Source organism: Homalodisca vitripennis, unplaced genomic scaffold, assembly GCF_021130785.1.
Source record: "Homalodisca vitripennis isolate AUS2020 unplaced genomic scaffold, UT_GWSS_2.1 ScUCBcl_124;HRSCAF=1272, whole genome shotgun sequence".
Taxonomy (NCBI): domain Eukaryota; kingdom Metazoa; phylum Arthropoda; class Insecta; order Hemiptera; family Cicadellidae; genus Homalodisca; species Homalodisca vitripennis.
The window spans coordinates 334,183-399,080 of NW_025776283.1; the positions used below are offsets into that span (position 1 = coordinate 334,183).

The 64,898-nt window shown below is 37.6% G+C and overlaps 3 protein-coding genes across 3 annotated transcripts; 2 read left to right on the forward strand and 1 right to left on the reverse strand.

The window, feature by feature from the left end:
- Positions 1-28,891: 28,891 nt before the first annotated feature.
- LOC124370411 lies at positions 28,892-36,459 on the forward strand. Its single transcript, XM_046828696.1, has 4 exons — positions 28,892-29,048; positions 29,413-29,572; positions 30,462-31,847; positions 35,655-36,459. Exons 1-4 carry the CDS (start codon positions 29,010-29,012, stop codon positions 36,410-36,412), a joined length of 2,343 nt encoding a protein of 780 aa, XP_046684652.1. The 5' UTR covers positions 28,892-29,009; the 3' UTR covers positions 36,413-36,459.
- A 10,140-nt stretch (positions 36,460-46,599) lies between these two features.
- LOC124370412 lies at positions 46,600-50,798 on the reverse strand. Its single transcript, XM_046828697.1, has 3 exons — positions 50,196-50,798; positions 49,850-50,006; positions 46,600-49,171 (listed from the first exon to the last, which is right to left on the reverse strand). The coding sequence occupies exons 1-3, from the start codon at positions 50,352-50,354 to the stop codon at positions 47,502-47,504; spliced, it is 1,986 nt and encodes a 661-aa protein (XP_046684653.1). The 5' UTR covers positions 50,355-50,798; the 3' UTR covers positions 46,600-47,501.
- Positions 50,799-53,511: 2,713 nt separating this feature from the next.
- Positions 53,512-56,326, forward strand: LOC124370416. The gene is made up of 4 exons (XM_046828700.1): positions 53,512-53,830; positions 55,072-55,088; positions 55,362-55,682; positions 55,782-56,326. Exons 1-4 carry the CDS (start codon positions 53,610-53,612, stop codon positions 56,153-56,155), a joined length of 933 nt encoding a protein of 310 aa, XP_046684656.1. The 5' UTR covers positions 53,512-53,609; the 3' UTR covers positions 56,156-56,326.
- The last annotated feature ends 8,572 nt before the right edge of the window (positions 56,327-64,898 follow it).

Here is a 64,898-nt window from a genome sequence, read left to right on the forward strand (position 1 = left end):
AGTGGAAAATCCTTCCATCCAAGCCAGATCAAAAAGGTTACGGATTCGTCTGTTTCCTGGACGAGGTCTGCTACAAGGCTGTGAAGGCTTCCAACTGTAGAGCCAACCTAGGACTCTGGCAGGTCTCAATTGTCTCCTCGACAGTCAAGGACAATACCACGAGTCCTACAAATCAACCTACAGCACAGTAAGGCTGCTTCGGCAGCCTTCTGCCAGTTCTTCCTCCAGGAGGGATTTGATCTGGCACTAATTCAAGAACCATGGCTTCACCAAGGGAGAGTGGCGGGCCTAAATGAAACCAAAGGTAAGTTAATCTACTGTACCTCTCTATGGAATGTCAGGACCTGCATCCTGTTGAAGAGAGGCTTGGACTTTCTAACCCTCAACGAATTCTGCTCCAGAGATCTCACTGTGGGCACACTGACCTGGAAGAATGGAGGCATAGTACAGAGCACAATCGTAGGCTCCGTATACTTGCCATATGATGCCAGGGAACTCCCTCCATCAAGAGACCTAGAGCTCCTGGTGGAAGAAGCACAAGCCAGACATCAACATCTACTTTTGGGTTGTGACGCCAATGCCCATCACTCTGTTGTATGGGGCAGCACCAACACTAACCCCAGAGGTGAGGCACTTTTACAATTTCTTCTAAGTAGGGAGACTATTTGTATGTAATAATGGTAACCGCCCTACGTTCGTAACACGAATTAGACAGGAAGTTATTGATATAACAATCTGCACACAAGGTATACTTGGAGTGGTTGATAATTGGCACGTAAGCGAAGAGGCCTCATTATCAGATCACAGGTATATCCGCTTTAACTTGCAAGGTGAAGCTGCAGAGGTCCTCTATCGCAATCCCAGGAGGACTGACTGGTTGGGCTATAAGTCTGACCTTCAGTCACAATTGGGATCGGTAGGTGGAAGGGTGCGATGCTTCACAGACATAGATCAGATAGCTTCTGACCTGCAGAATGCTATAATCAACTGCTTCCACGACAATTGTCCATTACGACGGGGGAAGAGTCGAACCAATACCAAGTGGTGGACTGCGGACCTCGCTCGCAAAAGGGCTAATGTTAGGAAGCTGCACAATCAATGCAAAAGGAGCCGTATCTGGAAGCCCTATCATAGAGCTCTAACAGCTTAGCAATCAAAAAGGCAAAACAAAGTTCCTCGAGGCAGTTTACACAGGAGGTAAATGAATTAAGCGCGGCAGCTAGACTGCAACGTTTATTAGCCGCAGGTCCAACCGGTCACTTGGGATCTTTAAGGTCCCAGGGAGGTCAATACACTTCCAAGTCTGGTGACAGTCTCAAACTTCTCCTTGAGACTCACTTCCCTGATTGCATCTTTGAGAATGACGGCACTGGAACGTCTGGTAACCATGAGGCAGGCTCTTGGCCAAGAGCTGATCGTGGTAGCTGGGCCATTGCCAGAAGGATTGTCACTCTCTCTAAAGCCAAATGGGCAATTTCTTAATTTGCCCCTTTCAAAACTGCAGGAGGGGATGGAATCTTTCCGGCCCTGCTTCAGCAAGGGCCTGAGAATCTCCTCACTCTTCTATGTGAACTATTTAGGGCGAGCCTAGCTTATGGGAACATACCATAAGTCTGGCGTCTCAACAGGGTGGTCTTTATCCCTAAAAAAGGGAGAGCGGAATATTCTGTCCCTAAATCTTTTCGTCCCATCAGTTTATCTTCGTTTCTCCTGAAAACATTAGAAAGACTGCTGGAGAGGCACTTGAGAAAGGGAGTTCTCTCAGACACTCCCCTTCATCGCAACCAACATGCATACCAGCAAGGCAAATCCTGTGAATCAGCACTGCACCAACTAGTCAGTAGGATTGACGATAGCCTGTCCGCCAAGGAATTGGCATTGTGCACCTTCATGGACATTGAAGGAGCTTTTGACAATGCTAAATTCACTGCGATGGTAAGTGGAGCACAGCGACGTGGCCTCGAGCCAGCTCTGTGCCGGTGGCTTAGGGCCATGCTGTGCTCCAGACGGATCAGAGCCGATCTCAATGAAGAATCGCTTGTGATCGCACCCACAAGGGGATGCCCTCAAGGAGGCATCCTGTCACCTCTACTGTGGAATCTAGTAGTAGATGGTCTACTTGAGGACCTTACTAACAATGGAATCTATGTCCAAGGATATGCAGACGACATAGTCCTTATGGTACAGGGAAAATATACAAATGTTGTTGCTGATATCATGAACATCAACCTTCAACATGTACACAACTGGTGTCTTAGAGAGGGACTGAAAGTAAATCCCTCTAAGACAGTTGTAGTTGTACCATTCACTAAGAAAAAGAACCTAGAGTCTCTTTCCAGGCTGAAACTCGCATCCACACAGCTTGGGTGGTCAAAGACAGTCAAATATTTAGGACTGACTCTAGACCATAAGCTTACGTGGAATGACCATCTTAACAATATCCTGCACAAAGCAAAGTGGGCGCTTATGACGTCCAGGAGACTTGCAGAAATCTCATAGGGCATAAAACCCCATATAGCACTATGGCTTTACAAAGCAGTTGTAAGGCCCCAAATCACTTATAGTTCATTAGTCTGGTGGACAAAGGTGAATCAGGTAACTGCTAAAGCCAAGCTTGAAAGCTTACAAAGGCTTGGCACAATCTTTGCAACCGGAGCATTTAGGAGCAGTCCTTCATCGACCCTCGAGGTGGCTTTAGGACTTCCGCCTCTTGATATCCACATAAAAGTCAGCTTATCGGCTGATGGTTGCTGAGTTGTGGAGGAATGGCATGTCTAGAACGGGCCACGGCACCATCACCGAAGCTGTAAACCCAAACGTTATTCTCGAAATGGTCTCAGACATAATGAGAACGGAGTTCGTATTCAATAAGCCATTCTCTGTTGACTTCTACTCCAAAGATGAGTGGAAATCGCAAGATAACATCCCAACAATAAGAAAGAGCTTTGTCTGGTACACGGATGGCTCGCTTATTAAGGGCAGAACCGGATATGGAGTGTTCAGTCAATCCCCTAGAACTGCCTTTTGCGGCAGTTTGGGACGGAACTGCTCCATATTTCAAGCCGAAATCTATGGTATCCTGGCCTGTGCCAACCTAGGCCTCTCCAGAGGGTACCAAGGAAAGAACATCTACATAATGTCAGATAGTCAGGCAGCTCTTAAAGCTCTTGACTCTAACAGCATTTCATCCAAGCTTGTGTGGGAGTGCTTCGACATTCTGCAAGCTTGGATCACGCAACTTTGTACGTCTTGGTTGGGTACCGGGCCATACAGGCATAGGTGGCAACGAATGCGCTGACGAGCTTGCCAAAAGCGGAGCAAGCATGCCATACACTGGTCCAGAACCGAGTTGTGGTATAAGCAAGTCAGCTGCTTACCAAAGTATAAACAAATGGTCCAGGAAGACACACCGCTTGCGGTGGCAGAGTCACAAGCACTCGGCAAAAGACTGCTTACTGACTAGCTCCGGCTTCACCAGATGGCTGATGGGGCTGGGCAGGGATCAGGTTAAGCAAGTGGTTGCCTTGATCACTGGACACGGCCACTTCAGGAAGCACCTAAACACTCTAGGTTTACGAAATGAGGACTTGGAGTGCAGACTCTGCAATAAGTCTGAAGAGACTGCAAAACACATAATACTGGACTGTGAGAGACTGGGAGCAAGGAGAAGGGCTCTTTTCGGTGATAAACAACCAGGCGACGAACCAGATGCTAGTAGCGGGGAAAAGCTTTTTAGCCTAATTAAGGGCACAAAGATAGGCTTACCCCTCTAACATCAAAGGGGCACACAATAAGCTTAGGTCGACGTGTGAGGATCTCTGAATCCACCCCAATATCCCAACGCAACTGCAGTTAAAAGGCATTTAGAAGACTTATATGAACAAGATGAGGATCCTGACAACCTTAGTTATGGTCCTAGAATGCATTAACAGGCTGTTGAGAATGTACGATAGTCAAGCTGATGAACATGTAAAAGTAAAGCAGTCCTATTTTCGCTATATATTTAACAGAAAGTTTAACCTAGGATTCGGACATCCAAGAACAGACATGTTCTCCGCTTGCATTGAACTTGGAGAAAGAATAAAAAGTGAGAACGATGAAGAAAAAGGGCAAGGCTAGTCATTGAAAAAAGAGTACACAAACTTAGGGCTAAAGCCTTTTACAATATACTTAAAGATTCTAACCCACATGTTACAATAACTTTTTACTGTCAAAAAAACCCGTGTCTTCCCAAAGTACAAGATCAAGATACTTATTATACAAGGCAGTTGTATTTATATAACTTAGCCATAGTTAAAGGCAACTCAAAAAGCTCTCTGACACCAGATAACTGTAGTAGCTATTGCTGGACAGAAAATACACATGCTAAAGGCTCAAACGAAATTGCTAGTTGTGTTTATCATTGTTTAAAAAACAATGTTTCTCTAGATACGAAGATACTGCGCCTCATGGCAGATGGCTGTGGAGGCCAGAACAAAAACCGTATGATTATAGCCATGTGCTCCAAATGGTTAGTTAACGACGCACCTTCAAAAATTAATAAAGTAGAAATAATATTCCCAGTTAAAGGGCACTCCTTTCTCCCACCTGACCGGGTTTTCGGGAACATTGAAAAAGACCTCCGTAAACATGAAGTAATTTCCAACCCGAGCAAATATAAAGAAACTATTACAAAATATGCAAGAGTTGTCGAAGTTGGGAAAGAATGAAGGTGTTCAATTGGAAAGCGGAAGCAGATAGGGTGTTCAGAGACACAAAAGATAGGCATTTCAAATTTTCACAAACTTAAGCCGCGTTTACACCAAATGCTGTCAGCAAATGTTGGCCAGCTTTTGTTGGCAGCATTGCTATCAACAAATGCTGGCAGCAAATGTTGGCGAATTCCGAAACTGATCAACATGTGTTGACAACATTTTTGCGCTTTGGTGCGTTTAGTTGCATTCTGCATTCCGAGATGTCAACACTCGAGCAACTTGCGGCGGCGGTAGCAGCAGCGTGCGTCATCATAGGTAAAAAGAAAAGACCAAAGAGATATTGGGTAAGGCCTTCCCTTAGGGCCAGATCTGTGTATAGTGGAAGTGACTTACTTTCAGATTTAAATCAGGACGATATTAATCCATTGTCAAGAGAGTTGAGGTGTGACGGCAGCGTTAAAAACTTCTTGAGGATGACAAGTAACGACTTTGAAAACCTTCTCACAGCTATTGGACCTAAAATTGCGAGACAAGACACCAATTACAGGCTAGCAATACCTGCACGAGAAAGACTTGCAGTGACCTTGAGATACTTGGCCAGTGGAGACTCTTACTCTAGTCTCAGTTACCTGTTTAAAGTGTCAAAATCTACAATTTCTGGAATAATACCTGAAGTTTGTGCAGCTTTGATTGATGAGTTGAAGGATAATATAAAGGTAAGTGAATACTTGTATATAACCAAGTGTCCCATGATTGCCTCCTTCCATATCCAAAAATCAAATACATATGTGATTGGTTATATTATGCTGTTAGTAATAATAGTTGTTTTGGAAATGGGTTGGTTTAAAGAAACTTAGTGAATATTTCACTCAAAGTTTAATTACATACATAAATAATACAAATAAAATCAAAACAGCTTTATTTCCATAGAAATTTAGTTACTTTTTGATGATAAACCTATAGATTGAATAATTTTATCACAATAAGCATCATTGTACTCGTCATGTTGAGGAGCCCACTCAGCAGAAATGGGACTTGCAGCGTTGATGGATGATTGGATTTCATTAGATGTTAATGGATCGTATGACTGAATGTAGGAAGATGCACTGGTTGATCTTGATGGCTCTGGACCCATCGGTAACTGTTTAAGTTCCATTTCGAACAAAATGGTATTAATCCTGTGTTTTGCAAGTGCTTGGTCCCGAGAGTTTTTAAGTTTTCGTAATTGACACGCAACGTTTTTTCCAAAGATATCAAACTCGTCTTCAATTCCTGGCTGATTTAACTGGCTAGACACTTTTTTCATTACTTGATAAGCTTCATCCACAATTGAAGCTTTCCTCTTCTTCGTCAATTTTCGAGGAGGATCCGTTCCTGTTTTAGGTGTGTTGTCGGCAGTTGTGATTGATGTGTCATTGCCCTCCTCTGCAATGTCCTCCTAAAAATAAAACCACATTACTTTACAGTTGACATTACCTTGAGTTGACAGAGTAGGTAAAAATCACTAGTTTTAAATCTTTTGCTGAAATAAACGTTTATTTTTTATAAGATTATGGTATACTAGGGGGCCTGTGCGCAAATTGCGCATTTAAATTTTTTTTCTGTTTATGAGAAACTCACCTACAATTCGAAGAGATTATATGATTTTAAACTCACAGTTACAAAGTTTTATGAAAAATTTTATAAACGATATATTTCTGTTTACAATCTGACTTTAGTTACAAATTCATCTGAAGGTAATCAGCTGTTAAATTACAATCACATTTAAAAACGTTATCACATAAAAAAAGGGACGTAACAGAGAAAACCCTTATTGTATTAAGTATATTAATTGGCACTTATATCTTGACTGTATGGATCACTGACCTCTTTAAAATACATTTCATTTTGCAGTTGCCGAATACTAAAGAAGAATGGCTACATCATGCCAAAGAGTACAACTCGCAATGGAATTTTCCGCACTGCATTGGAAGCATGGATGGGAAACATGTGATGCTACAGGCACCCATCAACACATCAAGTGAATATTTCAATTACAAAGGTTATTTCAGCATTGTTCTCCTGGCTGTTGTTGATGCAAATTATTGCTTTACTTACGTCTCTGTTGGTTGCCAAGGACGGTTATCTGATGGTGGAGTGTTTGGCAATAGTACCTTAAAACAACACCTTCAAAATAAGACTTTGAATCTTCCCGACCCAAGTTTCCTTCCAGGAAGGGAGTACTTACCGGTACCCTACTTTTTCCTGGCTGACGATGCCTTTCCTTTAAAAATTAACATCATGAAGGCGTTTCCTGGATTGCATGATAAGGCAAGTGTAAAACGTGTCTTCAACTATCGCCACTGCAGGGGCCGTAGAGTAGTGGAAAATGTATTCGGAATATTGAGTGTTATTTTCCGTGTGTTGAGGAAACCAATGTTATTGGAACCAGAGCGGGCAGACACAGTTGTTTTAGCCTGCTGTCACCTGCATAACTTTTTGCGAAGAAGTATGTCATCAGCTTCAACGTATACACCTCCCGGAGCTTTTGATGTCGAGGACCTAGCTACAGGATCATTAGTGCCAGGACAATGGAGAGTTGATGGAATGCCTAGAGACACTCTACTTCGTTTAAAGAAGATTCCAAAAAAACCTTCCCAGCTGGCCAAACAAATACGTGATGAAATCAGTGTTTACTTTCAAAGTGACGAGGGTTCAGTGCCATGGCAAAACAACTACTAGGCCTAAAATACAAATGTACATAAGGACGTTTGCACATATTATAACGTATAGTTGAATTTACAACAATAACAAAGTAACAATTAAAGTAGTGTTAATTACATTATATAATTTGTAACAAATTTTAGACCGTTGTGTTTATGTTTAACTTTTTTAACCTATAAAAGTGACATTAAAATATGTGACAATTTGATAAAATAATCTTGTTAACTACTTGCCTGCACTGTTTCATCGGCAGCCTCTTTGTCGTCAGTGGCAATCCCAGCTTCTTTAATCTTCCGTGCAGTAGTTTTATCCTTTAAAAACAGCATCGCTTTAAAATAACACCACTTGCTTTTATACTCGTCTGCCCCCGAACCACTCTTCTTCTTCTTAAGTTCTCTTTGAAACTGTGCCAACAATGTTTTCACTTTTGCCTGTACTTCCGTATTACTGGCTTTTATTTCCCGCGAAATGTCATTCCATGCATAGTTCTTTAGGTTTTTATTTTTAAAATCAGGGTCCATCGGATTCCAAAGAACTGGTTGCTCTCGATATAGGTCAATCAATTGCATGACTGTTTCACGGGACCAATCAATTTCACTCTCAATGCTGTCGCTGTTCATATTGAGTTGAGAAACACGGACACCAAACAACACAGACGTACTACCATCAACAGTCGCAACTAGAGTAGTACTGACGCTGTCGGAACGACATGGCGGCCAACCACGTGCGCTAAGGGAAGTGTTGCCAACATTGTTGACGGTCGCTTTTAGTCCCGTCAACATTGCTGCCAGCATATGTTTGACAACATTCTTTGATCTTTACCGACTACTGGTGGGTAAATGCTGCCAACACTTTTCGGTGCTGACAGCATTGTTGGCAGCAAATGTTGACGGAATTAAAAGTACGATTTTTGTAAATGTTGTCAGCTCCGGTGTAAACGCGGCTTAAGAGGTTTGTTTTAAAAAGGTCTGTTAAAAATGCTAACAACGTACTGATTAAAGGAGAGCTGTTTTATCAAAGCGACTTGGGTCAGTTTAAATCAGTGTTTAGAAAAGGAGAACTAGCTGACAGTATTTCACCCTGTCTAGTTCCACCGAATTGTATAAAAGTTAAAGTAGCTAAGTTGAAAGATGTAGAAAAACTCCTCAAAACCCATTATGGTGAAACCTGGTCCCAAAACCCTGAGTTGGTGTACTACAATGATGTCTTCCATCAACAAACTTTACAAATAGATGACATAGAAGAAGCTGGAGAGGAAGATTGTGAGCCCCAAGACGAGGCACCAGACCTGAGAGTTTAATAATATGTAGATTAAATATAAATGTCTTTGAATACTTACTAGGAATAATATTAATTTTTAATTTTGTTAGCTTGTAGGCAATTTGAAAACTAAACTGTAAATAAAAGTAAGTTTAAAAATAACCTGTAGTTTTATTTTAATTTCATTTTATGGGAGGCAGTGCTTATATTAACTTTAACTATTTATAAATTAAAAACAACAAGTAATTCAATACTTTTTCAAAATTAGTAATATCTATTGAATAACAGCTTTTTAAAGCCTAAAAATACAAACTAGGCAATGCAAAATACAAAAGTTGGTACCTAAAAAGTGTATATCCCAGTTGCCTTGGTAACTAAAAAGGTTATATCCAATGTTTGGAAACTAAAAAAGGTATGTCCAGTATTTAGGGTTGTTTATTTAAATAACTAATACATATACACTTGTGAGAATATATACAAATTGTTTTATTATTTTTTTTACTATTTTAAGCAAATTTTCAAAGACTTAACAAGATTTACTTTTAAAGCAACAGTGTTTTGCCTGTACTGAAAAATTTTCAGGATTGGAGATACCTTTGTTTGATTCTAGTAGCCTCATTTGTCTAGTCTTGAACTAGAGGATGGCAGTGCCTGGAAGACTGTAAATATCCTGAGGGGCGATAAATCCACGCATCAGCCCCTGCACGGCCAACAAGGACTTGTCTACTCTGTTACTGATAAAACCGAAGCTTTTGCAGATAACATTGGAATAACAGTTCAGGCCGAATGCAGACATATATGATGAAGACCACTGCGAGCACGTCGAGAGCACACTAAACAATCTTTTTGTTACAGCTCCCGACATCGAGCTAGAGCCGATCACTCTTGAAGAGTTACAAGCTTCCATCAAGAAATCGAAACGGCGTAAAGCTCCCGGCCGGAGTTGGATCTAGGGCTCTCCTTGCAGCTCCTATAGCTCTGCTTATCTGCTTAGTTTCAGTTTTCAACGATGCTATATGACTACATCATTTTCTCACCAGCTGGAAGGTCGCTAAAGTCATCCTTATTCCTAAGCCGGGAAAATCCAGACTATTCCCTCAAAACTTCCGCCCTATCTCACTCCTTTCCTCCATCTCCAAAGTTTTCGAGAGGCTCCTCCTATTCCGCATAGCTCCTTTCCTGAACGGCTTTATCCGACCGGAACAGTTTGGATTCAGGCGCGACCACTCGACAACCCAACAGCTAGTGCGTGTTGTCAACATGTTGGTTGATAACGGAAACTTCAACCTGTGCTCTGTTGCAGTGTTCCTGGACGTCAGCAAAGCATTTGACATGGTCTGGCATGAGGGCCTGCTCTACAAACTGGCAGAATAACCGGTGCCCCCCTCCATAACACATCTCCTTCGGTCTTACCTAACAGGCACCTCATTTCGTATCTGTGTGGATGGAGAGCTATCGTCAGAGAGAGCGATCGAGGCTGGCAACCCCCAGGGCAGCGTCCTGGGCCTAGTGCTGTACATCGTTTACACAAATTACATGTCACTGGTCCCTAGAGTAAAGCTATCTCTGTACGCTGATGATGCCATGTTTCTGTGCAGGAGCTTCCAACCGTTGCGTGCTGCTGACGTCATGCAACAACAGATGGATCTTCTCTCCCCCTGGCTAGAGAAATGGCGTATCCGCATCAATAATGAAAAAAGCACAGCTGTTTGTTTTAGAAAGCGCCGTAGGATGCAACAGACACTCCCGCCTCCCGTGACACTGATGGCGAGCCGATTGCTTGGAAGTAACAAGCTAAATATCTTCGTTTTACGCTTGATTTTATATTGAACTAAGGTCCTCACGCAAAAAAAGCAGAAGAGGCCAATCGGATCGCTGGATCAATAGGTTCTCTAATAAACCGACGATCATCCCTACCAATGGGTGCAAGTCACCATCTTTCTTGCTGTAGTCAGATCAGTAATGATGTATGCTTGCACAGCTTGGTAGTCAAACTGCAACCGTTCAAACCGAAAAGCCCTCGAAACCATCCAACACAAGGCTCTCCGCTCCATCGCCCGTCAACCATGGTTCGTCCCCAACGAGACAATAAGGAATTCTTTACAGATACCAACTTTAAAAGTGTTCGCGAGGACAACTGCAGAGAAGTTCTTCGTGGCAATTGCAGCTTCGGAGCATCCCCACATCGCAGCTATTGCATTGCTGTACTCTTTACCGAATGACTACAGACGGCGCCCAGCCACAATACTGGACGACCCTTCGTAAAAGAAGAATTAACCCAAGAAGCCGCGATCCCAAACCTGGTACCTAACAGTAAAATCCTCTATCAAAATTTTGTTCCAGAAAACAACCACTCCTAAACAGGCTAAGTTAACCAATATGTTTCAGAGCTTCCTCTACTGTCAGTGGACCAAGGGTGCAGGTGCTGTACGGCCACGATAGGACGTGGCAGCAGAGTGGTTTAGTGGGTAAGAATCCCACATAACTGGGACGCCAGTACCTTTTGAAGGTTCCCTCTTTTTAACAAATAAAAAGACAAAAAAAGGTTGATCTATTCATACACTCGTGGAAAGGGACGGAGAAATTTTCTAATACAAAACATTATGAAGGATTTGAATTGTTGGGACACTACTTCATTATTCTTCCAAGTTATTTTTTTCTTGTAACTCTTGCTCGTACATTTGTTCACGGTACACACTATGTCGTTTTATTGAGTTGCTAAGGGCTCTTTTCATCAAGGGAACGAGCAGTTGTATCCGACGAGCAAAAACTCTCAGTGCACTGCAATTTCTGCTTGTGCCCTTGTGTGGAAGGTCCTTTGTTTAGAATTTTCTACAACGGCCATCGATACTATTCTCATCACTGGTGACCGTGTTTACAATAAATTGCGAGATGAGAATCGTAGGGGTGGAAACCGATATATTTGTCTCCTGATAAACTTCCTAACCATTTTCTATTTCATGAACAGTCCGTATCCGTTATAGAAAATTCCTTTTTCTATAACGGACGACGCTCTGTATCCTCTGGCAGCGGGAGATATGGGCGACTGTATTTTATCTCTGTCCAATGTTTTGGAGGATTTGATGGTCGAGGATTTTGAAAACATTGGGTTTCTCTTCACTGGACAAACAGTTACAGTTGCTTTTTGGCGATCCCAGGAACAGCTGTACTTGTTTGATCCTCATCCAGTGAACGAGGATAGAGTGTACGATTTGGCTGATGACAAAAATAACCTAGCCCGGATCTTCCAGTGCGAAAACTATTCTGCACTATACATTATTGTTATCAAATGCTGCTCTGGATGGGTCAATGAGACAGTTCACTGTAACAAGATTAAGATTTGATATGCCGCCCCTTGGTTACAGTGAACCAGTCCAGACCAATTCAGAAAGATTTTTAAATTATACCACAAGCATATAATACATAATACACAGTCTAAACGCCAAAAAGAAAATTATTTTGAATATACTAAAGTTAAAAATATCCCTCAGGTAATTTTATCCCCATTAAAAAGTGTGATTAAATGTAAAACCATTGGAAGACCGATGAAAATACGTCGTGGACGCCCTAAACACACAACAACAAGAGACGAGCAAGTGAGAGGCGATCAAAATAACTGAACTTCGTCATTTACCAATTTCACTTGCTCGACTCATCGTTGCCCACGGGACAATGGCACATTGGAGTGGCGTTTTGTTACATAAAGTTAACAACTTTAAACTGAAGTGAACTAGTCTCTAGGATGATGACGTATTCATCTGCCCTCACTGCCAAGCACATCTGTTCGAAGAAGAAGAGGATAGAAGGTAATGTTATTGCGGCGAGGGGGCCTACAATCTAAAAAGTTGCTCCCTCTAAATGCACCCTTCTATTCCAACCGCCGCTTTCTCGACAGAGCGCGTGCTTACAATGACCTCTTTGCTCTCTGTGCCTTAGAAATTTCAGGCCGATACCGGCATCCAAGTGGCCTCTCATTCTTCAAAACTGAAAGGAGGATGTGCCACCAGGTGTACAGCTTGGACGGATCCGGCCAAAGGTTCGTTACTGTGGGTGGTGACGTCCAATTCGTAAACCGGTGCCGGTGGATATTGACGATGGTGAAGAACGCAGGAACATTTCCATGAGTAGATCGCTTGATGCTAACATAATTGACGCCATTACCAATCACTTGCATTCACTGAATCCACATGTTCATGGATTTTGGCGTTTGAGCGATGAGCCCTCGATCAACGCACACCTGGAATTCCAGTTGACAAGTCGAGCTACTCATGGCCCTGTTCTTGGCGACAGACAAAGAGGCATTAATGTGCACGCTGTGCTTAGCACTGACGGCACGATTATTGAGCCCCGGAGCTGACCGTCTGGAAAGTGGGAGCTGTAAGGCCGTGTACGACAGATCTGTTTAGTCCTTTGATGGAGCCTTTCCATTATCCACTTCTATATTCGCAAGGCACTTTGGGTTGGTACATTGGCATGGTTGGCAATAATGGGAAAAAACTCTCACAATACAATTATGCTCGTTGTCTCTTACTCTCCGATCCCCGTTTTTCTTACCTCGGCCGCCTATCGCAAGCTTGGCAGATCGAGATATTTGCGAGGTATGAAAAGGAGAGACTTCGTTTCATAAAATATTCCCAGTCAAGGTCGTCAGCCCAAAATGCCATGCGGATAGGACAACTGAATGAACTTCTTGATGCTCAACGTGATGGTCTGGCAGGAAGGCAGGGTAGGGATGACATAGCAGGAGACGAGACCGTCCAAGGTGAGGGTGGGGCACAGCCTGGTAAAGGTACTTGGGTACCTCCCAAGTACGTTCACTGGTGGGCCCATGAAGCGTTTTTAATGCTACATTGGTTGATTTTTTTATTAAAACTTAAATTAAATTGTTGTAAAAGAAATATTGGGATTTAATTTTTATTATACTGTGAAACGTTAGGAGAAATACGAATATGTAATCATTTGGCAAGTTACTGCTGGTAACTTTAAATTATTAGGAAAGCAGTTCACTGCCTTGTATTGTTGAGAACTTGCCTTGGGTACTGCAGTTACGTCAGATCTAAGAGGGCTTTTGTTTCTCAAGTTGGATACGACTGGGCCAATGAGAGAACGCCGCGGATGTCCATCAGAAGGGGTGGAAGGGGAACTATAAAAACTGCCAGCTCATAATTTTCGGCGCCTTTTGGTAATTATCGTGAGTTAGTTGATGACAGTGCGCGCCGCGTTTCTAATTTTTTTCCGCGAGGGATTTTGAGGTAAGCACCAAAATTACTGTACGTTATATTGAAATAGTCTTCCAGATCTGATATTAAATTAATGTTGTTGTCTTTTTTAAAGGGAAAAATTACATTTATCGAAACTTCAGAGCAATCTACATAACTGATTCTTGATGAGCAATAAAGCACAATACAATCATACAAGTTACATTTAGTTCAAACTTGCAAGAAAAGTGAATTAAAATTTAACTTTGTTAATAACTTTTGATTGAATTTTGGAAATTTAGTATTTTATTAATATTTAATTTGAACTGTTTTATTGTGAATTTATTTTATTGGAAATTAATTGAACTTCAATAATTGTGTAAGAGAGTTTTATCTGAATTGCAAAGACTTGAAAGTTAAGGTACAACTAGTGGAAAGAGAAGTTTGATTTTTTATTTTAGAATTTTGATTGAACTTAGAAGTGAACGCTTTATTTTAGATATTTCCAAGTGGTATTTGATTTTTATTTAAATACTTTATTATTTTATTTCAAAAGAGTTCTGATTTTTAATTTGGTATATTTGACTGACATTTTTATTTGCCATTTTAAATAAATCCATTATTTTTTATTTAGAAGTGTGATTTTTATTTTAGACAAACCAGATAATATTTAATAGTTAAAAATTTAGTAATAAATTTTACTGAATATACACTCGGAGCTTACTAATCAAAAAATATTTTATATCGTCTTGGATGTATGATTGATAATTTTCTTCATACTATTCTAGAATATTAATCTATAATATTCTAATCTATAATATTATAGATTAATAACGTTAATCTATAATCCAAGTCGTTATAGCCCAGGTACATAAAGATTCATTACGAGAACGCGATGGCTCAATAATTTATTTGGGAGTAAATAAATTATGTATATTTTTATTCATCTGAAGTTATATTAAAACGACATACATTTTTCAGTTTTGCTCTACATTTTGACATGCCTATGTGTTCTTTACATTTTGTTTCGTTGTGTGGCTCGCCTCCTGTGCGGGCCTCGAAGAGATACAGATAATACTGATGTGATAGAATTTGAATTGTATGCGGACGACGACGATGACATACTTGATGTTTAAGCCAAACTTCAGGTTACTGCATCCTTTTATTTATTAGAAATTATATATTAACACGTGATAGTAAAACTGTCACTAACACTTTAATTGAACAAAAAATTTAAAAATTGAATTACTTGGAGGAGAAAAATAAATTGACAACAAATATGTGATCAATTTATATTTGGGGGTTGTGTGACAGGTCAAATTACGATATTAAAATATTCGCGGGGAATTAGCAGACGGTGAACCAAATGACCGTGACGCAAGTAAATCACATGTTATTGGAATTGAGTTTTATTTAATTAATAATAGAGAAATATGTTAAACTTTATACGGGAACAAATTCAAATAATTAAACTGAGCTAAACATAACTAAAATTTTTTTACTAAAAGTACCAAATAAAATTACGCAAAAAAGCCTTTAGTGGGATAAAATGACTTGCGTATTGATGACATCAGAAAGCACATGTTGCAAAAATTTAAATAAAAAGCGATGGAAAAAATAGTTAAAGAAAATAAAGAGACTTAAATTGATCAATTATAGTGAACGTGATAAAATTCGATAATTATGAGAAAAAAAATTAACTTATATTCAATCGTGAAGACGCTAATTTGAATGGGAGAGGGGTTGAGCATTGTTTGAGACAGTACGCAATGTTTTGGCCCCAGAATCTTCCTTCTGTTTCGAGAGCTGAAGCAGAGAGGACGTCAGACGTGTAGATCCACCTGGCAATGATGCAATACGGAATTGTGCAATAGTGTATTAAAAGTTATAACCGGGCGATGGGATATTGTTTTTAGTGAATAAATTAACAACACAGCAAAGTGAGTACAATTAGTTGTTTGTATTACATCAAAATAAATTAACGTATCAAAGTGATTTGCTTTGTTTTAATATGATTGACTATCCCATGTGCGAAGAAGTGTGAGCCTTCAATGCAGTGATATTTAATTTGAAATATCATTTAACCTATTTAAAACCTGAGATGAATATATGCCTAGTCCTAGTGACATAACGTATACTTTCACTAACACTGAGTATACTTCCAACAACACTACATACAATTTCCACAGCATAGGACACATCGACGTGGGAATTGGAAGTTTGAACATTTTTTAAACACCGATTCGGAGAAAAATGACACAGCCAACGTTGGACTACAACACTCTTTAAAACTGATCATATACACGTGTCCTCACGGTAGTGGACGCAGTGACCTAGCACGACTTGCAGAATCTTCCAGATCAAACTCCGGAGCGGAGCGATGTTCGACTGCACGAACTATATAGTCTTCGTCATCGAAATGCAAATGAGGGGCCTTCCTCACCCACACCGAGTTTGAGATTGACGGAGACGGTCCAGTACAAGCAGACGAAATCGACTCTGTAATCCACGCGGACATCCCCTCGGAAGAAGAAGGCGGTCAAATCAAATCAAATCAAATTATTTATTGCCATTGATCACATTTGCATACATGAAATAGGCATTGTCATAAATTAAAATACTAAAATATAAAAGCACAGTAATAAAATACATCGTCATAATTTAAAATTATAAAATATGAAATATGAAAGTACAATTATGCAATAATCATATAAGAGCTCTGCATAAGACAAGTCAATGTAGAATCAACAGAACATTAAATCTACTTCACAGTTGAGAAATTCAGCTAATGTATAGAATGGATTACTCAACAGCCAATTCATTAGCTTACTTTTAAACACAGTAAGAGATACTGCTTGCGCAGACTCATCTAATTTGTTAAAAAAGTTTACACAATTTATCTTACGAGATGAACCAATTTTAGTTAATCTATGCTGAGGAATAATGAGCTTAAACTTGTTTCTTGTATTATGTACATGTATGTCTTGCCTGGTGAGGAATAAGTGTAGGTTAGATTTTGTGTATACTAATACCTGAAAAATATAAAGATTGATAACGGTTAATATCCCCAAATGAACAAAAAGTGGTGACCAATTTAATTTTGAATCAATGTACATGCCAAGTAACTTTACTGATTGAACCTCCTGAGTTTGAGCTGATAAGCTTAATATAATATATTTTGGGTTTTATCTTGATTACAAAGCAATCTATTTGAGGAGAACCAATTCAAGGCTTCATCTTCCCCTGATTTCATGGTCATTTGAAGATTGATGAGATTCTTATTACAGGAGAAGAGAGAAGTGTCATCTGCATAAATAACAGCACCCACAGATACATTTTTTGGCAAATCATTAACCCTCCAAGTGATAGCGGCTCGGAACGAGCCGTTAGGGACCCCGTCTGAATCGATAACGGCTCGGTCCGAGCTGTTCGTGAAAAACGACGTAAAATTATAACTAGTATCGGAATCCAGCTATATTTTATACTAAACAGTTTAGAAAGAGTTCCTTTACTTGATACTCTATGTCGTATATTTTCAAGTACATATAAATAATAGTATTACGTCATTCACCATCAGCTGATTCACGGCGTCTCTCATTCGCGTGTCTGAGACACTACGTCGTTCGGCAGTGTTGTTATTGTTGTTGGTTATGTCGTTTGATGGTTATATTAGTGGGTTTAGTTGTTTTATTTAGTTTGTATGTTGGTTATTGTTCGTAAATATGAGTGAACTAAGCCGTTCAAGTCAAATACGAGCTTGTCTACTTGATATTTCAAGTGATGAATCTGACGTAGACAATGGACGTAACAGTGATGTAGGCACGGATTTGGAAGATTTGCCAGCTTCTGATTTATCTCCATCATTGCTAGATCATTCTTCAGGTAGTGGGGAAGAGTACGATCCTAATTTGGATCAAAATCAGTATAGTGACTCAGACAATAATATTCAAGTAAATAATCAACCTACTTCGAGTATTGGTAGGCCTCAGACTAACTTGGCTCAAACCTCAGCACACAATTTATCTGATGTCTCTGACAATCAAAGTGATTACAGTGATCAATCTGCACAACAAAACCCTCAACCTGCCATATGGGTTATGGTTTTTCCCCCAGAACCTGAAGTTAATTTAGGAAACCAATTTCGCGTCAGAATGACACGGGTAAAAAATTTGAAAAAAATAGCACCCCATTGAAATATTTTTATTTGTTTTTTTCTGAATTCATATGGTCTATGATGACAAGGGAGACAAACTTGTATGCACAAGACAAAATTAAGAATAAGAGAAACTCTGGTACAATTTCTCGGTTCAGTAGGCTGACAAAATGGGTTGAGGTCACCAAAACAGAAATGAAACGATACATTGCCATCATAATAAATATGGGCCTAAGCTATAAGAATAATTACAAACATTACTGGTCGACTCGGAAATCTCAAAAAAGTCCTTTTTATTCAGAAACAATGGGTATAAACAGATTTGAGGCAATAAGATCAAATTTTCACCTTAGTTCACTGAAACGAATTCCTAAGGGTCAGGCATTTTTATGACCATTTGAATGCTTGTTTCAAAATGTATTTCGTACCTGGGCAAAACATTTCCATAGACGAATCTATGGTTGGAATGAAGAACAGGTGTTCTTTCATTCAGTATATGCCGAATAAGCGGCATGCTCGCTTCGGAATTAAAAAGTTTGAATTATGTGACAGCGAAACGAGCTATGTTCTTCATTCAGAGATGTATAGTGGGAAAGGGTTTTTAGAGGATAATCAAGTCCAAGCTCCATTCACTCAGAAAGTGGTGATGCATCTTTTGACAGTGTGTAACCTACTAAATAAAGGATACCATTTGTACACTGATAATTTTTATACGAAGGTGCCACTTGCAGAACAACTAATTCAAAACCAAACTTATATGACTGGGACTATAAATAAAAACTCCAAAGGTTTATCAAAAAATCTTGTCACACAAAAATTGGAACCTCTACAATCTGTTTATTACAGAAAGGACAAGATTCTGCTTGTAGGCTATAAGCAGAAGAAGACACGTAAACCAGTATACCTTTTATCAACAGCTTTTCCTGCCAACGATAAAATTATCAGAAGCACGAAAAGTGGGATTGAGGCTCTAAAGCCAGAACTATAAATGAGTACAATTTGTCTATGGGTGGTGTTGATGTCAAGGACAAATCAATTTATCACACAACATCAACACGCCCAACAAAGAAATACTGGAAAAAAACTTTTTGAAAATTTTCTAGATATGGCTTTGCTCAATGCCTACATATTATACAAAAATAATACTGATGTACCCCAAAGCAGACATGATTTCATGGTAGACATTGTAGAATCACTTGTTGATGATGAACCTGAACCTGAGCCTGTACCAGGCCCAGCAGGCACTGAACATACTTTGGCACGACACCCTGGAGGAAGTTTACGTCTTTGTGTAGTATGCCTAGAGAAAGGTAAACATTCTAAAAGTAGATTTTAGTGTTCAGGCTGCAATGCAGGTATCCATCCAGACTGTTATAAATTGTTGAAGCATTTCTGGAGAGCTAAGGGTCACAGGAAGAGAAAAGCACCTGATGCAGCGGAATCAGATTCCGAATAGGGGATGTTTATATGTGACATTATAAGTAAATATGTTTATATAATTACAATTTTCTATAAAAGGTATTGTGTTTAGTTATTTAAAAGTGTTTTATATATGTAAATAAGGTGCTACAAGCCTATATAAACATTATATGGAACTTGTTGATGAAAAGTACATTTTTTGCAGTTTTTGATTTTTTATGCTAGTGAGAAACATATTAAAAATCAATTTTCATGTAAATATAAACTACAAGTATTATACATCTTTGTGTTCAGAATTAAATTGTGAATCTTTTGTATATAATGAATTTCAAATGTGTTTCCATGGAAGTTATGAAAAATAGCCTCAAAAACAAAATTTTGTTTGAAAATCTTTTTTCAAGATCATCAGTACAACATCAAATTAAAAAAAAATTGGTAAGTTTTTCTTTTTCATTATCATTTAGTAAATATTATAGTGAACATTTTGATATATAATATGTTATATTTCAGGTATATAGTATATGTTTTATGAATTAAAACAAAAAACACTGCACGTCATCATAAAAAGGCCTATCACTGTAGAGTAATATGAGTATCACTTGGAGGGTTAATCAAAATATTGAAGAAAAATGGGCCAAGTACTGAGCCTTGTGGCACTCCAATAGTAACTGTCTCCACAGGTGAATTTTTACCTTGAATTGAAACATATTGCTTTCTATTAGTCATGTAAGAATTTATAAGCATACATGAATGTTTTGACAACCCATAAAAATGGAGTTTATTCAGAATAATACTAAAAGGGACACAATCAAATGCTTTACTTAAATCCAACAATGAAAGAGCCACAGACTCATGTTATCTATTGCAATGTTGGAATAATTTACAATGTTCATAACAGCAGTTGTCGTTGACCTTCCCTTTTGAAAGCCAAATTGTGACTCAGTAAAAAGATTAAATGTTTTGAAATAAAATGAAAGTTGCTTGTGCATTAAAGACTCATATATTTTAGAAAATATAGGAACAATAGATACAGGACGATAATTCTGAGGTAATTGTTTGTCGCCCTTTTTATAAATGGGGATAACTTTCAATATTTTTAGTAAATCCGAAAAAAACTCCAAACACTTATTAAAAACGAATGTTAGTGGTTCTTTAATGAAAGGAATAGTTTTTTTGACCAAGTAATTTGACATCCAATAAAAATCCATACTTTTAGAGTTTGAGAGTTTTGCTGTAATCTTTTCTACTTCATTTGGCTCAACTGTTTGCCAAAAAAAATGTTTCAGAAGGAACTGATCCATCGCCCAACAGATCATAATATGAGGTGTTAGTGGGTGGAATACCATTTGAAAGTTGATGGACTGAATTTAAGAAGAAATCATTGATTCGTTTTGCATCAAGTGTTACTGCTTGAGAGTTGCCGCTAGAATTTTCCTGTTTATTGATTTCCCAGGCTGCCTTACATTTATTTGGGGCTGCTTCAATGTAACTCTCACAGGCCTGCCTTTTTGCTCTCTTTAACTCAGACCTATAATTGCGTTTACAACCTAAATAGGTATTATACGCCAATAGAGCATGTTCTGACCTACTATCTCTTAAATTCTTATATACATTGTACTGTGGTGTACATATCTGAATCCAATATAAATAGTCAGCTATCTAAAATATATATGTTAAGATAGGAATGTTGATTGTCAATCTGGCCGTTGGCGGTTACATGTATGTGACGTCATATGAGACCATACTTTTTGAAATAGATCCTAACTGAGGTCACGCCACTTCTCCCCGCCAACGTTCCTTACCGTTCCAGCAGCGAGTGTTCTCTCCCAGTCCAGTTTTACCCACGGTCCGTGAAACCCGCGTCCTCCCGACCAAGATGTAGTCCAATAGTTTTCCTTAATTGGTGTAATTTTATTACCCAGTTTTATTACCACCGGCCACGAACATCACAAATGGCGACGAGGATTTGTGGAAATTAGTGCGAAATTCCGAGTGTACATCGCCGCTGGACATCAACAGTGAACACCATGTGCGCGAACAACACGAGGACAGTTTTGATCGAGTGAACATCACAAAATGGCGAGTGAACATCACGGAGATTAACAGTACGAATTTTCTTTAGTTTCAAACCAATTAGTGTGGGAGGAAGTGTAGTGTGCAACCAAATTATTTTAGCTACTAGTTGATGTGGCAAGTACAATTAGACGAATTACCGTTTCCTGTAACTAATATAATGGCGCAAATAGGCGTTATCGGGGAATATGACGGGTCAGTTGAAACCTGGGCGTCATACATCGAACGTTTTGAGCTGTATGTGGACTGTAATAGCATTGACGCGGGTAAAAAGGTCAGTACGCTTTTAACTGTGATAGGAGTAAAAACGTATAGTTTGTTGAGAGACCTTTGCACTCCTAATAAACCGTCGGAAAAGACATTTAATGAACTGGTGCAACTTGTGCAAAAACATTTATTCCCGACTCCTAGCGTCATCGCGGAGCGATATCGTTTTAGTAAGCGAGTACAGTTGGAAGGCGAGTCGGTTGCCGAGTATATTGCAAATTTGAAAAAAAATGACAACCCATTGTGACTTTGGCGCGTCGCTAAATGATTACTTGAGAGACAGACTGGTGAGTGGCATCAGAAGTGAAAGTTCCAAACAAAAACTTTTATCGGAAGCCTCGTTAACGTTCGAGCAAGCGACCAAAATAGTGCTTTCAATGGAGCAAGCAGAAAAATCGGCGGCAGCTCTATCAGTCGGAAGACCCGAGCGGATCCATCAGTTCTGTACGTCAGAACCACACTAGCGTAACTTCAAATTTTTCGATATTCTGGTTTTGAGCATTCTGTATATATTTTTTTCTGCTTTATAAAGCCATAACAATGTAACTCCTTAAAAAAAAACCTAGCAGGAAATAGGAGTGTTTGAAATAGCTTAATTCCAAAGGGATGTAAGAACCAGAACAGCGTAAGGTCACTTAATATGTTATGGTCCTCACAAAAATTTAAAAAGTACAGAGCGTAACTCCAGCTGGGGAGTTACGCTACTCTGGCTCAACTTTATTGTTGCTAGAATGGTTGATACAAACAGCTGTTTTATTTTCTAGAGTAGTTGTGCATGTCTCAGCTGATTGGTCGAATGTGAAATTTACATGAATTGATTTTTTTTTTTTTTTTTTTTTTTTAATAAGGGCATAAAACACGCAGGTTATCAATGCCCGTAGGGTTAACGGACACCTACACTTTAAAATATGGTGTCACGTTATCAGTGCAAGGAATAAATAGCGGATCTCTGTGTCAAATAACATTATTATCACATTAAGACAATAAGAAAAACAACAGCAGTGTACGGAGGACTAAAACTAAATAACAGATAAATAATAACGTTAATAAATATAACAACATCTAATGCTAAAACCAGGTAAGTTAGTGAGGGTAGGTTGTAAAGGGACCCACCCTCACCAATAACAAATAACAAATAAATAGAAGGACAAAAGTGCCCGTCTCCTTACGTGACACCTACATATTAAGATAGTGGTGTCTCTCACCTCACAGAAATTTTTAACTGTAAAGGGGTTTACCCTTGATTAAAACACAGAAATTTTCCTAACGAAATTTAAAAGATTGCACTTAGGCGGTGCTAGTTAAGAGCCTTAAAACTAAATAACAACTCAGGGGTGAACTGTAAAAGGGCTCACCCTTACCTAAAACTAGCGGTTAAAATGTTTACTAAAACTAATCAGGTACTATATCACTCATATTCTGGACATTAATTTAGTGCTCTCCAGAAAACTAAAGAGCTTCGTTAAAACATCTTCTTTGTCACCAAGCAACTCATCTAACCGGCCTGGCAAACGATGTGCTCTCCTCTGCCCGGCGAAGAGGCGGCAGTCTATCAACACGTGGCTGACGTTTAACGCCATATTACACTCCGCACACTGCGGTGGATCACCACGACTCATTAGGAAACTGTGAGAGAAGCGAGTGTGTCCGATACGGAGTCGACACAGTACAACCTCCTCTCTACGGTTAGTGCGGTAAGCAGTCGACCAAGGCTTTACTGTGTATTTAATCTGCCGAAGTTTGTTATTGGCCATTTGATCCCACGATATATTCCATTGATGTTGTAGTCGTGACTTTACAATCGGCTTTAGATCGGACGCGATTGATCGCCTAGTACATGGAGTCAGAGAGATTGCCTCCTTTGCTGCCCTATCTGCGATCTCGTTACCAGGTATTCCAGTATGTCCAGGTACCCACAGAAACGTAATTGCGATACCCCGAGACATCATCTCGCTCAAAGCGTAGCGGATCTTACGAACAAGGACATGTTTGGAGTACATGTCCTTGATAGCCAGCAGACCGCTTAGCGAGTCAGAGCACACTACCACCCTATTTGTTCTTGGAAATACAATATTTAACGATTTCAAGATAGCTGTTAGTTCTGCTGTGTATATTGAAGATTCAGGAGTGAGGCAGAATTTGTACTCTCTATTGGAAGTGACAAAGGCACAACCCGTTCCTGCCTCACTCTTTGAGCCATCTGTGTAGATAACATCGCAGGGTGAACAGGATGACAGTATTTCTCTACAGGAGCTTGTGGACAACAGTGATGCGTCTTGCTTGTTCAACTGTAATAACGACAGTATTACATTGGGAGTTCTGACTGTCCATGGTGGCCTATCCATCTCGTGACATACTTCAACATCAATCGCTCTCATGTCCACTTCTGCGAGATGTAACAGGATTCTAATGCCAAAAGGTGCGGGGGCATTAGGTTTATTGTGGTACAAGGGAGCAAGCGATGTGTCTAAGACTACCTCAAAGGCCGGATTTTCTGGCCTTGATTTTAAACTAAAAAAATAGTTCATAGCCAATTGAACACGTCTGAAAGATAGGGATGGCTCACCACTCTCAGCTAAAAGACTGACAACGGGGCTTGAACGAAAAGCCCCAGTAGCCAGTCTGACAGCAGAATGATGGATTGAGTCCAACATTTTAAGGGCTGTTGGCTTGGCAGAAGAATAAACCTGTGATCCATAATCAATACAAGGTCGAATATATGCTTTATAAAACTGAAGCATGCATTTTCTATCTGCACCCCATTTCGTTCCGCTTAGAGCTCTCATCGCGTTAAGTCTCTTTAGACATTTCGCCTTAAGTTCTTTAATGTGCGGAACCCACGTCAGTCTGTAATCAAACCACAACCCCAGGAATTTCACACAGCGACTCGCTGGGATTATTATTCTATTTATCCTAAGAGTTGGATCAGCGACGTTCCTCAGTCGAGAAAAAGTTATACATTTAGTCTTTGAAGAAGAGAAAGAAAACCCGGTTTGGTTGCTCCAATCTTCAAGACGGTGGATGGTGAGCTGAAGGTACCTCTCTGCAGTAGCCAGCCTCCTGGCAGGGACAAATACAGCAAAGTCATCTACGAATAGAGAGCATCTGACAGGAGCTCTGACGCAGGAAATGATGCTGTTTATGGCCACAGCAAAGAGAGTACAACTAAGGACACTCCCTTGAGGTATACCGTTCTCAAGAATTTTGGTGTCGGACAAATGAGTTCCCAGTCTTACATTAAAAGAACGTTCATCCATAAAACCTTTAATAAAATATAACATATTACCGCCGACGCCCCAATTTGAAAGGGTATTTATAACTCCCCTACGCCAAGCTGTATCATACGCTTTTGTAATATCGAAAAACACAGCAACAAGTTGCCTCCGTTCAAGGAAAGCATTCAGGATTGACGACTCTAAACACACTAGGTGGTCTAGAGTTGAACGGCCTTGACGGAAACCACATTGCTGTGGAGACAGGAGATTATTGTGTTCCAGGAACCATACCAGTCTACGATTTACCATTCGCTCCAGTATCTTACAAAGACAACTGGTAAGCGAGATAGGCCTGTAGCTAGTAGGGGAGAACTTGTCTTGGCCAGGTTTGTATAATGGTACAACGTAAGAGTTACGCCATGAACTTGGAAAGCTGCGTTCTTGAAAAATTCTATTGTAAAGGGACAAGAGGCACGCTTTAACCTCTACAGGAAGGTTTCTCAACATGGCGTAGTGGATGTCGTCAGCACCGGGAGCTGAGTTTATAATGGGAGAAATAGCAGATTCTAGTTCGTCAAGGGAAAACAATAAATTTAAGGGACTTATATAATTATTTTCATTTATGGGCTGTGCTTCATGTTGTACTTTATATCGCTGGAACAAAGGACTGTAGGACGTAGTCCTCGACACGTTAGAGATGGACGAGGCCAGAGCGTTTGCCACATCTTTCGGCTCGGTTAATATGGTGTCGTTCACCCTTAAGCCAAGAATAGGCAGAGGTGGCTGTCTTCCGCAAACTGCCTTTAGTCTCCTCCACACCAGAGATAAAGGGGTGGTACGGTTAATCGAAGAAGTAAATTCCTTCCACGAATTTCGTCGACATCTTTTAAATATGAGTCGAGCTTTAGCTCTGGCAAGACGAAATCGTGCGAGGTTTTCCTCGGTCGGAGATCTATTAAATATCCGCAAGGCTTTCCTGCGCTCCCGAAGCGATATCCTACACTCTTCTGTCCACCAAGGTAAGTTTCTTCTTTTGATGATTCCTGTTGTTTTTGGAATACTTTCTAGAGCGGCGCTTGAAATGGCAACAGTTATATTGTTGACGGCGGAGTCTATATCCACTGATGTCGAAACATCTGGTGCCTGTAAAACTTGTTTAAATTTGTCCCAATCTGCCTTATCAAGCACCCATTTAGGTCTTTGGGGCACATTACCTGGAATATCGAGAACTTTAGTTATGACCGGTGCATGGTCGCTACCGTAAAGGTGAGAGGAAACTGACCAATCGAAGCGGTAAGCAATTTGTGGTGTGCACACGGTTAGGTCTAATACTGACCAGGAACCTGTTCTCGGGCAAAGATAAGTTGGCGAGCCATCGTTCAACAAAACAAGATTCAGATCATCAAGGACCTTGGAAACCATGTTGCCCCTTGGAGAGCAAGTAGTAGAGCCCCAAACACGATGGTGGGCGTTCAAATCGCCCACAAGTACGAAAGGATGAGGCAATTGATTAAGAAGGTCCAATAGATCTTCTCTTGGAAGACATTCTGGTGGCGGGGGGATATAAACACAACAGATATGTAATTTAAACGGTATGTCAATCTTTATGCATATTACTTGTAGAGGTGTGTTCAAAGGTACCTCCACTGTATTCAGAGAAGGATTCGCGAGAACCATAACTCCTCCACATGCATGTCCGTCATTATGGTTGTCATGGCGGAAGATATCCCATCCCCTGATGGAAAATTGGCATGCACGGTGAAGCTTGGTCTCCTGAATACATATGACATTTGGTTTTATTTGTGATGCTAGTAGGTTCAGGTCTTCCAGATGGCTTCGCAGTCCGTTAATATTCCATTGTATAATATTCATATAAATTAGGTTTTAAAAGTAATTTTGTTTTTTGTTTTACCTTGATTTTGTTTAAAATTTACATTAGTTTTTTCAATTTCTGAATGTGGCCTAAGGTCGTCATCAAACAAATCCTCCTCCATTAGGCTGGATTTGGAGGACTGGTATGAGGGAGGGGTTCTGTTGGCACCCTTTGACCGTTCGACCACTTTAGAGGCAATTTTTTGATTTATCCCAGAAACAAGTATTTGGCGTACTTCCGGAGATATATTTCTTTTCCCCGTCACGCTGGAACCTCCAGCATTAGGGGTTTTTAAAAATTGAGCAGCAACCTGGCCTTCAGTAGACTGTTGCTTGTTAAAAGTTTTCCGTCCCTTGGTTTGAGTAGGTGTAGCCGGTCTTACAGACACAGAAGGTGCAATTTCTGGTATATCAGTGCCTCCACTACGTGGGAAGGTCTTGGCACTGATTTGTTGTACCAAGGCAGCAACCTGTTGCGTTAGTTCTCTAACCATGCCTTCCAGAGCTGAGCAGGAAGCACACGGTTTCGGTTGCACAGGGACAGAGGCAGCCTGAGAATAGGATACGTCCTTCTTCGGGGTTTGTCCAAGTCGTTTCCTATACTCTTTACGAGCATCGCCGAAAGACAATTTCTCGCTAGTAACAATTTTCAGCACTTCCTTTTCTTCTAAGTATATTTTACAGCTGCGAGAGCTTGAAGGATGCTTGCCCTTGCAGTTGACGCACTGCTCTTCGCCACCGGCACAGTCCTTGTCACTGTGACCACTTTTTCCACAAAGACTACATGTTTCAGGGTTATTGCAAGTTTTGCTCGAATGCCCAAAACGTTGACATCTATAACACCTCTGGGGATTTCTAAAGTATGGGCGAACTTGTAGAGAAAGATATCCTGCTCTAATTGTGGCTGGTGGGTGAGGAAGGGCAAAAGTCAAAATGTGACCTGGTGTAGGTGTCGGTACACCGTGTTCAACCTTCATTATTCTCACCACATCAGTCACAAGACAATCTTTCAGTTCTTCTTTCAACTCTTCAATTGAGCAACATAGCATATCGCGACAGAATACAATTCCTTTGCAGAAGTTTAATGTCTCATGAGGATGGACAACGACTTCTACTTTGTCGTAAAAGGATCTCATGGAGAGAAATTTCTGAGCCTGTGGAGCGTTCGCAGCCTCTACCAAGATGCTTCCATTACGGAGCTTCCTAACAGAAGACGGCGAGCCGCCCACTCCGACTAGAGCCTTATTAACAAGGAAGGGGCTCACCTTTGCCAAGTTCTGAGTATCGTCTTTGTGTTTGAATACTAGAAAAAGTGGGGTGGGAAGATTTTGAATATTAATTTTCTTGTCTGCAGTTTTTCTCTGTTTGTTTGTTTCCTCTTCAGATTCTGAAGAGAGAGCACGCTTCTTTTCCAGATCCATAGAATCTCTTTCTACAACTCTATCATATGCTTGAGAAGGGTTTAATGTAGCCATTCAATATTTGAACCAGCGCATCGTGATTAAAGGTGCAGGCCGAGACATCGGGAACGGGTATACCCTCGGGAACCTGTCAGCCAAAGCTTGGCAGGGCACCCTACCCCAGTTCCCCGGGGCCCGATGTTATCTCGTTTAACCGAGTCGGGAATTCACGCACGACTCGGGCTCGCACGTGGCAACAGAAATCTCCGACATTTCTGTCCAATAATCACTTCCTGACCAGGGACCGAAGTGGCTGGCACCAGGATTCATACTACCGTTTGCTTCGGCAGAGCAAGCTCACATCAGCTCTCTTCTGCTACACCTTCTCAGAGTGTAGCAGTTCAAGCACTCCCCACAAACAATAGCACGATCCAGTCAGGAAAAGGGAGGAATTAGGAATAGGTAGGATTTATGGATGAGACAGGGGAAAGTGCCAGGATTGGAGATGTGTCTGGCACTAGCTCGGGGTACGAAAGGTCGCCAACCTTTAAACGTCAGAGTAAGACGTCCCCCTACGGGCTACATGAATTGATGCCCTAACCTAAACTTATAGTTTCATCAACATGAGCTGCAGAGCGAAACTTATTTTACAATTAGCTTTGGAGGACAATGTAAATAATTCTCAGCAATTACTATTATTACCAGAACAAACTACTAAAGAAAACAATGAAACAAACGTCTTAAGCTTGTCTTCGATGGACACAAATCCTGCACCCTCATTGACATCATTACAGGTAAGCCTGGTTAAAATATACTTATACAATTACTTGTGTTGCAAACCAATTTTTTTACTGTTATAACTCTTAGCCCTCATTTTTTTCTAACAACTGGTATTATTCTTTTGTTAAACCTCTGGGTCCCAAAACTTGTTAAAAACTCTCCAGCAACTTCATCCCTACCACTTATAGGGTTAAAACACTTATTGGTAATCAAATTGGTATAGATTGATAAATCTGTTTACAATACTGGTGTGAGTTACTTTCAAGTGGCTGAGCCTATCCGTACAAAATTAAATTATAAGCATACCACAACAATAATTATACTATTAGCCTATTTTCACTGAAGGTCGTAAAAATACAATAAATTTATATTTTGCAGGCAGTTGATCCGTTTGTTCTTCTCAACAATGAAAATGAATATATAATGGAAGTCGAATCAGAAAGTAATAAAGAATTCGCTACTGATGAAAATATTGTTTGGAATGATGGTATTACCAACCAGGATTTTCAGTCATATGATATCTCCTTTTCATCGCAAGGTAAGTGTTCATCAAGAATGTTTTAAACTCACTACTATAAAAGACTGCAGTATAATAAGCGACCACCCGTCGAATACCAGTATATCGATAGTCAATATCGAAACTATTGAGTACATAAACATTCGAATTATAAATATTTAAAATTAATAACATTGTCATCTGTTATTATTTTAGATATTACAGCTGAATTAGACTGTGAATTGAAATAACTATGATGTAATTACCGGTAGGATATTTTGGTTGTGGTAGATAATCACGAATATCGATACTACGATTATATGAATAGTCGATATACTGTTAATCGACTGATGGTCATTTATTATATTGCAGCCCTATAAAACCATTCACCATGATGGGAAAGTTTTGTAAATTATAGTAGACTTGTTTTTTGTCATACTACACAAATAATAGCTATTTGTATACTTAAGCTTACCCATGAAGTGAGTGTTTTTCGTTCTTACAGATTAAGTGTGTTACAAGTACATTCATACGTATATATTTATCTTAATTTTTGGTGCCATATACAACTAATTCATATTTTTAAAGCTGCTTTGATGATTGCAAACTGCTAAAAATATGTAGTTTACCATGCTTGATATTGCAATTTTAATCTCAAGTTTGACATTCGGCCTTCTTTTTGTAGAGACAAATTTTTATGTTGTACAAAATGTGAATAAAATTTCAATAAAACAAATGTTTTGTCATACTAATTTACAAATGATTCTACCAAGGCTTTCATACATTAGTTCATACTGGACCTAAAAATGTGATGCTTAAACACTTCTAATTATATATACTTTAATTATGATCTTCAGCGGTTGTGTTAATCAAGTTTTAAATTTATAATACCACATTTATAACCGATAATTCACAATTTCATATTTTTCAGGCCTAGTTGCTGAAGAAGAGGATAGTCTTCAAGAATTGGCTGTCTCTGGTAATGCAGATATCCCATCACCAGGAACTTCTGTTTTGTCATCTAACGTAGATGACACTGATATTGATAGCACATACTGTCCTCGTTTCAACTCAGAGTCAGAACTATCTACTGATGAGTCTATAGTGAGTATTCCTAGAGTTGCTTCAAAGGTTTCAAGTGACAGTACTTCTTATGTGAGGAGGAGCCAAAAGATAGCTCAAGACAAAATTCTACTGGTTCCTTACACTGATTCGGACACGGAGGAAGAAGCAAACAAAACCAATCCTAATGTAAAAAAAGGAAAGAAGAGGGTGAGGAATGAAAACAAATGGAAAAAATGTGTGAGGAAACAGCTAAGAGTTAGTGGAAAAAACTATCTTAGTGCTAAGGGAGCAGAGATTAAAGCAAGATCTCTGAAATCTCCTTGCAAATCTACTTGCCGTCTCAAGTGCTATCAGCGCTTTACCAAAGATCAGAGAGAAGGTATATTTTCAGATTTTTGGAGAGAAGACAGAGACTGGGATTCTAAACGTCAGTTTGTTGTTTCCTGTATAAGCAGCAAGCCTGTCGCTAGGTCCAGGAAGAAAGATGGCTCAAAGGGAAACCGGGCTCAAAGTAATAAATTTAGTTTTCAAATAAATAGTTGTGAAGAAATAGTCTGCAAAACATTTTTCCTAAACACTCTGGCTATCTCTGAGATGTTTATGCGAATATCACAACAGAAAACAAGCAAGACAGGAATGGTTGAGCCTGACCAAAGAGGTAAACATGTACCTGGAACAAAAATTAAGAATGAAATAATAGATGGAATTAAATCTCATATTTCAAAATATCCAGCGTATCAAAGCCATTACAGCAGAGAACGTACAAGCAGGAAATATTTGGGCAATCACCTCAACATTAACAAAATGTATGGACTGTATGTTGAAGAGTGTAGAGAAAAACAAGTTAATCCTGCAAAGAAGTGGTTGTTTAGCAAAGTGTTTAATGAGGACTTTAACATGGCATTCAAGTTACCAGACAATGACACATGCGATGTGTGTGATGAATTTGAATGTAGATTGAAGAATAAACAAAATTCAGAAGAATTGGAAGAGATTAGCAGGAGACACCAAGAGCATTTAGATGAGGCTGCGTCCAGATATCGTTTGAAAAGGGAAGACAAACTTCATGGAAAAGAAGATCACAAAAGCAAAGTAGTAATGGCTGACCTTCAAAAATGTCTCCCTACACCTAATCTTACAAATTCACAAAGCTTTTACCTAAGGAAACTTTGGACACTAAATTACACGATTCATGATCCTGCAAACAATAAGACCTGGTGCATGCTATGGGATGAAGTAACAGGGGGTAGAGGCAAGGGCGTATATAAGGGGGGGGCTCAGGGGGCTCGAGCCCCCCCCGAAATTTGAAACACAAAAAAAATATTATAACTTATATACGATAATTTATTTTTATTTTCAATAAGCTGTGCTTCTATACTTTCGACTACATTAGTATTATAGTTTATAGTGGAATTTTAAGAATACATTATGATACCTAACAATATTCAATATTTATTTTTTTCAGAGGTTGAAATTACTAATATTTTGTAAGCATGCAAATAAGCGTTGCAACTGTAAAGAGTGCGAGGTAGCCTGACGCTCCTGACTGTCGCGTCGGCCGCTCGTGTAGTGCCAGCGCCAGGCATGCGTATATGACGATGACGTGTCGCCGCGGCCCCGCTGCCTAGCAACCCTCCTCCTCCTACAACCCCCCACCCACTCCCACCACACCTGACCTCATTCCGCACTACCACGCCATTGTCTGCTGTTGTCTAGTGCGTATCACCCGTGGTGACATTTTAAGTGCTGTATGCATATGTGCTGTGATTGTAGTGACTGTTATCAAGTGATATGTTTTGTTGTCGCGTTATTTAAACATGATCTGATTACTTTATAGTTGACAGTTTACGTGTGAAGTACATAGGCTACATTAAACATTTAAAATGAAGAGACAGAGTTCGATTCAAGCTTTTTTCGTGAAGAAAAAACGTGTTTCGTCTGAGATCGACGAGCAGACATCGTTTGAAATAACACCGAGTCCCTCCACTTGTGCTACATCAACTGGCAGCGTTGTTGAGATCAAGGATCACACAGGTGAAATTGAACATAACCTTAACGAGAGTAATCACACTTTGTTAGTTCACAATATCAATGATATTGGTCATTACTGCTCCTCAACTTCCTTTTCACTTCAAAATGAAGAGAAAATTTCAATTATTGAGAACTGTTGGAAGCCTCAACGTAGTTACGAATTTCCTAAAGTTGAAAATAACAGAAGTTTTCAATATAAGTGGTTGGAAGACTTCAAATGGTTAGCTTATTCGGAAGCAAAGGAAGGGGCCCTGTGTAAATATTGTGTTTTTTTCTCACACAACACAGGTGGGAAAGGAAACCATCAGAGTTTAGGAGTATTAGTATCAAAACCACTTACTACAAAGCTTAAGAAAGCTAGGGAGGTTTTCATGCAACATGAAAATAAACAATATCATAAAACTGCAATGTTAATGGCTGAAGACGTAAAATCCTTAGTACATGGAAAAACAGAAAGTGTGATAAACAGTATCAACATGCAGAGAAAAATGAATGTTCAGGAAAACAAAAATAGAATTATACCGATAATCCAGACAATTAGATTTTGTGGAAGGCAACAAATTGCTCTTAGAGGGCATCGTGATGGTGGAAGAGTGGATCTTGACGAGCCTATACAAAATGATGGTAATTTTCGCTCTTTATTAAGGTACAGGGCTAATTACGGGGACAATAATCTTAAAACACAGCTAGAAACTGGTGGTGGCAAAACTATGTATACTAGTTCTGTTATCCAAAATGAAATTATAGGTATTTTTGGTTCCCAAATACAGTCAAAAATTGTATCCAACGTGAGAAAATCTGTATTTTATTCAGTATTAGCAGATGAGACAACAGACATTAGCCAAATTGAACAATTTTCCCTCTGTGTCCGATATGTTGACGAGGAATTGTTTAAAATTAGGGAAGATTTTCTGGCTTTTGTACCCGTGTATGATGTAACAGGTCAAGGTTTAGCCAATACATTAATGTCAAGTCTAACCAGTCTTGGACTTGATTTAAACAATTTACGTGGTCAAGGATATGATGGGGCTTCTGTCATGAGTGGCCAGTTCAGAGGGGTACAAGCATACATAAGTGAAAAAGTACCCTCAGCCATATACACACATTGTTCCTCTCACTCTCTTAACTTATGTCTATCTGATGCATCAAAAATCCCTATGATAAGGAATTGTATGGGTGTCATCAGTGAGGTGTGTAGTTTCTTTCACAAGTCAGCTAAGAGAACTGCGATACTTAAGTCAAGTATTTCTGAATGCTGCCCTGAGATGAAAAGAAAAAAACTTATATGTCTGTGTGAGACTCGCTGGGTGCAACGCCACGATTCAGTTATAATGTTTAAAGAAGCTTTGGAGCCTATAATTACCGCTCTATCAACTATTGAAGAAGAATCGACTGCAGAAGCTTCTGTAAAAGCACACACACTAATTGCCTCCGTGACCAGTTTTCAGTTTGTTGCATGTCTTTTTATTTTGAACAACTTGCTTTCTTTGACTATCCGCCTTTCAGAGATGCTCCAAAAGAAAGATATAGATCTTGCTCAAGCCAACAAACAGATTTCCAATGTATTGGAACTAGTAAAGGAAAGGCGAAGCAAAGCAGAAGAGACATTCCAGGCTTTGTTCAGTGAGCTAAAAGTAAGCACTGACAAATTAGGTATCAAAGAGGAAACCCCCCGTACATGTCGCAAGCAAACTAATCGCTGCAATACTCCTTATACAAACGTGGAAGAATACTACCGGCGTGTAGTGTATATACCATACCTTGACGATTTCTGCTGTTCACTTCAGGAGCGTTTTAAAAACCACAGGGAAGTAATCGACTCACTACAGAATGTTCTTCCTGAGCACTGCATTAAAACGGAATTTTCATCCCTGGAACCTGCCCTGACGTTTTATGAAAAAGATCTATCTTTCAGAGATGAGGTACGAAGTGAATTTCTACTGTGGAAACAAAAGTGGAATCGTGAAGAAAAAGAAAGTTTGCCAAAAACTGCAATTTCTGCTCTTGAAAAATGTGATAAAGACTATTTCCCAAACATGTTTAATATTTTGAAATTGTTAGCGGTTTTACCCGTTTCAGTGGCTTCTGCAGAAAGGAGCTTTTCATCTCTCCGAAGACTTAAAACGTATCTGAGAAACACAACTTCGGAAAACAGGTTGAATGGTCTTGCACTTTTATCTATTCATAGACATTACCATAACTGATGAGGAAGTTTTAAAACAATTTTCACTGAAGTCTAGAAATTTGGATTTTGTTTTGTAAAATGACAATAAACAGTGTTTCATGAATACTTTTAGCTATATTTCATTTTCTTCCCTTGTAACAGTTCATAAAGTAGGCCTACAATAACTGGTTATTGTAGCTTGGAAGGCTGTTTGAGATTTTAGTTTTTGAACGATATAAATATTTGAATTGTGTGCATACTGAAATTACTATTTCTGATTTCATTAAGGTAAAATTAAAAAAAACTAAAATAACAATTCAATTTCTAAAATAAATATAGTATATAGTCAACATTTATTAGTTTCAAACTTATAATATTGTGGTGTGTTGTGTTTTAGATACGTAGGACAATATATTTCTTTGTATAACAACTATTTTAAACCAAAGATTTTAAAAATAGGACTTTATAGCCTCTATTATTTTCTATTTTAACAACTGAAAACTACCAAACTAGCAGACACTTAAGTTTTGAATTTTAATTTTATACAAAAATAATATACAAAGGATACAGGTCCTTCTATATAAACATAATAACGCTAAAATGGAAAAGTGAAACCTGCTCGAAAAGAAGGAAACCCATGAAAAACTTAAAAATCTCTCCGAAAGAGTGATTTTCATTCTTTCCATTTTAGCGTTTATACATGCCAAAAACCTTAAACCTGTGTTTTTAAGACTTAAATTGGCAAAATTTTCCCGGGGGAGGACCCCCGGACCCCCCTTCTACTGGGGGGTATTCCATACCCCCCAGACCAACCGGTATTTCAGCCCCCCCAAAATATTTTTCTATATACGCCACTGGGTAGAGGTGGAAGTGAAATGGCCTCTTGTTTTTATGCTTGGGCAAGTAGAGATATTATTGAAAGCGGAATTGAGAAATTAACCGTCTGGACAGACAACTGTAGCGGACAAAACCGTAACATGAACATGATTTTAATGTATATATGGTTATTGAAAACTAGTCCAAACTTGAGAGAGATAAATCACAAATTTTTGCTTCCAGGTCACACACATATGGAAGTAGATGGCCAACACAGTATAATTGAAAGAGCCAAGAAACATATTTCTGGCAACACAATATATACATGTAATGATTGGGCAAATTTTATTGCTTCCTGTAAGAAGAAAGACCCCTTTGAAGTTAAGAGAATGAATTTAGAAGATTTTCTAGATTTCATGGCCATTGTGAAAGGCAGAAAATCTGCTTTCGTAGCAAGAAAGAAAAACACTGATGGTGAACCCTTTTTGATATCTGCAACTGTGTGGTTGCAACTTAGATCTGACAAAGTGGGTGTTCTTTTTTACAAAACTAATTTTAAAAATGACACGTTCAAAGAAGTTGACCTAACCAGACGATCTCTGAGAAATCAAGAAGTTACAATGCCTACAACCATCCCTCAGCTAAGACAGAGCAAAAAGCCAATCAGCTCACAGAAATACAGAGATCTCATGACAATTTTACAATGGGTACCTAATGAGTATAAAGCTTACTTTCAACTCCTGCCCCATGGAGAGGATGCGGGAGACTTTCCAGATGAAGATTCAACGTCAGTTGAGTTATTTTAAAAAAATATTTATCATCTACCAATGAATTTCATGTTTTAATTTTTGACTTAACCCTTTTACTGCCGGACACCTTTTTTTTAGTTTGTTGAAAAATGCCGGGCTGAAATTGACTAAAATGTAATGATTTTTTTAAAAAATCATGGATTCATTATTTTTTATCATAAATTGATAAACTTTATCTTGTTTTTTTCCTTATAAGTTGTAATTTGCTACAAAAAATAATTTAAACATTTTCTGTCCTTAAAAAATATATATATTATGTCATGAAACAAAAATTTTAAATAAATAAAAATTATTTTTTGAGTTTGCACTTTAACAACTATATTTAAATATTAAACCACCGCCATAATTATAATTTTTTATTGTATAGTAATTATATATAAACATTCCCAAAAAGTTTTAGGAACATACCTTGAAAAATACTGAAGCTGTGATGAATTTTTGAAATTGGTGCAATATCCTCGAATTTCAAGATAACACGTTTATTGATACATAACTTTACACTATATCGCTTTATAATACATAAATCACTTTATAATACATAAATCACTGTCCATTGATATGAAAATATAATACATAATAGAAAATTAAAGTTAAAAGACACTTTGATCAATATTTACAAAAATATATATACATTTTTAGGTTCATAGGCCTGCTGATTAGCACTTGTGTTCCCCAAAACTTGTGGGATGAACACCTTTTTTACAGTTTTTGCAGACAGTCCTGGTTCTCTTCTTCTTCCCTCCAGTACTCATTTTATTAATCGTAAAAATATGTAGATTTACAAATATAAATGTCAAATAAAGTGTAAAACACGAAACAACACAAGTGGAACTCACAACTAATGAGATCGACCATAACCTCATCAAACCAAACTCGAGTTATAACCAAAGAAGTTCAGTAACAAAAATGGCTTCCATAGATTATAAAACCTGTTTTCTGTGTGTTGTCCATATAGTAATGAATAACACAGCTGAATTTCGATGCATTTGGACAACATTGAAAACCAGTATAAAACAAATACGAGACGGCTTTTATAGCGCACGTTGGCGATTTTCGCACAAACGGCAGCGTGCGCAATCGCGCACGTCGGCAGTAAAAGGGTTTTCATGTTTTAATTTTTGACTTAACCTTACTTATGTAAACACATTAATAAATAAATATTATTAATTTAGATGTATATAAAAATAAAAGCGTATCTTAAATATATGTGTTTTTTATTTTGAACCATAACAGCGTAAGTCCCTTACCAAGCTATTAAAAAATTTCAAAAAAATTATTAAACCAAAGTCATGAATAATTCACCTCTAAAAACATAAAAAACATAATAATTCATAAAAAGTCCAAGCCATAGAATTGTTACAGTAAAGAAACATATGTTCTTACAAGTTTTGTGCTCTCCTGTAAAATTAGTGACATGTGAGTTGCGCTAGTCTGGTTCTGAGGTACAGAGTTGAGCAGAGTGGTGGCCAGGAGGGGGAGATTCGGCAATGGCGCACCGTATTCCCAGACGCATTCCCAGACAGCACGGAGCGACAACGCTGGAGTGGCCTGGAGGGGAGCAGGGGGGACAGCCAAGGTCAGCGGCGGCACGTCATCTGGGCCTGCTGGATGGCAGCGGCGATCCCCGCCAGGTGGCAGTGGCAGTACGCAATGTTTATGTTGTGGCCTCACAGGGCATTTCCGATCACAGTGCAGGTTATTAGGTGTGAAGTGTCATTTCTGTGGTAAACAAAACCACATAGCAAAAGTGTGTCGTTCTAAGTTAGCTGGTCGGCAAGGTACAAATGTAAATAGAGATAAGACTAATTTTAGAGATAGTAAAAGCACTGGGAATTCCAAAAATTATCGCAAACATAACTACCTAGAAGGTGTTGATGACAGTAATCAGGTGTCAGGGGACACTGAGCAATTTGTGGATGATGTAGCCAATTTATTTAGGATGAATGAAAAGTTGACTGACAGGGTCAAGGGAGACCCAATTCTGCTTGATTTAATTGTTAATGGTAAAAGCTTAACGTTTGAGGTTGATACAGGGGCTTCTGTGAGTGTTTGCAGTGAGGAATATTACAATTCTCATTTCCAGATGTGTAAATTAGAACCTAGTGAGTTGACACTCAGCTCTTATACCGATCAACCTATCACACCTGTAGGCAAGATCGAAGTTGAAGTTAATTATAACAAAGTAATGGACTTGTATGTCATCAAGTCTGGTGCTCATCCACTTATAGGTAGGGAATGGTTAAGTGCTCTAGGGGTTGAAATTTCGTTTAAAAATAATGACAGGTTATATGAGATAAGTAAAACCGATGCCGATAGTTGTCTTGAACTTAAGAACTAGTTGTTCAAAGAATTTCCTAAGGTTTCAGTGACGAGATAGGTTGTTTTAAAGGCGAGCCTGTAAAGTTAACAGTAAAAGAAAACACGGTTCCTAAATATTTCAAACCTAGGCCAATACCTTTTTCCCTGAAAGCCAAGGTTGAAAACGAACTAGCTAGGCTAGTAGATGAGAAAGTGTTAATACCTGTAAGTAGCTCAGATTGGGGTACGCCCATAGTTCCTGTATTAAAGAAATGTGGTTCAGTCAGGATTTGCGGTGATTTTAAAGTAACCTTGAACCCTTGTTTAGAAGTAGAAAAATTTCCGTTACCAAGAATAGATGAGTTGTTTGCAAACCTGCAAAAGGGCGAGAAGTTTAGTAAGATCGATTTGTGTCAAGCATATACCCAATTAGAGTTAGATCCAGAGTCTCAGAAACTGTGTACCATAAGTACACACAAAGGTTTATTTTGTTATTCCCGTGTCCCTTTTGGCATAACTTCAGCAAGTGCTATTTTTCAAAAGAAAATAGAGCAGACTCTCCAGGGTATAGATCAAATTGCAGTATTTTTAGATGATATTCTAATAACCGCTGAAAATGATAAGGCTCATTATGAGAAGTTAAGAGAAGTGTGTAAGAGGTTGAATGAGAAAGGCTTAACTGTCAAAAAGAGTAAATGTACTTTCTTTGCTGACCAAGTAGAGTATTTGGGGTTTGTCATTGACAAACACGGTTTGCACACCGATCCCAAGAAAGTAGAAGCAATCAAGAACGCACCTATCCCAAAGAATGTCACAGAAATTAAATCGCTAATTGGGCTAATTAACTATTATTCCAAATTTCTTCCAAATTTGTCAAGCATTTTAAGCCCATTGTACAATTTATTAAAGAAAGACGTTCCATTTGATTTCAACAGGCAATGTGTTCAGGCATTTGATAGAGTAAAAGAACTGCTAAGTAACGAGACTATCTTAGCGCACTATGACGGCAAACTTCCGTTGAAGCTGGCGGTAGACGCGAGTTCTTTTGGACTAGGTGCGGTCCTGGGTGTTGTCACACCAGAAGGTATTGAAAAACCATTAGCATACCAGTCTAGAACGCTAACTAATGCTGAAAAGAACTACTCCCAGATCGATCGAGAGGCTCTAGCAATTGTCTGGGGCGTGAAGAAATTTAACCAATATCTGTATGGTAGGGAATTTACTTTATGTACGGACCACAAACCGCTTCTATCAATATTTGGTCCTCATAAGGGTTTGTCAGTGTTTAGCGCCAGCAGGTTGCAGCGATATAGTTTATTTTTGTCAGGGTACAAGTTTAATATAGAATATATAAAATCAGCTGATCACGGTAATGCCGACGCGTTCAGCAGGCTACCACTGACAATGAAAGAGCCGGAAGTGAGCGACGATGACCACTGGAAGGGCAGTTATTTGCATTGTCTTTTGGAAAGCTCAGTGCCTTTAACTTTTGAAAATGTACAAGCAGAAACGCTAGAAGCTCTAGTTTTATGCAAAGTTATTGGTTATGTAAGGCACGGGTGGCCCAATAGCATCCCTGGGGATGACAAGGAATTGTTGCCATATTTTGCAAGGAGGGAGGAGTTGTCTATAGTAAATAATATATTGGTTTGGGGTTACAAAGTTGTCGTGCCTAGCAAAATGAGAAAATATGTGCTGGACGAGCTTCACTCATCCCACATGGGTATAGTCAAAATGAAATCGATAGCTCGTAGTTATGTTTGGTGGCCTAATATTGATGATCAAATTGTGTCCTTGGCAAATAATTGTTCTTCCTGTTTAATGGAGAGAAATAACTCTAGCAAGTGTCAGCTGCATACGTGGCATTATCCCTCAAGTCCATGGCAAAGGCTTCACATGGATTATTTAGGTCCGATTAATGGAAAAATGTATCTACTAATTGTTGATGCGCACAGCAAGTGGCTGGAAGTGTTTCCTGTAGCTTCCACTTCAGCCAATGTAGCCATAAATCATTTAAGAGATTTGTTCAGTAGGTTTGGCCTGTCAGAGACTGTCCACAGTGACAATGGTCCACCATTTTCCTCATTTGAATTTCATAATTTTATGTCAAACAATGGTATCAGACATACTTTGAGTCCTCCATACCATCCCATGAGTAACGGTTTGGCAGAGAACTCTGTCAAATATGCTAAGAATAAGATCAAATGGGCTTTACGTGATAAGAAAGATGTAAATATAGTTTTAAGTAGAATATTGTTTGATTATCGAAATGCTGTTCATGCTACCACCAATGAGACCCCAGCAAAGTTGATGTTTAATAGGCAATTAAGGACTAGGTTAGATTTATTAAGGCCTAACCTGTCAATGACAGTTAGTAAAAGACAAGACAAGCAAAAGGAGTATTTCTCTGGAACTAAAGTTAGACTATTTTATCCTGGTCAAAATGTAATTGTTAGGGACTATCGCACCCGCGACAAATGGGTTAGTGCTACGGTAATTAAGCAGATCAGCAATGTTATATACGAAGTTGAATTGACGTCTGGCATTGTGTTCAGACGGCATATTGATCAGATTGTAGCCGTGCAGGGAGAGCCAGCTGATGTAAACAAACAGGTAGAATCAGCTGACGCTTTCGATGACAGTTCCTCTTCCCCCCCCCGGTCGTGACGCCGGTGGTGGGGCAAGAGCCAATAGCGGTGAGTCCCCACTCTCCGCCGAGCGGCCGTGTGGCTCGCTCCCCTCCCCTCTCAGTGTCGTGCCGTTCTAACGGTAAACAAACAGCTGATCGTGGCAACACGTCACTGGCTGCGACGGCAGCTGTCATGCTTCGCCAGCTGTTCCCAAACAACAACAATGATAGACGCTATCCTGTGCGGGTTAGAAATCCCGTGGATAGGCTGAACTTGTAAATTATATTGTTTTGTTCTATTTTAGTTGGTTTCATTATGTTGTTTTATTTGTCTTAGTTGTGTTAACCAAAGCTTTCATACCATTTTGCTTTATTGTTGTTTAAGGAAAATTTATTGATGTTACTGTATTAATGTGTTAATTGAGTTTCAACAATGTTTTTTTTTTTTTTTTTGTTAAACTATGTAGGGTCAATCGGGGCTAATGTGAAACACACAAAAATTTGGGGTTAATGTGAAACATGTAAATAATTATTAAGTTTTTGTTAGATGGATATCTAAAAAAATGTCATTTTGTAGCTTGTATATTACTTAGTTTAAACCCATTTTAAACATACATAGAATCCACTTATGTATATACAGAAAAAAATAAAAATCATAGTCATGGAATTTTACGTAAAAAAACTTTTAAACGGAATGCAAAAACTTTTTCTCAGTCATAAAAAATAACTATCAAAAACCCAATAACTAAATTGTTAGGCATTCTAGAGGAGTTGGTGAGTATTTTTAGCTATTAATGTTTGTCTTAAGTCTAACATAACCTAAAATATTAACCACCAAAGTTGAGGGGCTAATATGAAACAGTGTTTGGGGCTAATGTGAAACAGTGGTTGGGGCTAATTTGAAACGCTGACCAGGATTATTTAGAAACAAAACTTGAACAACACTATTCTACAACATAAAATTTGTATCCACCCACCACATTTGAACACAAATAAATGCATATCTTTTTGATTTTTCATGCAGCTTCTTTTTTTTACTCTGTGTTAAAGGTGGGAATTTTTATCAGCTGGTAGTTCCCAATCAGCTGTTTCACAATATTGTCTAGTTCATTACCATTTGTAGCTAACCTCAAAACACCCGATGTGTAACTAAGTGTTGTGTTTGTTATTTTGAAAATGGTGCGCACTTACAAAAAGAAAGGAAGTAGAAGAGTTTATCCAGAAAACATTTTGGATGAAGCTAAGAAAAGAGTAACTAAAGGTGAATCATTGCGTAGTGTTGCTAAAGTACTCAGTATTGAAACAACTTTCTTGTTTCGTTATTTAAAAAAGTGTGAAACTGCAGTTGATTTAAGACCTCCAGGTCACAAACATGCTTTGAGTAATGAGATTGAAAATAAATTAGCTGATCACTTGAAAGTCATGGCTAAAAATGGTTTTGCTCTGAGTAAGACTGAAGTTTTGGACGTTGTTAAGGAATATGTTGAGCAAAATTCGTTAACTGTTCCATTCAAGGACAATCGTCCAGGCCATGATTGGTACATTGGTTTTTGCAAAAGGCATAAACTAAGCTTAAAAAAAATGGAGCCTCTGGAGAAAGCACGCAAAATAAACACAAGTGATCCTTTTCTAATTTATGAATTTTACGATTTGCTTGAAAAAAAAAAATAGAGGAATTGGATATTGCAAATAAACCATCACATGTGTACAATCTTGACGAGACATCATTCTGCTCGGATCCCTCAAGAGTCAAGTTTGTATCAGGCATTGGCCAAAAAGCTCACCGTACTCAAGAAGGAACTGGTAGGGACAATACTACTGTACTGGGCTGTTGTAATGCAGCAGGAGTAGTTCTTCCTCCTTTAATAATTTTTCAAGGAGCAAATTTATGGTCCTCTTGGAAAGGGCAATATGATTTGCCAGGCACCTTCTATGCCTGTAGTGAAAAGGGATGGATGACATCAAATATATTCAATGATTTTTTTGTGAAGTTCTGCCAAGAAGTGAAAGAGAGACCTCTTCTGCTGATTTACGATGGCCATATGACCCATCTAGATGTTCACACTGCTATGTATGCTAGACAGAATCAGGTTACAATAATTAAACTTCCAGCACACACTACAGACGTTCTCCAACCTTTGGACACAACATGTTTCAAAACATTGAAATATGCATGGGACTTAAAAGTAACCGAGTGGTACAGACTGAATCAAAGAAAGATGCAAAAGAATGAGTTTGTCGATTTACTCTGTCAGGTTTGGCATAATGGTTTGACACCAGATAACGTTAGAAAAGGCTTCAGCCATGTAGGCATATTTCCATGTGATCATGCTAAATATCCTGTATCACGCTTTGATGCGGAAAAGCTGGCCAGGTATAGAGCTTTTAAACAAACTGGTAGGTCCAACTGTGATGGGAACCAAGAATGCATAACAGCTGAATCTTTTGAAAATCCAAATACTGTCACTGAGTCTCTGTCTCTGGGCAATGTAACACCTTGCACTTCGACATCAGATAAGCCACGAGATCTAGAAGTATCATTGTCTACATCTGATAAAACAATGTCTAAGCCTAGTACTAGCAATTCCGAGTCTCTTATTGGATCACCTGTAGGTGATGGGTCACAGTCTTCTTCGTCTTTTGAGATGTTACTGCTCCAAAAAATTAATAGAACTCTTGCTCCCAAAAAGAAGAGAAAAAGAGTAGACGCAAGCTCAAAATTAATTACAAGCGATGAATGGATTGCTGCCGAGCAATTGAAAAAAGACCAAGAAAATGACAAATTGAAAACAAAAGAACTGAAATGTCTTGGTAAGCTAAATAAAGGAGAAAAAACTGCTAAGAAATCTAACGCAAACAAAAAGATTAGGCCTAAAAATAAACAAAACCTCCTATCATCTATTCCTCTGGGTAATGGTAATCCTCTAACTTCAAATGCTGAAAGTAAGAAAACCAATGCAGAAAGTTTAGATGAAATATCGAGTGGTAGGCCAACAGTAATTACCCAAACTGACAACCAGTTGTATCTAAAAATGGAAAACAGTAGTAGGCCCATGAAAAAGAAGCAAAGAAAGGCAGGACATATCAAGATAGAAATAGATGAAGATACCTCTGATAGTGATGAACCGTCTCTTTGTGATACTGACGAGGAATCGTTAAGTGATTTAATTTCCAACTCCAAAAAGGACATAATCAACCCTGTTGCATATGAGGCACCTGTTTTTCAGGAAAATATAAAGAAAGGGACTTTTGTTTTAGTTGATGTTAAAGGTGGTAAGAGGAAATCAACCCATTACAAATATGTCTGCCTCATAGAACATGTCGATATGGATGATGGTGAAGTTACCGTACAAGGCTTAAGGTGCTGCAATGATGAAATTACCGATTTTGTGTACAATGAAGGGGACATATTCAATATTGATTATATGGATATAGAAGCTGTGTTACCTTTCCCTTTGACCACATTCAAAAATAGAAAAATTACCTATGTTTTCCCTGGTTGTGTTAATGTTTTTGAACAATGAATGAACAAAGATGTTGATTTTATATCGTGATTTCTGATTTTTAAGCTTTCTATTTCTGTGAACCATTATTTTTGGCCTAATTTATAATAAAACATTTACAAATTTAAAGCTTGAGAGTTGTTACTAATTTCCCTTAGATTATTTATACCTAAATCCATTTCAAAAAAAATTTATCCTTCCTTATTTTCGTATTAATTAGTGAAATATTTTAGTTTCCATATTAAAACATGAAAAAAAATCATTAAAGATAAAGTTAAGCAAATTAAAGGTTATGGAAATAATAGATTATATATATTTCTATAAGCTGATATGTTTTTAAGTAATCAGATGCTCATAATATGGTAATTATTGAGATGTTTCACAATAGCCCCTTGGCTGTTTCATAATAGCCCCTTTTCTTGGGGCTAAAGTGAAACACTGTTTTATTTTTTTCATGATTTTATTTTATGACATAAAACATTATTGATACCATTAACTTATAGAGGAAACAAAGCTACAAATTGCTGAATTTTTGTTTGTGGGTTAGGGCAAATAGATTAAAAGTTATATTGCAAAGTTTACATTTTTGTTTCATATTAGCCCCGATTGACCCTAGTGTGTTATTTTGCAGTGTTTTTCAACTTTGGAAGGGAGGAAATGTGGTGTACATATCTGAATCCAATATAAATAGTCAGCTATCTAAAATATATTTGTTAAGATAGGAATGTTGATTGTCAATCTGGCCGTTGGCGGTTACATGTATGTGACGTCATATGAGACCATACATTTTGAAATAGATCCTATTGGCTACTGAGGTCACGCCACTTCTTCCCGCCAACGTTCCTTACCGTTCCAGCAGCGAGTGTTCTCTCCCAGTCCAGTTTTACCCACGGTCCGTGAAACCCGCGTCCTCCCGACCAAGATGTAGTCCAATAGTTTTCCTTAATTGGTGTAATTTTATTACCCAGTTTTATTACCACCGGCCACGAACATCACATGTACAAGCTCAACATGTAATCTTTTTCCTTAGCTAAGTACTGATTATACCATTGTACTTTCTTTTTTTTTAACTCTACATTTATTAGATTTGCTAACTAGAGGGGAACAGTAATGCCAAAGATTGACAAAATGCTTAAAGAAATTGTCAAATAAAACATCAACTGTTATCATACCAGAATTAAATCTGTTGATCATTTCCCACTTTTCATACTTTAACAAATTTATGAATAAGTTTATTTGATTTTCTGTTTGCTTTCTGATTAAAATTTTATTGCAACCACAATTATAATTTTTACTAGGTTCACCCCTATGATCTCGGTATACCTGCATTTTATGAGAAATATGGTCAGCAAAACGTCCCTCTAAAGGGCTAATATAATATAAATTATCAGTAAAATTAACCAACATGTTATCTATACAAGAATTAATATGGGTGGGAGTTTTAACTGTGCAATTCAAATTTAGTGACTTAAGTAAGTTTGAAAAATATATTGAGTTTTGACTCTGTAATGCAGTCATTTCTGTATTAAAATCACCACAAATGGCAACCATGGCATTTTTAATCAATAATTCTTTCATAGCCTGTTCAAAGTTATGAAAGAAATGAATCAATATTCCCTTGTGGAGATCTATAAAAACTAACAATATACATATTTTGTTCAATTAATTTTAAGCAACATATCTGTACCTCAGAACTATATGGGCCTAAGTCACATTTAGTAGATTTTACAGGAGAGCATAAAAACTACGAACAGTTGTGTTTATTCTTTATTATAAAATTATGAACTGTGTTTAGTTTCTACTTCACAAGTTAACTTACTTATGTTTATAGAAGCATTAAACTGCTTTAGTATTTTTATGTAATTATTTTTTTGTTACATTAAAAATGGACTTACGATATTTTGGCTCTAATCAAAAACATATGTTATATTGCTACTTGGACTTAAGCAACCAAATTAAGTGTATCCATTAGCAACCAATATACATGGTTTAGTCAATAAAAACACTATTACAATGCTAATAAAATATATTATCTAACAATGTTGTAATGGCATCTGGAAAGTTGTTTTTTCTAAAATCAAAAACATTTGTTTTAATGCTATTTGGACTTAAGCATTGTATTTCCATTAGCAACTAATATACATTGTTTCGTCAATAAAACACTATTACACTGCTTATAAAAACTATAAATATAAGGTAAGAATTAATCTAATAATGTTGAACTGATATCTGGAAAGTCATTTTCACTAGCCCCATGTGGAAGGTTCTCAAAGTAAGCCTTGTATTCTTCAGGGACCCACTGGAGGATTGTCATTAAATCTCTGAATTTTTCATTACTTATTTTCCTCTTCTCAGATCTTAGTTTCGGAACTGATTCAGGCATGATTGTTTCTTTTCTCTTATTTCTTCTCAAATCCACACTTTTAAAATCAACATCATCAAAGCTTGTTTTATAGTACAGTATACCAAGTTCTTCTCTTCGAACCTGTAACCAAACTGTGTTGGAAATGAGGAAAGGTTCTCCAATAGTATTTTTTTTCCTGTTTATTAATGGTCCATCTTTATTAGTAAGCGAAAGAAAATCAAGAAAGTGTTCAAGAGACATTTTCTTTACAATGAATGGGTTTTTATTGCTACAAGATGCGATGAAGTTCGCCTAATCATTAGTAGTAAATATTGTGTTAGTTTTAAGATGCTTTTTTGCTCTTTCTATTAATCCATGTTTACCATCTACCTCCATATGTGTATGCCCAGCTAATAAAAATTTGTGGTTTATTTCATTAATGTTGGGTAGAGTTTTCAAAATCCAAATGTACATAAAAATCATATTAATATTTCTATTTTGACCGCTGCAGTTATCGGTCCAAACAGTCAGAGTGTCAATGCTGCTTTTATTGAGCTCTTCATTTGCCCAGGTAAACAAACAAGAAGCCATCTCACTTCCACCTCTACCTGCAGTGGTCTCATTCCAAATCATGCACCACGTTTTCTTTCCACTACTGTCGTCAATGGTGTAGTTTAGAGTCCAGAGCTTTCTCAAGTAGAAGCTTTGACAGTTTGTGAGAGCTGGAGTAGGAAGACACTTCTGTAGGTCTGCCATAACAACTTTAAATTTTTCATTTCCTTGTCCCAAAAGCTTATCTTCTTTTTTCAAATGGTATCTACGTGCTGCTTCATCTAGATGCTTCTGCTTTTCTGCTTGAAGGTTTTCTTTTTGCTCACCGTTTGCATTCTTTAATTGGCAATCAATTCTGTCACAAAAATCACATGTGTCATTGTCTGGCAAATGAAATGACAAATTGTATTCTCTATTGAAAATTTCTGAAAATAACCATTTCTTTTCGGGTTTGATATTTTTTTCTTTACATTCATTTTCATACATGGTATACATTATGGAAATGTTTAAATCATTACCCAAGTATTTTTTGTTTGTCCTTTCCCTACTATAGTGACTTTCATATGCTGGATATTTTGATATGTGGTTTCTTATGATATCCTTTGCTGTCTCTGGTATTTTGTTTCCTGGTACATGTTTGCCACGATGGTCTGGTTCAACCATACCAGTACTTTGGGTTTTTAAGAGAGCAAACTTAACAAATGTTTCTGATATTACTAGTGTGTTCAAGAAAAATTGTTTGCAAACTTTTTCAAAATTGTTATCCCATTTGAGAAAATAAGTATGGCTGTTTTTTCTACTATTTCTAGAACCATCTCTTTGTCGTGACCTGGCTATTGGCTTGGTTGTAATACAAGAAACTATATACTGGCGTTTAGAACTTAAGTTTCTTTCACTATTATAATAGTCAGAATGAATGTGTACTCTTTGTGCATGACTTATGCGCTGAGAGCATTTCAAGCGACAAGTAGTTTTACAAGGAGGTCTTAAAGTTCTTTCTTTTACAATATCTCCTTTAGAGTTTACATGCTCTTTTCCAGAAATTCGTCCCTGCTTTCTAATGTTTTTTTTCCACTTTTTTTCATTCCTTATTCTTTTTCTTCCTTTATTTTTAGGTTGAGTAACTATCGGTAACTCGCTCTCCGTGTCATCTGAATCGGTGTATGGTACCAGAGGTATTATATTATTATTATTTGCTGTAGTATTTGTACTTACAGATTGACTTTGTACTTGTTCTAAATCGTTACTTAAAGTTGAATCACTCTCTGAACCTGAAGGTGGAGTGTATGTTGGATCATCGATGTCATTCTCAAATAGGTCGCTCACAGAAGATAGCGCATCATCTAAATCTTCCAGTGTTGTCGATGCTCCAGATTCTTGTTCCATGTTTGTCACTTGTGTTATCGTCTCTAGCTCCCATTCATTTGACTCTGAAAAATAAATTGTTAAGATATTTTGAATATTTAATTTTATTTAAGTGTTTTGCTTTTAATAACATAGAGCTTTCTTTCCTACAAGTGTTCCCAGCCTTCAAGAAATAGAGAAATTCACTCGGTTTTGTCCAATTTATTTTAATTTTTTAAATTGATGTTCCGCCAAAACATTGATTAGTTCATTATATAGATAGCCTACACAAAGAATGTGGATATAAAAAATATTATATCGTTAAAGTGGATTTCTATTGAATTTTTATCATGTTTTTGGTAATTATGTGTAATTTACTCGTCACTCACGAAGTTTTTCATATTGAAGTATAATTTCTGTTAAACATGTAGAATGTTAAATTAGGTAGAATAACAAGTCGGAAAGACAAAGAACCCCTAAGAATATAACTATTATCGTATGAAATTAATGCTCTCTGTCCCTACCGACTACAGCATTTACAGTCTAATGACAATGTACTAGGTCTAGGCCCAGCTTAACACGATTGAAATGGAACCTAAATTATTGCTAGGGTAGGCTAAAGCCCCCGAGTAAATACCTGCTACAATATGGTTAAATGGTTAAACATAACAGTAATTTACACAAAAAAGATTTTTATAACAACCATAAATTTACTGAAATTTATTTAAACTGAGCCTAGAGTATTATGTACCTACTAATCTCACCTGGTTCTACTGGAGTTGAAATGAAATTAAGAAGATGTACGTCTTTACTAGTTTCTCTTTCAACTTGGATATTTTCACTTTCATGCATGTTAAAATTCCATTGGGTTGAGTCATTGTCAGGTAAAACGAGGATGGATGTGCAATCTGGATTCAATACCTAGAAATAAAATTGAAAATCAAACATACACTTAGGCCTACTTCTCCTATTGGCACAACAATGTTCTAAACCTAGGCTAATAATAATAATAATAATAAAAATTGTTCCTTGAGGTCTGAGTATAAAATTCGAATTTTACTTTAAGTTTTACATATTGTTAGCTTGTAAACATATTTAAAAAATACTTACTTTTAATTCGGTTAAAGTCGGTGAAGGAGTGGAATTTCTTCGTGGAACTTCTACTGATTGATTGCTAGGACAATCATTAGTTTCAGGTTTCAGATTATCTTCAGTGAACGTATTAAGGTTTTTCAATTTGGAAAGTATAAACTTTCCCCTACTTTCCATATTAATACCAAAACGTTTTGTTAAAAGTAGAATAAAACTTTGATTAGTACAGCTCAGTCCTAACCTCAATAATCTCTCTAATAGCAGGCAGCAGCAATATCAACAGTATTATTGACAGTCATCAGCTGTTCAGAAAACAGGACTTGAGACTAAATGAGTATAGTGGCTAGGGCCAGACAATGGCAAGTCCATTTTGTGGACTTAGGTTTTTGCTGAAATGCTCAATGTTCAGAACCATAACATCATAGGTGGAGTTAAGTTTGTCTGGTTCTGATATACCTCAGGACTTAGACTCATATAACCTTTGATAAATCATAAAAATAGAATTTTTAGCGGAGTTACGATGGTATGGCTGGATGTAAAATGAAATTTTAAGAACATACGTGCAATAACCTAAAAAATAAGAAATTTTGGACTTAGGCTCATATGGTTCTGAGGTACAGATATTTCAATATCCATTTCTATGCTAAAACGTTCTAAATTTATTACTTTATAATTTATATCCTGTTTAACAAAATTCCTGCTCCACCATTTTTTCTAATTTTTCTACAATAAAAACTAGCAGGCAAATAACCATGAGGAATATACAGGTTTACTTCGTCGGTAGTCAACCAGTGTTCAGACACACAAATAATATCAATTTTTTCTTCACTACAAAATTGCTCTAATTCTAAGAACTTATTTCTAATACTTTGAATATTAAGTTGCAGTATTTTTAAATGGTTTACAGGCTTACTTATTGCAATAAAAAAGGTCCCTTTTGATACAATTTGAGATTGGTTCTGCTCAATGATCTGTATATTGTAGGTTGAAGACCGGTTTATGACATCACTCATGTCCGCCTCCGCTATACTGATTCCGTCTTCCAGCTTTTTTAAGTTCAGATCAGTTGAATCTTCTTGAACATTTTTCCCAGTTGATTGACTCTTTGGAGAACTGGAGACGATGTTGGAATAGGCAACCTGTGACCTGATTACATCACGATGTTCATTTGAAATGTTATGTTTAATATTTTGAAATATTTCTTTGATCATTAGGCTTATCTTTTCCTTCCCCTTGTTATTGAAGTGCAGTCCATGAGATGTGTATAGATGTCTAGGCAACAGATGAAGTGGTAATATAAAGACATGGTCTTCAGATTCGGCTAAGTGCTCAATTTCACTGTTAAGATAACTTAATTTTTCATCAAGTTCTGGCTTGTTATGTCGTAGGGGCAATGTAGCTAGGATCAAATTAGTGTGAAGAGTGGTTCGAATTTGTTGTTGAATATCATGTAAGATCAGGTTTTCACTCCTCTTCTCAAGATCGTTCGTTCCACCAATCAATACAGCTGCATCACACCACAGACAATGGATACGTTGTCTATAGAAACGTATCCATTGTCTGTGATCACACTTAGTAAGGCCCTTGATTTGTTCATTCATGTCATGAACGACACCACTCAGCATCGCACCAGGTCTAACAGTAGCTGTCACACAGCTTGTAGTTCTTCGCTGTACTTTATAAGACAAGTCACGTCCGTGACTGTCTGAAATTATAATTATGTTTTGCATGTCTGATAATGGTTTATTAGTTGAGGATTTGTGACACTCACCTTTAAAGCTTGTAGATGTCAAAGATTTTTTACTTTTAGGAACTAAGTATTTTTTAAGTATTTTTTAAAGTCTTTTTTGAAAAATGAAGTGGTGGGAATTCACTATGTTGAAAAGAGAAATGCTGCTTTTCTTTACCTACATTACTTTCTGCGAGAACTTGAAAGCTGTTACTTAGTGGTATATAAAATGGTTCTGAATGAACTGGTTTTTTTAAAGATTTATTTTTATTATTTTCAAGTCTTTGCTCATTACTAAATCCAAAACGCAAGACATCTAATTCTAGTTTTAATTTAACAATTTCTTCCTCGCGTTCTAATACCATTTGATTAAGTTTTGAAATTCTAAAGTTAAGAGATTTGTTTTTATTGTTAGTATCATTTAAGTCCTGTCCGAGTGTTTCCATAATTTTGTTTAAATTTTCAATTTCACTTTTCAATTCTTCACAAGTTAAGCCCTCCACTTCACTCATATTGAAAGACTCACTCCCATTACATTGGTTACATTTCCAATTAGATTTTGCATTTGAAATAAATTTAAATTCTTCCAAGTCCATATTGATACACGTAATGTGAAATCATTTCAAACACACTCCGGTGCACAATACAGCTCTACTGCTCTTGTTTACATTTTTATCACAAACTCCACAGGGATACTTTATTTTCTTTACTTTAACCATAAATAAAGTTAATTAAAATTAAAAAATAACTGGTAAACAATAGTAGAAACCAGTTAACAATAAATTTCACAATTTAAAATAAATTAATTCGAGATGTCCTTTTTGTGTCAGGTCACCACAACAAACAGTTGTAATGATTTATATTCAACAATAAACAAGTGTCAGAATATAAGAATCTATTTTTAACCAAGAACTTAAATGCTATTCACAATATTGAGAGTATAAAATCCATAAAAGGACTGATATTCAAAGTAGTGTAAATTCTATTTTGTTAAATGACAACAAACAAATCTTTAAATATCTGGACAAGAATGACTGCAACAATTAGCTACAATGGTTTATCTGTCAAGAGTTCAAAGGTCAGGCTTGATAGAATAGGTCCACTGCTTCATGTCTTATCTTTGGTCCAATCTTATCTACATGATAAAACAAATCAGCATTTATCAAAATAATTTAAAGAAAAATGTTAATAGTTCAAAAACTATGGATTGCATCTAAAATCAGTTTTCATCAAAATATAGTCTATTACTCACTGAACTTGCTGATATGAAAAAACTATCAAAAACTCAAATATTTACCACTAAAATTTTATGAAATCTAAGAGCTCACAATAACAATACCTCCCATTCCATATGTATGTGCCGTACTCGTGGAAGTCTCAGAAAGTTGGTGTTGCAGCACATGATCCACGGTCCTTGTGGCACAGATCATCGCGACTTCCTGTGCAGGGACGCTATGAAGGGTCACTGCACAGAGTTTTATCCTAAGGCCTCGTACACATGGACGCGACATGCCGCGCGACTCAACATACTCGTAGTTTAAATGGAAGCGTACACATGCGGTCGCCTATTCGGTAATGACGAGCGGCTCGTCGTGCGACTCTAGGTTTCCGCGTCAACCGCTAGGTTGCAGCGCGGCTCGAGTTCTATTGTTCCATACGGAAACGTACACATGCCCTCAGTCTGTCGCGCGACCTGAACGAAGATGGAGTTACAGCAAAGTTTTGATACCGAGCTTTTCATTGATGAAGTTGAAAAACGGCGTGCCATTTGGGACTTTGAGAGTGAAGATTACAAAAATCGGGTGTTGAAAAGGTCGGCCTGGGTAGAGTTAGTGGACTTGTTTTTTGAGAAGGATGCTACAGTGGAACAGAAGAAGATTTACGGTAAGTGGTTTTTAGTTAACCCTGGAGAGGTGGATATAATGTATTGATTTGGCGTTTCTTTTCACTCATATATTGTTAAATAAACTCATATATTGTTGTTAAATCATCACTTTTGATGATTATTATAATGATTATTCGTACATAGGTTAATAGGTCTGGACAACACAGAACACATCTAAACCTTTTAAACCCCATAATGTTCAGTTACAAACTTGTTAACGTTTTTTATTTGTAATAAAATCTGCATTCTATCCCTAAACTTAATTTAAATTAGTCTAACGATAAAATAATGTTATGAGGAATACAAATGTATTTATGTATGTAATTTTCTTATTAAAACTGTAAATAAGGGTTTAGCACATCAAAGGATTCATGAAAAAAGATAAGTAGAACAACAATAATTATTGTAATCTAAAATTAAAAGGTCTACAGGTTGATTATATAATGGCAATTAACAACATCACAAAGCCAATTCGTGTAATAGGTAACGGGCGGGTGAAACTATACATAATTATGGCTCAAAACAATGTATCCTATTTTAGTTGCAACATCATTTTACTCCAAGGGTGACTATATAACGTATGATTCACAATTATTTTTACACTACAGGTCATTTACACCATTTTGTCTTGCCATGGTAGTCTTCCCTCAGTGATGAAGTAATGACGAAATCTATCCCTTACTTCTTTCGCGTATGTGTTTGGGCGTTGTACTACGTTTTCCACATTGACAAACGGTGCTGCATACAAGGTATCTTCGTATCTACAACCATCTCGCTGACGAACATAGTTGTGAAGCATACAACACGCCAAAATAATGTTTTCTGCAAAGTCTACGTTCACATTAATAGGCCTATGGAAAATTCGCCATTTGTTTGCTAAAATTTTAAAAGTGCATTCTATGTACCTTCTAGCCCTGGAAAGTCGGTAGTTGAATATTCGCTTGGAGTGTTCTAACATCTTTCCAACGTATGGGCGCATGATGTTTTTGCTGAGACCAAAGGCATCGTCACCAACCAATACATATGGTAGAGGTGTTGCGTCTCTATTTGAAATTGGTTTCGGATCAGGAATATTCAACTTGTTTTGTATAAGCTTTTTGTAAAATGTGGATTCTTGAAAAATAGAAGAATCATTACTTTTTCCGTAGGCTCCAACATCAACAAACAAGAAACTATAGTTTGCATCGCAAACAGCTAGCAGGATCATTGAGAAATAGTGTTTGTAGTTGTAGAAAAGTGACCCCGTATGTTCAGGTTGCTGTAGTCTAATGTGTTTACAGTCTACAGCTCCAAGACAGTTAGGGAAATTGGCATAGCGGAGAAATTCGTCACTTACTTCTTTCCACTTCTCTTCTGTGGTTGTTGGTATGCAAATACATTTGAGTTTGTTCCAGATTACAGCACATACTTGCTTGACCACGCTGCATACTGTAGACTTTCCCAATCTATAGTTGTAGTGCAGTTCAACGAAAGAACATCCAGTAGCTAAATACCTGAAAATAAACACACTCGCATTAGTAAAGAAATGTTTCTAAACAATTATGTTAGTGTATGTGTTTTTTTTTTTTAGGTGCTTCACTTCAAAAAAGATGGAAGAATTTGAGAGACAGTTTTGCAAGGGAGCTGAGAAAGAAAAAGACTACTAAGTCAGGGTCAGCAGCAGTAAAAAGCACACCTTACATATATTTTCAAAGATTGATGTTTTTGGAAAACACCATGCGAAATAAGGAAACTCAAAGTAGCATCGAGGAAGATGAAACCACCGTCTTGCAAGATGTAGATGAACGATCAGACAATGAAGATTTGACCATGCCTCAACGACCTCTTAGCAGTGGAATTAAAAGACCTAAAATGAACCCTGTGGACAAGCACTTCTCTGATATCTTTGGAGGTTAAGTGGTAGAGAGGACTTTTAAGTCCTAACTTCGCCTCTGTAAATAAAGGCATTTTTCATTTCATTTCATCTTGACCAAGAGCATTTCCGTGAGAGAAAGTCAGACGTTGCCAGAAAGTGATGATGAAGATAAGCTTTTTTGCTTGTCCTTGTATAAAGAACTAAAAAGAGTACCACAGCATGTAAGGATAAGGACTAAGATACAACTACTAGAAGTAATTCAACGTGCACAAGACATTCACACACAACCACAAGCATACGCTCCTACTCCACATAACCCACCCTACAACCGCAATCCGTACAGCCAAGGTCCATCAACGACAGGATATGCCCTACAACGTACAGCACACAACTTTATGAACCCTCATGTACCAGTCTCCCATAACTTCAACGAACCACATCCCACACAAGCTACATCACCTACAGACAGTGTCATGTCACAGGAAAGTTTAATGGAACTGTACGAGTAATGTCAACTACAACACACGTGTTATAGACTTTTCATTTAGTGTGACTAGGGTAAACCATACAGTCATTGGCACTAGTACAGTCATTGGCACTTTGTAATTATTTTGTTCATTACAAGATTTAGGTTGGCAGCATTGAATGCCAACATAGTTCATTAGATACTCTTAACAGTTCTCCCCAATTGGTATTGTAATGTTTGCAGATAGACTGCACGTGGTGTCTGGAAAAATTATTTTTAGTATAGGTAAGCTTTTTCTGTTGATCTTCTTGTGAATTCCTTTAGAGTTGCTTCTCTGTACTATGTTATTTTCCCTTTGATAAGATAAATCTTTGCAACTAAGACAATGATAGCTGTAATGTAGAAGGAGTTGAAACCATTTTTGATAGGTTTTAAGTTAAATAACCTCAAAATCAAACCTGCAAAGGGGGTGCCAATGACTGTATGTTTAAAAATTATGAAATATAGTCATCGGCAGGGAGTGCCAATGACTATGTATTTAAGAGATTGTTTATTTTAAGCCAAAATAACATCTTTCGAAGTATAAAAACAATGGGCTTTTTATGAATATTGTTATTGTTTAACAACTCAATTTGAAACAGTCATTGGCACACATATATATTTCTCGTTGGCATGCCAATCACTGTAACCTAGCAGTGATTGGCACTATGTCAATGTATAGATATTGGCATGCCAATAAATAACTTTTTTCTTTTCAGATCACCAACGGAGTTCAAATTATGCCTAAATTCTCTTACAAAGCCGATTCTCTTGAGGCAGCTTTACAAGATGTTAGAAATGGAATGACCAAAAAGGCTGCAGCAAAAAAGCATGGTGTTCCTCGGTCAACTATTCAGTTTCGGCTTAGTGACAAGTTTTCAAAAACACAACTTGGTCCTCCACCTGTACTGACGAAGGAAGAAGAGGATACACTTGAAAAATGGATCAATGACTGCTGTCGGAAAGGTTTCCCACGACGGAAAGAAGATTTGCAACTGAGCGTTCAAGAATTCTTAATACAAAATGAAAGACCTAATCCTTTTAAAAACAATCTTCCAGGCCTCGGTTGGTATCAAGCATTTTTAAAAAGGCACCCTAACCTATCCTTAAGGACTCCCGAAGGAGTAACTTCTGCAAGCTCATGCGTCAGCGAAAACGATATTAAAAATTGGTTTAAAACTATAGAAGACATTTTGAAAGAAGAAAATGCGGTGGACGTTTTGAAAGACCCGACTCGTGTTTTTAATGGCGATGAGACAAATTTCCTACTGTGTCCAAAGGGTTCTAAAGTTTTAGCTCCCACAGGATCAAAAAATGTTTATGAAATTGACAAGGGAAATTCAAAAGCCGCCATTACTGTGATGTTTTCTTTTTCTGCTTGTGGGCGAATTGTTCCACCGATGTTAATCTATCCGTACCATAGATTACCATCAACAATTGTAAATTCTGTACCAGACTCTTGGGGTATTGGTCATTCGAACACTGGATGGATGAAATCCGAAGTCTTTTATGAGTACATCGGTAATGTTTTTAATGCACACCTTGAAAAAAACAATATCACACGGCCAGTTATCCTTTTTGTAGATGGGCATAAGAGCCATCTTTCCTATCAGCTAAGCCAACTGTGTTCTGAGTTGCAAATAATACTGATAGCCCTATACCCAAACGCTACCAGAATAATGCAGCCAGCAGATGTTGCTGCATTTAGACCAATCAAGTCAGGCTGGAAAAAGGCAGTGTTTAATTGGCGTAGTAACCACCCGACAGACGCTTTAACTAAGGAGAATGTTGCACCAATCCTGAAACATGTAGTGGACGAGGTCAAGCCTCAAACACTTACTAACGGATTTAGAGCCTGTGGCTTGTTTCCTTGGAACTGCAACTCAATTGACTATACAAAGTGTCTTGGTAAAACCCAAATGAAAATTGTACCATTAAGCGGTAAAGATGTAGTTACCTTGGATCAATTCGAAGGGATTGTAGGAGACGAAATGATAGAAAAATTCCGCAATATAGAGAAAGTTGTGTCGGAAAATAATGAACCTCCACTGTTTTTCACACTATATCGAGTGTGGGAGGAGTTTTCCAGAAATAAGCAACCTCAAAAATTTGGTTCGCCACATGCTGTCATGGAACTAAATCCACACTCTCCAAAAACTGTCACTGATGTATGTGTGCCAGATAGGCCTATTGTCAAAGATGCCACACAACTGATGTTACAAAAACAACAAAACTATGATCCTGAAATTAATTTACCTGCACCAGATGTCAGTGCCAATGCATTAAAAAATGACACCACATATCTTCAACAATCAAAATGTGAAACAATGTACAACAATGTAAATGTAAAACTTGACCATAACTATACAACACCCGAGAAAAAGTTAAGTGAAGGTTCACGTGTTGCGCTACATGCTTCACAAGGCATTGCCCAAGCATCTGGAAGCAGTGGTCCAGCTTTGGCTGATGTTCTCGTGTGGCCCGAAACTCCAACCAGAAAAGGCAAAAGAAAAACAGAAAGAGTACCTTACGTTGTTTCTTCGAAGAAATGGAAAATAATTTATGAAGAAAAGGAAGAAAAAAAGGCAAAAGAAGAAAGAGCCAAGGCAGAAAGGAAAAGACTACGAGAAGAAAAGAAGTTAAGTAAAGCCCAGAAAGGAAACTCTACTAAACAACATAGTAAGATTTCTGTTAAGAAGAAAAATTATGAAGATCAATTATGTGGGAAAGTCAAAGTTGAAAAGTCAATTGATGTTGATAACGGACCGTCTGTATCACATAAGCCTAAGTCTGTGGGGAAAAAGTTGTTTCCTGTAACAAAAAATGGATTGTGCTACAGTTGTGGGACTAACTTCAAAGACGAAGAAGTCTCCCAACCTGTTGAATGTGACATGTGTGATAGACTGTATCATATAAAATGTATACAAATGTTTGGACTTTGGAAATGAAATTGCCAACGAATTAAACATTTAATGGTTTTATTAAGATGTTGTAGAAGGGCAAACTATTATTGTCTAGTTTATTTGAATTTTAACGTCACAATATAGGCTATAGAAGTAATATTTTTTTTAAACTTTCTACTTATGCAATCATAATTATTGTATTCAATAGTTGTATATACACATTATACATTTTAGAGTAAGTTGTGTGCATGATTTCATTGCCTCACTCTTATTTTAGCAAAATATGAAAGTGTGCCAATGACTGTCAAACAGAATGCCAATAACTGTGAATTAGGTGCCAATCACTATAATTATGTAACATAATAACAAAATAAATATTTCCACTTCCACATAACATAAATATTTACTTTTTAAATTTATTGTGAATGTAAAAAGAAAGTATAAAGCCAAAAACCAATCAATATTAACAAAATATATGTTTTCATGTGTCTGAGAACAAAATATTGAACAGACGTAAGGAATAGCATCTTAAAGTGCCAATGACTGTATAGTTTACCCTATGTTCTTTATTTACATTATCATACATTTACATATCTCATTTGTTAATTAATTAAAATTCCTAAATAAATACACTTACCTCAATGTAATCACTAGCTTTTCTTCAGGTGAAACACAGTCCCTCACAAAGTTTGTGGAAGGTTTTAAATCATCCTCAACAATATTAAGAAGGCCATCAAATGATTCAACTGACATTCTAAAATAATTAAAAAACTTTTCTCGGAAATTCCTCAGCTTCGGATACAGAGTAAAAAAAGCACCATGACTAAATCTATCTTTCAAAATTGGATGCACCCACTTTTGTCTTTGTCTTCGTCTCCGTGACTTGTAACGTCGATACAAAATGTAAAGACATACTGCCTCTTCAACGTCCATTTCAGTTCTGATCATTGTTGTAATATTTTCCTGCCGCGCGACACGTCACCATTGCAGCGCCCATGTGTACGGACTTGCTTATCTTGTCGCGCGGCACGTCGCGCGGCGTGTCGCGCCCATGTGTACGCGCCCTAAGCCTTCCTGCCAGACAACCCACGTAGATGACGGAGGATTCGTTCAGTACAGGCGGGACTATAGAAATACCGGTCAAATCAAGTCACGCAACAGGTCTGTTACTGTTCATGATGGATGGGTTGTTTCATATAACACCGCACTATTGCTTAAGTATGAAGCACACATTAACTTTGAGCTTGCTCTACGAAAACAGTACACTAATGGTCGGGAACAAATCGATAACTTTCGATAATGACGGCAGTATACTCATAAATAACGTACACTACACGCCTACAAAGGGTCTTTATGAATTGCTCTTCAAACGTGCACCACTCAAGGAAGAGTACGACGAAAACGATTTGAACGCTTACAGGGATATAATGAAGCGGACACAGGCACACGAAAGAGGTTACAATTGGATGGTCTGATACCAAAGTGAACCAACTCCATATTTTTAATTTTTCAGTACGAACAATAATAGATTTTCAATGTTTGATGCTAAATAGCACTTTGAAATTGAAAAACATATTGTTGTTTTGTGATAATCTGAAAAGTTACACTAATTGTATCTTCATAATTACTGAAAAAAATTAATATAAAACTCAGCAAGGGATGAAAATATTTTTTCAAAATTTTTTTGTACTGACATGGTTCAGTCTGGTTCATGAAACTTACCATTGCACCCTGGGTGCTTCAGTGAACCAATATTTATATGTAAAATAAGTTACTTAAAATATTTTTCTTTCATCTTTAAAATTACTGAATTGTATCTAAAATGTTCTAAGGTGGATTTTACTTCTAAATTAGGGAGGAATAATAAGTTCATTACTGATTTTTCATTCTGATTTTATTATTTAAAAAGTGAGAAGACCAAACAAACACAGTATTACAAAATTAAAAACAGGTCAAATTTAATAAAACTTATAGATTATCAACCAATTCTTCATCGTTGATTTCACTGGTAGTTATTTCCTGTTTCTGGAACAAGTCTTCATAAAATCCATGGTGAATCGGTGGCACAAGTTCTAACATTGATTTTAAGTCAGCCTTTTTTTCAGAAGAAAGAGGTTTGCCGTTAGGATTCTTTGTGACTAAAGGAAGATGGTGAAGAGGAACTTGAGTCTTACTGGGTTCAGACCTCTTGGTTTCAAGGGTTTTTGATTTCTTTTTTTGGAGCCGTTTACTGAGACTGATTGAGTGGTACTCAACATCACTATTGTGTGTGTACTTATAATACATGACATAAGGATGACTTTGTCTTACACATAAACTTCTGATCTTTAACCATTCAACTTTCTCTCCGTCACACTCTTTTCTGTTTGTAAGAGCTGCGCAAACTTGATCAGTAGTTATCAAATCTGTTTCCTTTATAGTAATGACTTCAAATGCTTGCTTCTTTGACCTACATCCCTTTATTATTTCAGCAAGCTGTTGTGGGACATAAATGTATTCGTGTCTTCTCATGCTTTTTTCTATGTGACCAAAATCCGTGTCGTTTGGCAAAAAACTGTGGCCTGGTATGGGAAATTTTTGCTCAATTTCTTTAATGTTGTTTAAAGGGTTTTGCACTAGTCGCATGAGTAGGGATACCATTTTGAAATTCCTATTCTGGCCACCACATGAGTCGCACCACAACACAATCTTTTCTTTTGTAGGATGGTCAGAAATGTATTTCAAAAGGCAGGATCCAATTTCATCTGGTCCCCTTCCTCCTTGACATTCATTCCAAAGGTGCATTGTTCCTTTTGACGAGGCACAGTCATGAACGCCTAAATTATAAACGGACAATTGCCTCTTATAATATGCTATTCCTGTAGGAACCTTTGGCAATGAGAATGTCTTCTGTAAATCAAAAGTTAAAACGGTGCATTCGCCGTTTTTAGCAAATTGCATGTCCCGCTTCATTTCATCTCTTGCTGCATTTACTTTTCTATGGTGAAGCTCAGTATTGGCCAACACTTGATTGAGTTTCAATTTTTTTTCTGCAGAGTCTAGTTCACTCTCAATCGCTTTCTTCTGGACATTATATGAATCGCACACTTTACAGGTGTCCTTATGAGGTGTCTTAAAACCTAAATTGAAGTCTTTGTAAAAGATTTTTTCATACATTGACTGAGACACAGTCTGATCTTTAACATTATCAGCTTCCATTTTTTGGGCATATAACCTATACATTAGACTTAAATTTAATTCAGCCCCTAAATACTTTTTGTTTGGATTATCTTTGCGACTGTAATGGCTAGTGTAGGCAGGAAAAGATGATATATGATTTTTAACAGAGTTAATTCGTTCATCTGATAGTTTGTTATGAGGCGTATGTTTACCTCTTTTGTCTACAACCTCACCACGACTAACTTTCATCAGTGAGCGATGAATCTTCGCGCTATCTATTTTAAGTGTTTTTATAAACATACTTTTACAAATCCTGACATCAATATTTTGACATGGCAAATAATAGTAACGAGAGAATTCTCTCTTTGAATCATCAGAACCCTTTTTTTCAAAAGCATTTCGAACTTTAACAGACCTACCAATAATAGCAGTCTGTGTATCAAATGACCCTGAATTCCAAAAGAGATCAAAAAACTTTTTCCTTTCATCAATATTAACTTTTTCAGCGCATTTCATTCTACATTTACAGTCAAACGGTTCAAATATTTTACTTGCAACAGGATTACCACTAGTACTCTCATAAGCTTTTCCTGAGTTTCGATTTATCTTTCTAATATTTTTTTTCCACTTAGCTGGATCTCCGTAGTTTCTCTTTCTTCTCTTCTTCTCGGGTGGGTTTTCTTCTGTTGCTACGAGTGTTTCCTGTCTCATTTCTGATCCATCTGCCCCAACATCTTTTCCATCCTTCTTCTTCTTCTTCTTCTTCCTTTTTTGCTTAGAACCACATGGGACATCATCTGCAACATTAATGCCAATATAAAGCATGTACAAAGCCAACAATATAAAATAGTCCTATTTTATTAAAGTATGGTGGTAAAAGGATTACTGTAGTAATAATGTACCAATATATACACACACAAAAAACAAAATAAGGTTTGTTTTATTAAAAAATGAATTAATTAATCTATTATCATTGTCTATAAGCTTTATAAAAATCCAGGGGCAAACAAACAATCAGCATTTTTACAATCTCGTCTGCCAGAATGAACTAACATCATTTAAATATCTGAACACTGTATGCCAGAGTGAACTAACTCCAAAATCCCAGTTATGACAACAGATAGTATATCGTGCATTGCAGATATCTGTTAACAACACTATTGAAAGGCTACAACATTAATATGTTACAAAAAACACAACCACAACAGCTGATATTATGGAGGGAATAGTTAGTTCACTTTGGCATAAGATGAAATGCTAATGTACACTAACCTATTGCATATAATTGAAATGACCTTAGATAATTAGTAAATGTGAAATATTACCTTCACTACTATCTTCAGCATGTTGAGGTGGGATGTACTCGTCGCCAGAATCTTCAAATAAGTCGGATAAACTGGAGTTTAACTCACTATTTATTAAAGAAGAGGATGCACCATGAACCAACTCTAATGCGTCAGTCATGTTTTTCAGGAGTTAGTTCAGTCTGCCACACAAACAAAATCAAAATTCCCCGTATGGTAAAACAGAAAAATAAAATTTCCCTCACAAACTCAGCTGTTTAATATGGTTCTCTCTGGCATGTGAATGTATTGTATTTTATAAAGTAAGAAATGACAATACCGGAAAAACATTGAAATTGGAGTTGGTTCAGTTTGGCATCAGACCATCCAATTATAAAAGCAACATAAACCGTAACAACTCCACAAAGTGACGCTTCCGTACCCAGTTTCTTGAAGTATACCGATCTCGGTATCTGTACTCGTGCCCGTGATCTGAACACAAAGGTTCTCTTCCAGCCGTCCCTCCACTGGGGGTTCTAGGCCACTGTATACTTGTCGTTCTCCACAGTCTTATCCATAAACCTTTTACTGTGCGATGGGGTTTCTCACTAGGGTGGCTCGAAAAAACCTTTTTTTTGGAGTAATCAAATTCTAATAGCGCAAAAAACTTGCGCATAGACGTCATTATTAAGGAAAAATATAAAATAAAATCATTTTCAAAATTTGAAATTGCGTAGAGGGCTTAAAGTTACGAAAAAAATTAAAATTTTGGCAATTTTCGAAAACACGCAAAAATTCAAATTTTAATTTTTTTGGGGTCTAATAGTTAAAAAAGGGTTTAAAGAGTGGCCTTAATAAATATAAATAAAATTTAGACTCATTCCTTTTAAACTGAAACCGCGCAAAAGGCCTGATGTTGAGGCGTTTTTGTAAAAAAACGATCTTTCATGATTTTTAACGATTTTTAAATATATGCCTCAATCTAAAAATTAGTAAGTTAATATTTTAATAGACTGAAAACCATTCAAAATTGTTCTCCCAACACGGAAAACAATACTTTCCGAACAGATAATCCTAAACTGTATTCGCGCAAAAGGCCGAAAGTAAGGTACTAGTTAGCTCTCCTCAAAACATACTCCCCTTCCGCTTGGACGGATAGACTCGCCCAGGCTACGGGACACACGGGCGGTCAGTTGCAAATCATCCGCGTTACTGCTAGTGCTTACGTTGTTAGTGCAATCAAACAGTGATGTGATGAACATTGTGATAAAGTGTTTTTATATGTTGTAATTTTGAAATGGCATGTCCAAACGCTCCCCGTGTCACAAGACAGACTATTGCGTGCCCTATCATCGGTGTGCCCTAAGAACTAAGTGGATTGTCGCTGCCAACATATGAGGAC

Excerpts from the sequence above, each read along its gene's own strand:
- LOC124370411 (XM_046828696.1), top strand. The coding sequence starts at position 29,010 with ATGGACACAAATCCTGCACCCTCATTGACATCATTACAG. Across the intron at positions 29,573-30,461 it reads TATCTCCTTTTCATCGCAAG|GCCTAGTTGCTGAAGAAGAG; the intron begins GTAAGTGTTCAT and ends CATATTTTTCAG. Across the intron at positions 31,848-35,654 it reads TGAAGTAACAGGGGGTAGAG|GTGGAAGTGAAATGGCCTCT; the intron begins GCAAGGGCGTAT and ends CACTGGGTAGAG.
- LOC124370412 (XM_046828697.1), bottom strand. The coding sequence starts at position 50,354 with ATGGAAAGTAGGGGAAAGTTTATACTTTCCAAATTGAAAAACCTTAAT. Across the intron at positions 50,007-50,195 it reads CGACTTTAACCGAATTAAAA|GTATTGAATCCAGATTGCAC; the intron begins GTAAGTATTTTT and ends TTTTATTTCTAG. Across the intron at positions 49,172-49,849 it reads TTCAACTCCAGTAGAACCAG|AGTCAAATGAATGGGAGCTA; the intron begins GTGAGATTAGTA and ends TTTATTTTTCAG.
- LOC124370416 (XM_046828700.1), top strand. The coding sequence starts at position 53,610 with ATGGAGTTACAGCAAAGTTTTGATACCGAGCTTTTCATTGATGAAGTT. Across the intron at positions 55,683-55,781 it reads CTTCTCTGATATCTTTGGAG|AAAGTCAGACGTTGCCAGAA; the intron begins GTTAAGTGGTAG and ends TTTCCGTGAGAG.